The 72,089-nt window shown below is 39.0% G+C and overlaps 2 protein-coding genes and 1 long non-coding RNA gene across 3 annotated transcripts; 2 read left to right on the forward strand and 1 right to left on the reverse strand.

The window, feature by feature from the left end:
- The first annotated feature begins 23,551 nt into the window (after positions 1-23,551).
- LOC111877676 (protein NRT1/ PTR FAMILY 6.3-like) lies at positions 23,552-26,207 on the forward strand. The gene is made up of 4 exons (XM_052769133.1): positions 23,552-23,788; positions 23,990-24,207; positions 24,320-24,897; positions 25,221-26,207. Exons 1-4 carry the CDS (start codon positions 23,674-23,676, stop codon positions 26,083-26,085), a joined length of 1,776 nt encoding a protein of 591 aa, XP_052625093.1. The 5' UTR covers positions 23,552-23,673; the 3' UTR covers positions 26,086-26,207.
- On the reverse strand, positions 26,199-30,277 carry LOC111877675 (oxysterol-binding protein-related protein 2A). The gene is made up of 10 exons (XM_023874191.3): positions 30,026-30,277; positions 29,468-29,947; positions 28,501-28,860; positions 28,283-28,373; positions 27,546-28,195; positions 27,315-27,455; positions 27,019-27,240; positions 26,808-26,921; positions 26,559-26,740; positions 26,199-26,469 (listed from the first exon to the last, which is right to left on the reverse strand). Exons 2-9 carry the CDS (start codon positions 29,885-29,887, stop codon positions 26,570-26,572), a joined length of 2,169 nt encoding a protein of 722 aa, XP_023729959.1. The 5' UTR covers positions 29,888-29,947; positions 30,026-30,277; the 3' UTR covers positions 26,199-26,469; positions 26,559-26,569.
- LOC111877677 (uncharacterized) lies at positions 28,860-29,966 on the forward strand. The gene is made up of 2 exons (XR_002845503.3): positions 28,860-29,154; positions 29,245-29,966. It is a non-coding gene; the product is annotated as an uncharacterized LOC111877677 (long non-coding RNA).
- Positions 30,278-72,089: the final 41,812 nt, after the last annotated feature.

Consider the following 72,089-nt stretch of genomic DNA (forward strand, 5'->3'; position numbering starts at 1 on the left):
ACGGAGTCTAAACAAAAGTTGTAGAGCGTAGTCACACCTTCGCGTGGATATAAAGAACGTCGAAAACGGAGTTCGTATGAAGAAGATATGAATTTCCGAAGTTTATTAAATATTTTGTATTTAATTTTAAATGGAAAATCCGACATTATCCGAAGGGGAGTCAGCGATTCGATCCGAAGTACGCCCCGCGTACACCGAAGATGTCAACACTCGCAGCAAGTGGCTTCGGATGACGCATGCCATGACGTTTCGGACCTGTACGCCCCGCGTACAGGCGTACTCCCCGCGTACTCCGAGGCTCCAGCCTCCTATAAATAGGATGCGAGGGCAGCCGGATCTTTTGCTAATTTTCTCTCTTCTCTCTCCCATTTTGCATCGTTTTGCGTGCCAGAAATACCCCGAAGCCCCGGTATTATTCTCGAGCCCCGAAGCAAGTCCCGAGATCCCGAAGATCCCGAGAAGTGCGGTTCCCGAGCCGAAGCTCTGCCCGCGAGAAGTTCGATTTTTGTAGAGATCTTCCAGATCTGCTGGGGATTACTACTTCTGCAAGTCATAGTGCTGTCTGATCATCTTCTGATCAAGTGAGTGTATACTACCTTTCATAAACACGATAATAATACAAGTATGGTTTGAGTGTATTAAGTAAATTGTGGTTTATACGTATGAGTGCGTAGTTACTTTCTTCTAACGCGTAACTATGAAGTATTATATACGATATACTTGTTATGTGTATATTTTGTGGTTATATGCGTGAATGGATATTCACTTTATTCCATCTCATAGATCTGAATTGCTTTCTATGAAATACGTGTTATGTGGGTATGCCTCATCTGTTATGTGGAATATATATTGAATGAAAATGCTATACAGGTTTTAAACTATGTATGAAAATATATATTTTTATCTACTAATATGTTGGGTAGAACATGGGTAGATAGTTGGTGTGTAATAAACAGATGAGAGGCCTCGATGTTGTTGTTGTTGATCTAGTTATTCAGCGGGGTATGGATAACGACCACGGACTCTTTCTAGACAGTCCTGTGGAACGCTAGCAGGTTCATAACCTGTAGGTGTTGTGAACGATGTGTTCACCGGTGTACTCTATCCCCCTCATGGTTGCCTTTAGGATATCTATTGTTGAGGAAACCCCTTAGCAGTGATGTCCGTCCCGATGAAAATCCTAGATTAGGTCCCTTGAGATAGATGTTATTTTAGGGACGTAAAGTGAGGATAACGGGAATGGGTAATCGGGATAGTGATTGGTTAGTGAAATTAAATATAATTTATTTATTGTGGGTTGAAAACCCTATATGCTCACCAGGCTCCCAAGCCTGACCCACTCAGTTTTATTTGTATTATAGGAAGTGGCGCAAGGGCGTAAGATGGATGAATCATCTTGTTGTTTTGTTTACAAGTCTGTATATGTAAATATTTGTTGAATGACTTGTAATGTTATCGTTTATGCCTTATGGTCTGTATCGGAACATGACATCCCGAGTTTTGATTATATAATGAAAATGCATCTCTTGATGAAATGCTTTGATAAATATTATTTTATCATGTTTTGTTTTGGGAACAAATTCCGCAACTCTTTTAAATCAAAAGGATTTACTCTGAAATTATTTTAAAAAGCATAAATGAAATCGGTCTTTTCTGGCCGAGATTTTGGGGATGTCACATGGTAATTTTGGGTTTTTATGGAATTGGTTCTTTGGTAGTGTTCTGTGGTGAAGATCGTGTCGGTGGGTGGAGCAGCTTGGTCTTATCTTTCCAGTCGTCAATTGCAGGTGAGTTATCCTCACTATATCGACAGGGTCTACGGCACCAAGGCCGGCCCTTTATCGGATGGAAATCCGGGTATTGTTTGTTATGTTATTGATTTGCTAGTTATGCATCCTGGTATTTAGGATGGTGTTATGTTAGTGACCTAGATAAGGTCGGTACCCGGTATATAGGGTAATGTTATGCTAGTGACCGGTTAGGTCGGAATCCTGGTTAGGATGTTGATATGCTATGTGATTTGTTAGACTGTTTGTCTGGTTAAGGATTTGTTATGTGATTAATTGTTTTATGTGCATGTGCTTGATTGATGGGGGTTGGGTTGAGGCGGGTCCTGCTTTGTGCTGTAGGCCAACATACCCAGAGTGGACCGGATGATCCAAAGGCCCAGCGAGCAGTCCGGATAGGCTGAAGGCCCCAAGAGGGCGGACCAGACGTGTCGAGGCTCGGAGAGTGGACCAGGCCGACTGAAGGCCCAGTGTGGGTGGACCAGACATACTTTAGACTCAAAGAGTGGACCAAGTGGATTGAAGGCCCGGTGCGGGCAGACCAATCACACTGTAGACTCGATGTACATGGCTAGACTCAGAGGGTGGACCAGGTGAACTGAAGGCCCGGTGTGGGCGGACCAGTCACACAGTAGACCCGATGTACATTGTTGTTCTATTTGTGATATGGTATGAGTATGTTTATGTGTGGTTGGTATTTTGGGGGTAACTCACTAAGCTTTCGGGCTTACAGTTCAGTGTATTGTTTCAGGTACTTCGGGAGATCATGGCAAGGCGAAGGTGTGATCGTACCGCTCCTCATGTTTTATGATTTATGTGATATGGTTCTGGGAAATACTCTAATGTTTAAACTATTTTGAAAAAAAATTTATGAACTTAATTGTTTTTGAATGAATTAAAATGTTTTAATTTGGCTCAAATTATATGGTCGTTACAAGCCACCTTTCGTCATTATTGCTTCCAGAACCCCCCCCCCCCCCCCTCCATAGCAAACCCTAACTGTTGTGTAAAGAGCTAAGGCATTTGTGGTGCTTTTTGGTGACTTTTGATCACAAGGAAGAAGGAAGGGTCTAGAGGGATCAAGAGAAGACCAAGGGAGTTCAAGTTTGTTCATCATTTGCAGTTCCCAGAAGGTATAAAGTCGATACCTTGCTCGTTCATTTGCTAGTTCCCTTTTTGTGGAGATTCAGGGCTTTTATAAGCCATTCTTGGTAACCAACCATGATTGCAAGCATGGTTGGGGGTTGAGGCTTCGGATCTAGGTCCATGAAGGAGTTACAAGGTGCTTTTGCACCCATGGAAGCCCCCATGCAACTTAAGAGTTTCTTTTAGAGCCTTTTAGGCTCAAAGTACCATGCATGCATGTAAAGTTCGTAACTTTACGTGCTAGATCGAGTTTAGGGGCCCAGATCTATCATTTGGACAAGAGTTGTACACCAAAATTGAAGAAATAGACTTGGACAGTTGTGACTTGGCGAGTCGTTCTTGGGACTCGAAGAGTCCGAGGTTAGGCTTCCCTTTTCTGTTATGATTCAAAGAGACCCAGTTGAGTGTCAGAAAGGTTTTAGAGGGTCCAGGGGAGTGACGCAAACGTATTGGGATAAGCCATAGTCCTGGATTTCATAGGACTCGATGAGTGGATGAGCCGACTCGGCGAGTCCAAGGCAATCTCCCAACTCTTGAAGATGAACTCGATGAGTTGTTCATCCAACTCGGCGAGTCGGATGAAGATTCATTCGGGGTTGTTTTAGAAGGAGAAATCGTCGAGTCGTTGCCAAACTCGATGAGTAGAGGTGTGAAAAAGGACAAATGAAAGGATAGGGACTCGACGAGTTGGCAGCCCAACTCGGCGAGTCGGGTCAACTAGAAGTTGACTCTGACTTCGACTTGGACTTGGACTTGGTCAGGGGTAAAATAGTTATTTTACCCTAAGAGTAGATATCAGATTCCGACTGAGTGTTTTGTGGGGATTATAGCCGGAGGATTTCCAGAGCAGCAGCAGATAGAGATTTCCCGCACAGATTATCAACAGCTACTCGAACGAAGTGAGTTACCTTCCAGTAGCGGTGGGTCTACGGCCACAATGTCGACCCACCGGTAGGAGTTATATGTTAGATGATTCTCTTTGTGATATTCATCTAGGTTTGCTACTGCCTGATATGTTTATGTGCTAGCATGATAGATTATATGTGATAGTGGTAGTAGGAGGGGAATAGTCCCTAAGTTCGGTTGTTAGGACCGAAGGGTAGGTCGGGCACCCTAGAATTGTAGCACCTGGTTCCCAGTACGTACTCCTTGTAATTAACATTTTTAAAATAATGCATTTTTGCCTTGGACTCGGTGAGTTGATGGACCAACTCGCCGAGTAGGAGCAGGATAAGACGCGGGGACTGAACTTTGGACTCGGCGAGTAGAGCCTGTTTGGGAAAAAACCCTAATCCGGGTGTTTGCACCCTATTTAAATGCTCTATCTTGGCCACCTTTGTCCCTAACACTTCTAGAGAGCTGAAGAGCGAAACCCTAGCCCCCATTTTGTTCTTGAGAGTGATTTTGGCTTTGTGAAGAAGGTTTGGAGCTTAGAAGAAGAAGAAAGAGGTTGTAGTGTGCAAGGAGGGGAGGTAGATCCGGAATCTACACTGCAAGAGGCTTCCATTCAGGTAGAAAAGCCCCTACCTTGATCACTAGTTCATTAGATTCCTTTTTGTCCCTAAAATGGTGGTTTTCAAGCCCTAAAACACCATACTCCTTGTGTTTGAGCTTAATTATCCGAAAGGACTTCAGATCTAGACATTATGGACGTATTAGAAGTATAAAGTTTCTGTGGTTGGAGTGATTGAGGTCCCCATTGGGTGTATGACCTCATAAAAAGCTTGGATTTTCCTTTTGGAGCTTGTAGGGCCATGCATGCACGTCAAGTTTGCAACTTTACGTGATAATCATGCCCTAGGAACATAGATCTATGGTTTTGAAGCGTTGCATGTCTCAGATTTGGTCTATATGGGAAATGGGTCAAGGGACTCGGTGAGTCCCAAAGTGGAACTCGGCGAGTTCTATGAAGATGGCCTTAGACTCGGCGAGTTGGATGAACAAATCGGCAAGCCCTATGAAGATTGCATGGTACTCGACGAGTTGTTCTTCAAACTCGGCTAGTCCGATTAACTGTTACTGAGTGAGAGGGGTTTAAGTGTTGGAGGTCCAACCCTTCGTATCTGCACGCGGAATTAGCAATTTAGCGTGTAGCAATAGTCCCAGAAACCCAAATCATCAAAAAAAAAAAAAGATGCTCTGGTGAGAATTTGGAAGCGAGCAGGAGATCTGCTCGTGGGGACTCGGCGAGTTGTTCTTACCTCTTCAGCCAAGGGGAAGGAGCTAGCACGGTAGCAGCATATCACACACACGCTCTTGTTTTTCCGCACTATGAGACATTCTAGGATTTGTACTCTGATATTATTATGATTTACGTTTTGGTTTACAAACACAAGATATGTTTTATTAAATGATATGGTCGAATGATATTTTGCTATAAACATTTGCAAATCACTTAATTAAAAATGAAATTTTTGGCCCGTATTTTGGGGCGTTACAAGTTGGTATCAGAGCTCTGGTTTGAGGGATTCGGACACACCATCGGGGGTGTCTGAACTCAAATCGAGGGATTAAGGAATTCTGAAAAAAAAAAGTTTTATAAAGGATTAAGTAAAGAGTTTTTAAGAAAGAACGAAGTGTGTGATGTGCGCGACCGGCCAAGCTTAAGTAAGTATTCCCCAAAGTACCCATACAAGTTTATGTTATGTTTAACAGTTTCAGTAGAACAACATGCTAGAATAGGACTAAGGATCTAGGAGTGATGCCTTATGTGCCTGCTTTATGTGCTTCAGCTTATGAGAATTGCATGCTAGTAATGAGTAGACAGTAGTAGGACAACCTATTTGGGTTATGCCTGGTAGTATGAACGTAGCATTATATGCTAGTTCAGCTTCTCACAATGAGGACAGATTTGCTTGAGTAGTTTTCCTGCGCCCGAATGCTGCTTGATTTGTGCTTAGTAGGACTCTGGGTGATGGGAGTTAGTCATTAGGTGAATACGTCACGTCACATATGATCAGGGTTGAATAATCTCAGAGTGCTGGATTTGGCCCTATTGTGCAGCTCTTGTTTGAGTCTAACCGTTGTAGGGACGAGTATGTTACTCGAAAGATTATCTGAGCCTCATCACATGTGATGGTATTCAGGTAATGCCTAATTGGCATCATAAGGAAGCCTTCAGCAGCTGAGGACCAGTTTGGGTGGAGTTAGAGATTTTCCCTAGGGCAAGCCTAGAATGGGAATAGCAGTTATTAGTAGTAGTGAAAAGGATCTGGTGGAGTCGAGGCAGTCCTTAAAGAAGGTACAGATAGATGTGGAAGGTAGTATGGGCCCGTACTACTGAAAGCAGAGGATCCGTACCCGAACTAAAGAACGCTGAGACAAGACCAGGGAACTTGAAACATATGTGATCCCTTTAGAGGTATCAGTGTCACTAATGGTTGCCTACGATTATTGCAGAATGGTGGTACTACGTCAGAGGCCAGCGGGTGGCAGTTCTGGAGAGGGATCGGGTTCAGGATCAGGATCCAAGCCAGTAGATGAGAGGCTACGCAAGTTCATCGCGTCAGAGATCACCAGGGGCATCCTTGAGTCGACCCCCATCATTTTCGGGTCGATCAAGGAAGGGATAGTCGAGCTGATGGAGGACCGCCTCAGGGCATTCAGGAGTGACATGGCATCTGGCCAGTCAGGATCTTGCACACTGTCCTTTAAGGACTTCAGGGGCAGTGGTGCACCGGATTTTCACGGGGCGAAGGACCCCATAGCTGCCAGGCGATGGATTGCAAACATTAAGTATGCACAGTTGACTAGCTTCTGCCCCGAGGGGTCGAAGGTGAGATTTACAGCAGGATGTTTGAGAGACCGAGCTAGAGATTGGTGGGAGTCCGTCGGTGACTCGTTGGGAGCCTCGACTGTTGAGGCTATGACCTGGTCGGACTTTGTGACCAGGTTCAGGGTAGAGTTTGCGCCGGCTGTCGAGCTTCAGCAGCTGGCCAGGGTGTTTTTAGATATGAGGCAGACGAAAGAGACTGTGGCGGAGATCACCGCCAAGTTCCGGGAGAGGGCGTTGTTGGTGCCCCCATTACGCGGGTGATGAGGATATGAGGAGGACCCGCTATCATGACATGCTACGAGCTGATATTCCGGAGCATGTCAATTTTTCAGCTTGCCCTACCTTGGACTCTATGATTGCTAGGGTAAGGGAGAAGGAGATAGATCTGGAGCACATCCGGAAGAGGAAGGCGGAAGAGGGACATGTTATGGGGGCTTCGGGGAAGAAGCCCAAGGGACCAGATGCGGGGCCGAAAGACCAACAGGGGCGGGGTCGCTGCATGAAAGGCGGCAAGACGCACGAGGGCGCGTGCAAGTTGGGATCGTCAGGCTGCTATAAGTGCGACAAGTCAGGGCACTTCAGCAGGGATTGTACCGCCCCTGCACCTGTGATACAGACGTCTGAGTTGCTATGTTTCCATTGCAACCAGAGGGGTCACAAGAAGGCCAGTTTCCCCCAGTTGACAGCAGCATCGGCGCCAGCTCCAGCGACCCTGCGGATCACAGATGGCCGGCAGGGCAAGGCAGAGACTCTAGTGGTGAGGAGCCGGGCGTTTCAGCTGACTACCGAGGAGGCACGCGCCGCACCCGATGTGGTGACGGGTATGATTCTTTTCCTCTATTTTATTTATATGATGTTATGATATTGATATGTGCTATGTGTTTATGCATTAGGATCGTTCCATGTGAACGGTATCCCAGTTCAGGTGTTGTTTGACTTGGGTGCCACCCGATCGTTTGTTTCTCTTGCGCTTAGCAAGAAGTTTACTGAGTCTTCGGGCATGTTGGATTGCCCTCTAGAGGTAGAGATTGCCGATGATCGATCGGTACGAGCATCAACAGTGTTCAGGAATTGTGTTCTAAGGTTGTTTGAGTAGCGCTATTTGGTGGATTTGGTTCCCATTCCGTTGCGTGGAACAAGGTGATCATAGACATGGATTGGCTGAGCCCTAATGGGGTGGTGATAGATTGCGCACAACAGCTGGTGCAGATTAGGACCCCAAGCGGGGGAGAGTTGGTGATCCACGGCGAGAGGCCACAGCGTGGACCCACAGTATGTTCAGCAACGAGAGCTAGGCGCTACCTTCAACAGGGTTGCGCGGGATATGTCGCGTATGTTATGGATACCCGGGAGGCGGGTAAGGCGACGGTAACCGAGGTTACAGTGGTGCGAGACTACGCTGATGTGTTCCCAGAGGAGCTTGCTGGAATACCTCCGGAGCAACAGGTAGAGTTCAAGATCGACCTAGTCCCTGGTGCAGCTCCGATAGCCAAGGTACTGTACCGGTTGGCTCCTCCCGAGATGCAGGAGTTGTTTATGCAGCTGCAGGAGCTGTTAGACAAGGGATTCATTAGACCAAGCAGTTCACCCTGGGGAACCCGATTCTGTTTGTGAAGAAGAAGGACGGGTCAGATCGGATGTGTATAGATTATCGGGAGCTGAACAAGGTAACAGTGAAGAACCGTTACTCACTCCCGAGGATTGATGACCTCTTTGACCAGTTACAGGGAGCATCTTGGTTCTCCAAGATCGATTTGCGTTCAGGTTACCACCAGATGAGGGTCATAGAGGAGGATTTGCAGAAGACTGTGTTTCGGACGCGTTATGGCCATTATGAGTTCGTGGTGATGCCATTTGGGCTCACCAATGCTCCTGCCGCGTTCATGGACCTCATGAACCACGTCTGCAGACCGATGCTGGATCGGTATGTGATAGTTTTCATTGATGACATCTTGGTTTATTCCAAGACGCAGGAGGAGCACGAGGAGCATCTGAGAGAGGTTTTGGAGACCCTGAGGAGGGAGAGCTTGTATGCCAAGTTCTCCAAGTGCGATTTTTGGTTGCGTGAGGTGCAATTCCTTGGGCACCTTGTCAACCAGAACGGTATACTGGTTGACCCGGCCAAGATAGAGGCCGTGATGAGATGGGAGGTTCCGAAGTCTCCATCTGAGATTCGGAGTTTCCTGGGTTTAGCGGGCTACTATCGGAGATTCATTCAAGACTTCTCCAAGATAGCCGTACCCCTGACACGGTTGACTAAGAAAGCCGTGGTCTTTCGATAGGGGCCTGAGCAGCAGGCAGCGTTCGAGGTTCTGAGACAGAGATTGTGCGAGGCATCAATCTTAGCCCTGCCAGAGGGAATGGAGGATTTTGTGGTATATTGTGACGCGTCCATTTTGGGGTTGGGCGTGGTACTGATGCAGAGAGGGCACATCATTTCCTACGCTTCGAGGCGGCTGAAGCCTCACGAGGCGAACTACCCGACGCATGATTTAGAGTTGGGGGCGGTGGTCTTCGCCCTCAAGATTTGGCGACATTACCTCTACGGGGTTTGGTGTACCATTTACACGGACCACAAGAGTTTGAGGTACCTCATGGATCAGCCGGATTTGAACATGAGGCAGTGTCGGTGGCTTGATGTGGTGAAGGATTATGATTGTGAGATTCTTTACCACCCGGGGAAGGCCAATGTGGTGGCCGATGCGCTTAGCCGCAAGGCGGTGCCGATCAGGGATATTTTCATGTGGATGACAGTTGTGACTCCGCTTTTAGAGCGGATTCGGGAGGCCCAGCAGGAGGCCCTGAAGGAGGAACATCGGAAGAGTGAGCGCATAGTGGGTCAGGTTTCCTCCTTCGACTATGACAGCAGGGGATTATTGACATTACACTGTAGTGTGTGGGTGCCATACCTCGGAGGCATGCGCCAGATCTTGATGGAGGAGGCGCACAAATCCCGATTCTCCATTCATCCCGAGGCGACGAAGATGTATATGGATCTTCGTCTGGACTATTGGTGACCCTGCATGAAGCGGGATGTGGCTTGGTACGTCGAGCGGTGCTTGACCTGCAGGAAAGTCAAGGCCGAGCATCAGAGACCGCACTGCAAGATGCAGCCGTTGGATATCCCGTTGTGGAAACGGGAAGATATTACGATGGATTTTATCACGAAGCTTCCCAGGACCGCGCGAGGAGTGGATTCTCTATGGGTCATCGTGGATCGATTGACCAAGAGCGCCCATTTTTTCCCGATTCAGGAGAGCATCTCGGCTGAGAAGTTGGCCGACATCTATATCAGGGAGATAGTGGCGCGGCACGGGGTGCCAGTATCAGTGATTTCAGACAGAGATGTGCGTTTTACTTCCAGGTTTTGGAAGAAGTTTCCTGATGAGTTGGGCACTCGTTTGCATTTTAGCACTGCCTTTCACCTGCAGACGGATGGTCAGAGTGAGCGGACCATCCAGACTCTTGAGGATATGTTGCGGGCTTGAGTGCTAGATTTTGGTGGTAGTTGGGATACATATCTTCCTTTAGCCGAGTTCTCAAACAACAACAGCTACCACGCGAGTATTGACCGTCCTCCCTTCGAGATGTTGTACGGATGGAGATGCAGGACCCCGATATGTTGGGGAGAAGTTGGCCAGAGGGTCATAGGAAGCACCGAAGTGGTGCTCCAGACGACGGAGAAGATTAAGCAGGTCCGGAGCAGGCCTCAGACTGCTCAAAGTCGGCAGAAACGTTATGCCGACAAGCGCCGTTCAGACTTGGAATTCCAAGTCGGGGATATGGTTCTTCTTAAGGTGTCGCCATGGAAAGGCGTCATCCGATTCAGAAAGCGAGGAAAGTTAGGCCCAAGGTACATCGGGCCATTCAGGGTTATAGCCCGGGTAGGCAAGGTGGCGTATAGGTTGGACCTGCCAGCCGAACTCAGCCAGATCCACAACACTTTCCACGTTTCTCAGGTGAGGAAGTGTTTGGTGGACGACTCGATAGTGGTGCCTTTGGAGGATATTCAGGTCAATGACAACCTGAATTACATCGAGCGGCCTGTGGCAATCATCGACAGGAAGTCGAAGGATCTGAGGAACAAAAGGGTGGAACTCGTGAAGGTGCAATGGCAACACCGGAAGGGATCAATGTGGACTTGGGAGCCGGTGGAAGAGATGATGGAGCACTACCCCGAGCTGTTTCAGGATCGAGCAGCAGGCTTCGAGGATGAAGTCTAAGATAAGTGGGGGAGATTTGTAGCACCTGGTTCCCGGTACGTACTCCTTGTAATTAACATTTTTTAAATAATGCATTTTTGCCTTGGACTCAGCGAGTTGATGGACCAACTCACCGAGTAGGAGCGGGATAAGGCGCGGGGACTGAACTTTGGACTCGGCGAGTCGGTTCTCGGACTCGGTGAGTAGACCCTGTTTGGGAAAAAACCCTAATCCGGGTGTTTGCACCGTATTTAAACTGTCACAGCCCCAAACCAAGGATGGCGGAAACGTCCGGGGGTGGAGGAATTCATGTAGAGTATCACAACAACGAGTATAATAGTGCTCAAAGTAAATACAACCATCATAAATATAATTGAAAATGTTACACCAAAGTATATGTTTACATGATTCAAATCAATTACATTATGATACAAAATGAACTGTTTGACGATTTATCATCCCATCCTCAGAACGTGGTTGATTTCCTGTTTTCACTGAATTCCTGAGAATACAAGCAGTTTGAAAAAGTGTCAACACAAAGGTTGGTGAGTTCATAAGCTTTTGACAGTAAGAGTTTGAAAATCGATCTTTGTAAAGAGATGTATGTTACCAAGAAAAATCCAATATTTTCCTTATAAAAGTAATGTGGTCCTAAATACCAGGACCGAAAATGAACAAGTATTTGTCATACTTAAAGATATGAAAGTGGTTTCAAATTGGCATAAAACCCTTTTTTGATATGAAGACGTACAAGTATTTTTCCATACTTAAAGTAATTTCAGTGAGCTAAATCGACATACCTCGCTAAATTAAAGTTAGAACCCGTAAATCTTATGATCTGTTAATACCACATGTGAGCTATCATAACCATACTTGACTTTGACGGCCTCGTAATACGACGTTCTTCAGGTGTCGGAACTGTTATGACACTTGTCACTTCAGACCTGCCGGTCTAGCTGTTGCAAGCAGCTCTGGTGTGGGTTTGTCAAGCCCAATATAGATCTATACACAACTATCACGTTCTCCCTACAAGAGACTCTGGTTACGATTTACAGGACTTTTTGAATTGGTTACTTTGGAAGTAACCCGAAGCAAATGACTCACAAATTTATTCATTAACAGATTTACGTGAACTAAACTGAAAACCTTTGGTATATAAGTTTGAGAAGTAAATGATACATAAACTATACCTATTATAGTTTATCCAAAACGTTTGTAATGTATAAGAATTCTTTTAAGAAAATGCCTTAATGTTATGAATCCATAAACTATGCTCATTGTAGTTTAATATGCGTGTTCTAAATGAATGAATAATCTTATCATGAATGACTAAGTTTCAGTTATGATGATAAACTAACAAGGAAGCACATTCAATATTTAGAACTCATTGTTATACACTTTGCTCAACACAATACAAAGTGTTATGAAAGTTATATGCTGTTAACTAAATTAAACCTTTCTGCGCTGTTTTAGAAAAGTCATAGAAAAATCATACGAAGTCGAAAACTAAATCCGTAAATTCTGAGAGTTCCCAAAATGTGTCTAGTTTACTCATAATTTTTAATGACCTACAACTTGGGTGAAAAAGTCCATAATCACAGACTGGTCCGGTTTGGTGTTTGAAATGATAGACAGTTTTTTAAAAATCACCATAAATTGTAGAAAAATCGTATGGAGATGTGCAAGTAGTCATTTTAAAGCTAAGAACTGGAACTACTTACACTTAAAACAATTTTGAAAAAAAAATGTTTAAGTTGTCCAAAACAGTCCGTGAATCGAGTCCAACTTTTCTGATGAAAGCTGTTAGAAAATTTTTAGTTATGTTCTTGGTGTTTTAACTTGTATTCCCCCCCCCCCCCCCCCCCCCCCTAAAACTTGAGAAAACATGAAAATGTAGGGGTATGAACTCACCTTGAGTGATTTCAGTAGATAAGTGTTGAAGAAGAGAACTGTTCAACTCAAGAACACTTGAAGAATCACTTGAAGATTCGAAGATCTAATGAGAAGGTGATGATGTTTGTGTAAGCAATCTATGATTTTGAGCAGGAGGATGTGTAATAATCATAAGAAAGATGATGATACTTACTAAATGAAGGAGAAAGTCTTGGAGTATGCCTTGAAGTTCTCGAATTTGAGAGAGAAAGATGAGAGAGTTTGGAGTGTGGTTCTTGGTGGAAAAAAAATGAGAGAATGAATGAAGTGTGAGGAGAGAGGGTGGATGTTTCAGCTCTAAGAACGTGGGAAATGGTTGAAAATAATGAGAAAGGACTTATGAAGTGACTAGGGATGGGCTGATGGTGAATAGTGACATGGAGTGGGTATGGGAGTGGTTGTTTGTGTCATAAAATAAAGGAAAGTCAACACTCCACCTCTTGTACTTCACCCACTCTTTTGGATAAGGTTTTATCCTTAAAAATGTGATAATTTAATAATTATGGGTCCTTATATGTTAAAATAAAGTTTTGGGTGAAAATCCCGCATTAAAATGATGATAAACGAAGTTAAAATGAAGTCATAGTCGAAAACCGGGAGAAAAAGGACTTCCAGCGAGACCTCTCGGTCCTAGGCTAAGGTTCGGACCCTAATGATGCCGAGCCGGAGGCGAGATGGGGTGAACCAGAAGCGAGAAGCGAAGGCGAGGGCTCGGTAGTCTTAGAAGCGAAGGCTCGGTCTCAGAAGCGAAGGTGATCAGACCCGAAATGTACCGAAGGTTCGGGTTCGGGTGTGTAGGTGAGGTTCGGGACCGAGAGGACCTTTCGGGTTCGGTTCAGCTGCCTTCGGCTCAGAAGGGTTCGGTTCCTAAGAGGACTTTCGGGTTCTAAGAGGGGTTTTGGTTCCTAAGAGGACTTTCGGGTCCTAAGAGGGGTTTCGGTTCCTCAAGTCCGTTTTTCGCGTAGACTTCCGTTTTTGGGCTGTTTTCGCCAAATTCGAGGGTCGGGATGCCCCGAGTGATTATAGAAAGTTGAGAGAGATTTTGAGAGAGATTTGAGAGAGATTCCACATACTTAGAGAGATTTGGGAGAGATTTGACATTCTTGGAGAGATTTCTCATACAAAGAGATATTTGGGAGAGAGATTTCACATACTTAGAGAGATTTGACATTCTTGGAGAGATTTCTCATATAAATAGATATTTGGGAGAGATTTCACATACTTAGAGAGATTTGGGAGAGATTTGACATTCTTGGAGAGATTTCTCATACAAAGAGATATTTGGGAGAGATTTCACATACTTAGAGAGATTTGGGAGAGATTTGACATTCTTGGAGAGATTTCTCATACAAAGAGATATTTGGGAGAGATTTCACATACTTAGAGAGATTTAGGAGAGATTTGACATTCTTGGAGAGATTTCTCCTACAAAGAGATATTTAGGAGAGATTTCACATACTTAGAGAGATTTGGGAGAGATTTGACATTCTTGGAGAGATTTGGACAATAGAGAGAGATAGAGTGAAAACGACTGAGAGTGGTTTCATGTGTGACCTTTTTGAGTGTCTGGCTTCGCAATGCAGGGTCCGTAAACCCCGTGAAGCCTTGTTTAAGGATCTTACACACTCCCGATGAGTATGCAACATTGTTTTATCGGTTTGGCTCGTCACTTACCATAGATTTAGGTTAAGGAGATCTAGATGTACGTACTTTTCGATTTATGATCTCACCTTAGAATAGCGAGTTGTTTAGTAAATACATAACGTAAGCCCTAGTACACAAGGGTTAGTTTGGTTGACCAGTTTGACTTGTTGACTTTATTTGACTTGAATTGACCAGAATTTGACGGTTGTCACATAAACGCTCTATCTTGGCCTCCTTTGTCCCTAACACTTCCAGAGAGTTGAAGAGCGAAACCCTAGCCCCCATTTTGTTCTTGAGAGTGATTTTGGCTTTGTGAAGAAGGTTTGGAGCTTAGAAGAAGAAGAAAGATGTTGTAGTATGCAAGGAGGGGAGGTAGATCCGGAATCTATACTGCAAGAGGCTTCCATTCAGGTAGAAAAGCCCCTACCTTGATCACTAGTTTTTTAGATTCCCTTTTGTCCCTAAAATGGTGGTTTTCAAGCCCTAAAACACCATACTCCTTGTGTTTGTGCTTAATGATCCGAAAGGACTTCAGATCTAGACATTATGGACGTATTAGAAGTATAAAGTTTCTGTGGTTGGAGTGATTGAGGTCCCCATTGGGTGTATGACCTCATAAAAAGCTTGGATTTGCCTTTTGGAGCTTGTAGGGCCATGCATGCACGTAAAGTTTGCAACTTTACATGATAATCATGTCCTAGGAACATAGATCTATGGTTTTGAAGCGTTGCATGTCTCAGATTTGGTCTATATGGGAAATGGGTCAAGGGACTCGGCGAGTTCTATGAAGATGGCCTTAGACTCGATGAGTTGGATGAACAACTCAGCGAGTCCTATAAAGATTGCATGGTACTCGATGAGTTGTTCTTCAAACTCAGCAAGTCCGGTGAACTATTACTGAGTGAGAGGGGTTTAAGTGTTGGAGGTCCAACCCTTCGTATCTGCACGCGGAATTAGCAATTTAGCGTGTAGCAATAGTCCCAGAAACCCAAATCCTCAAAAAAAAAATGCTCTGGTGAGGATTTGGAAGCGAGCAAGAGATCTGCTCGTGGGGACTCGGTGAGTTGTTCTTGGACTCGGCGAGTCGGGTCGCGAGTCGGTTCAATCGTCCCAAGTAGTGAGTTAAGGGTGACTCAGTGAGTGGGAAAAATGACTTGTCGAGTAGGACCGGGTTAGTAGGAGAAGGACTCAGCCAGTCTATGCCATGACTCGGCGAGTCCAGTCAACTGGAAGTTGACTTTGACCAAGGAGTTGACCTTGGACCAGGGGAGGGTCAGTCATTTGACCTAAGGGTATTTATGAGTGTCTAATCTATGTTCATGATTTATAGCCAGAGGATTACTAGTTCAGCATTCAGGCGCTCAACAAGCAGACTTTCAGCAACTACTTTCGAGGTGAGTTACCTTCCAGTAGTAGTGGGTCTACGGCCACAATGTCGGCCCACCAGTAGGAGTTGTATGATTAGATGATTGTCTCTGTGATATTCATCTAGGGTTGCTACTACTTGTGTTATGTTTATGTGCTAGTATGATATGATGTTATGTGCTAGTGACAATAGGGGAGATAGTCCCCGGTTTACCGTTCGATAGGGCCGAAGGGGCAGTCATGCCCAGCCATGCTAGATAGATTATGTGATATGTGTTATATGGTAGTAGCAGGGGGTGAAATAGTCCCCAACATCCGGTCGAGAGGACCGAAGGGGAGACCAGCACCCAGATATGCTAGTTAGTATCCGGTCGAGAGGACCGAAGGGGAGGCCAGCACCCAGATATGCTAGCTAGTATTCGATCGAGAGGACCAAAGGGGTAGGTCGGGCACCCAGATATGCTTGACAATATATGTTTGATATGTGGTTATATGGTATGTGGTACAGTAGGGGAACTCACTAAGCTTCGTGCTTACGGTTTTTAGTTGTTGTTTCAGGTACCTCTTCAGCCAAGGGGAAGGAGCTGGCGTGGTAGCGGCATATCACACACACTCTTGTTTTTCCGCACTATGAGACATTCTGGGATTTGTACTCTGATATTATTATGATTTACGTTTTGGTTACAGACACGAGACATGTTTTATTAAATGATATGGTCGAATGATATTTTGCTACAAACGTTTGCAAATCACTTAATTAAAAATGAAATTTTTGGCCTGTATTTTGGGGCGTTACAAGAATTGACTGACGGTATGTTTATGCTATGATGTTATGTGGTAGTAGTAGGAGGTGAAATAGTCCTCGTATCTCGGTCTTAAGGACCGAAGGTAGGTCGGGCACCCCAGATATGCCTGACACTAAGATTATGTTATGATATGTGTGGTAGTAGTAGTAGGGGTGAAATAGTCCCTGGAGTTCAGTTGTTAAGACCGACAGGTAGGTCAGCACCCCAGAATGGCTTGACACGGGTAGGTCGGCACCCCAGAATGGCCATACCGGGTAGGTAGTATGGGCTGTACGACTGAAAGTAGTGAACTTGTGATGGATGTGGAAGGTATTATGGGCCCATACTACTGAAATCAGAGGATCCGTACTTGAATTGAGGAAGGCTGAGGCAAGACCAGGGAACTTGTGATGGATGTGATCCCTCTAGATGTATCAGTATCACTGATGGTTGTCATTATGTATTGCAGAATGGTGGTACTACGTCCGAGGCTAGCAGTTGGCAGCTCAGGAGAGGGATTGGGTTCGGGATCAGATTTCGAACCAGTGGATGAGAGGTTACGCGAGTTCATTGCATCCGAGATCACTAGAGGCATCCTTGATGTGACCCCGGTCATCTTTAGGTCTATCAATGAAGGGATTGTCGAGCTGATGGAGGATCGCCTCAGGGCGTTCAGGAGTGACATGGCGACCAGCCAATCAGGATCACACACACTGTCCTTTAAGGACTTCAGGGGCAGTGGTGCGGCAGATTTCCATGGGGAAAAGGACCCCATTACAGCCAGGCAATGGATTGCAGACATTGATTCTGCACAGTTGACCAGCTTCTGCCCCGAGGGGTCGAAGGTGAGATATGCAGCAGGGTGCTTGAGAGACAGGGCCAAATATTGGTGGGAGTTGGTTGGTGACTCTTTAGGAGCCTCGGCTATTGAGGCTATGACATGGCTGAATTTTGTGACCCGGTTCAGGGCTGAGTTCGCACCTGCGGTGGAACTCCAGTAGTTGGCCCGGGAGTTCCTAGATATGAGGCAGACGACTGAGATAGTGGCGGAGATCACCGCCAAGTTCTGGGAGAGGGCATTACTGGTGCCCCAGTATGCGGGAGATGAGGACATGAGGAGGACCCGTTATCATGACATGCTGCGAACCGACATTCGGGATTGTACCGCCCCTGAACCCACTATTCAGACATCCAAGTTGCTGTGTTTCCACTGCAACCACAGGGGCCATAAGAAGGCCAATTGCCCCCAGTTGACAGCAGCAGCGCCAGTGAAGGCGCCAGCTCCAGCGACCCTGCGAATTACTGATGGCCGGCAGAGCAAGGTAGAGGCTCCAGTGGTGAGGAGCCGGGCCTTCCAGTTGACTACCGAGGAGGCACGCGCCGCACCCGATGTGGTGACGGGTATGATTCTTCCCCCTCTGATCTATTTATATGATGTTTATGATATTGATATATGCTATATATATATATATATATATATATATATATATATATATATATATGTGTGTGTGTGTGTGTGTGTGTGTGTGTATGTGTGTGTGTGTGTTTAGGATCGCTCCATGTGAACGGTATTCCGGTTCAGGTGTTGTTTGATTCAGGTGACACTCGATCTTTTGTTCCTCTTGTGCTCAGCAAGAGGTTTTCTGAGTCTTCGGGGATGTTGGATTGCCCTTTAGAGGTAGAGATTGCCGATGATCGATCGGTGCGAGCATCAGCAGTTTCCGAGATTGTGTGCTGAGGTTATTCGAGGAGCGTTACCTGGTAGACTTGGTCCCCATTCTGTTGCGTGGGAACAAGGTGATTATAAGCATTGACTGGTTGAACCCTAATGGGGCAGTGATTGACTGCGCGCAACAGTTGGTGCGGATCAGGACCCCAAGTGGGGGAGAGCTGGTGATTCAGGGTTAAAGGCCACAGCAAGGACCAGATTTATGTTCAACAACGATAGTTAGGCGCTACCTTTAGCAGGGTTGCACGGGATTCGTCACCTATGTTGTGGATACCCGGGAAATGGGTAAGGCGACGGTGGGCGATGTGCCCGTGGTACGAGAGTTTGCGGATGTATTTCCTGAGGAGTTGCCTAGGATACCCCCGGAGAGGTAGGTGGAGTTAAGGATCGATCTAGTCCCTAGTGCGGCTCTGATAGCCAAGACACCGTATCGGTTGGCTCCTCCTGAGATGAAGGAGTTGTATACGCAGCTGCAGGAGCTGTTAGACAAGGGATTCATTAGACCAAGCAGTTCACCATGGGGAGCCCCGATTCTGTTTGTGTAGAAGAAGGACGGGTCACATCGGATGTGTATAGACTATCGGGAGTTGAACAAGGTAACGGTGAAGAACTGTTACCCACTTTCGAGGATTGATGACCTCTTTGACCAGCTACAGGGAGAATCTTGGTTCTCCAAGATTGATCTGCGTTCGGGATATCATCAGATGAGGGTCAGAGAGGAGGATGTACAGAAGACTGCGTTCTGGACACGCTATGGCCACTATGAGTTCGTGGTGATGCCTTTCGGACTCACCAATGCTCCTGCCGTGTTCATGGATCTCATGAACCGCGTGTGCAGACCGTTGTTGGATCGGTCTGTGATAGTTTTCATCGATGACATCTTGGTTTATTCCAAGACACAGGAGTAGCACGAGGAACATCTACGAGAGGTTTTGGATACCCTTAGGAGGGAGAGCTTGTACGCCAAGTTCTCCAAGTGTGAGTTCTGGTTGCGCGAGGTGCAGTTTCTTGGGCACCTTGTCAACCAGCACGACATTCTGGTCGACCTGGCCAAGGTGGAGACTATGATGAGATGCGAGGTTCCGAAGTCTCCATCTAAGATTCAGAGTTTCTTGGGATTAACCGGCTACTATCGGAGATTCATCCAGAATTTCTCCAAGATAGTCGTACCCTTGACGCGGCTAACGAAGAAAGTCATAGTCTTTTGTTGGGGGCCTGAGCAGCAGGCAACGTTTGAGACACTGATACAGAGATTGTACGAGGCACCGATCTTAGCCCTGCCAGAGGGCGTAGAGGATTTTGTTGTGTACTGCGACGTGTCTATTTCAGGTTTGGGTGCGGTATTGATGCAGAGAGGGCATTCCAAACCCCCCCCCCCCCCCCCAGCAAACCCTAACCGTTGTGTAAAGAGGTAAGGCATTTGTGGTGTTTTTTGGTGATTTTTGGTCACAAGGAAAAAGGAAGGGTCTAGAGGGATCAAGAGAAGACCAAGGGAGTTCAAGTTTGTGCATCATTTGCAGTTCCTAGAAGGTATAAAGTCGATACCTTGCTTGTTCATTTGCTAGATCCCTTTTAGGGAGATTTAGGGCTTTTATAAGCCATTCTTGGTAACCAACCATGATTGCAAGCATGGTTGGGGGTTGAGGCTTCAGATCTAGGTCCATGAAGGAGTTACGAGGCAAAAAAGGGCTGCTTTTGCACCCATGGAATCCCCCATGCAACTTAAGAGTTTCTTTTAGAGCCTTTTAGGCTCAAAGTCCCATGCATGCACGTAAATTTCGTAACTTTACGTGCTAGATCGAGTTTAGGGACCCAAATCTATCATTTGGACAAGAGTTGTACACCAGAAATCGAAGAAATAGACTTGGAAAGTATCGACTCGGCGAGTCGTTCTTGGGACTCGGCGAGTCCGAGGTTAGGCTTCCCTTTTCTGTTATTCAAAGAGACCTAGTTGAGTGTCAGAAAGGTTTAAGAGGGTCCAGGGGAGTGACCCAAACGTATTGGGATAAGCCATAGTCCTGGAGTTCATAGGACTCGGTGAGTCCAAGGCAATCTCCCAACTCTTGAAGATGAACTCGACGAGTTGTTCATACAACTCGGCGAGTCGGATGAAGGTTCATTCGGGGTTGTTTTAGAAGGAGAACTCGTCGAGTCGTTGCCAAACTCGATGAGTAGAGGCGTGAAGAAGGACAGATGAAAGGATAGGGACTCGATGAGTTGGTGGCCCAACTCGGTGAGTCGGGTCAACTGGAAGTTGATTTTGACTTTGACTTGGACTTGGTCAGGGGTAAAATAGTCATTTTACCTAAGAGTATATATCAGATTCTGACTGAGTGTTTTGTGGGGATTATAGCCGGAGGATTTCCGGAGCAGCAGCAGACAAAGATTTCCTGCACAGATTATCAACAGCTACTCGAACGAGGTGAGTTGCCTTCCAGTAACGGTGGGTCTACGACCATAATGTCGACCCACCAGTAGGAGTTATATGTTAGATGATTGTCTTTGTGATATTCATCTAGGTTTGCTACTGCCTGATATGTTTATGTGCTAGCATGATATGTTATATGTGATAGTGGTAGTAGGAGGGGAATAGTCCCTAAGTTCGGTTGTTAGGACCGAAGGGTAGGTTGGGCACCCCAGAATTGCCTGACAGTATGTTTATGCTATGAAGTTATGTGGTAGTAGTAAGAGGTGAAATAGTCCTCGTATCTCGGTCTTAAGGACCGAATAGTAGGTCTGGCACCCAGATATGTCTGACAATATGATTATGTTATGATATGTGTGGTAGTAGTAGTAGGGGGTGAAATAGTCCCTGAAGTTCGGTTGTTAGGACCGACGGGTAGGTCAGCACCCCAGAATGGCTTGACACGGGTAGGTCGGCACCCCAGAATGGTCGTACCCGAGAGTGTGCCTGAATCCCTCAAACCAAGACTCTATTACAAACTTGTAACATCCCAAAATTTCAAGGTAAAAATTTCATTTTTAATACAATCAAAACACTCATTTATCTTTTAAACAAACATTTAGAAGTATTTCATAATAAAACAATTATCAAAGTATAATCCCAAAATCATAAAGTTGCGGAAAAACATGGGTGTATGTGTTACAATCAAGCCGGACCCTTCCCTTTTGAACCAGAAATTGGAAAGTGGAAGAGGCTCCGCCTGTAACAATGAAAAGGATCTGAGTTGCGGAAGCATTGATGTTTTGGTTATTAGAAGAAGTCATGGTTGAAGATCGATAACTCTGATACCATATAAATATAAAGTAATGAGGTTGGAGAAAAGTTTTGTATTACATCTCATATATATATATATATATATATATATATATATATATATATATATATATATATATATATATATATATATATATATAGAGAGAGAGAGAGAGAGAGAGAGAGAGAGAGAGAGAGAGAGAGAGAGTTAGGTTCAAATGTTTTCACTATCTATTGTGTGCATGTATGATTGATTCTGGACCAATCATTTTAGTTATTTTAAGAAAGTAATTAATTCATATTAAATGTTGAAGATGTAATTAATATCCATTATATCTTCAACATGTAATATACATTAATTACTTTCTTAAAATAACTAAAATGATTGGTGCAGAATCAATCATACGGGCACACAATAGATAGTGAAAACATTTGAACCTAACTTTATATATATATATATATATATATATATATATATATATATATATATATATATATATATAAAAGAAGAAAGTTAATTACAGAAACTATGGTAGTGATTGCTAATCAAACAACTACAATCAAGGATGAAATCAATCACAATAAAAGATACACACAAGAGATAATCATCCTTAAAATAGAATTGTGAAAATATCTTAAGTAACATATCACGTTCCCTTGTACATTCAATCAGCTAACGATATGACAATTTAAAGATAACATGTTTTATGAATCAAGAAAATAAAATCTAATTAGATGACTACAACTCAAAAAACGTTTTTTTGTACGCGTCTACACTTGTCAAAATTCATTTCCAACAAATGGGGCCTAGGAACATCAACATATCTGATGATTGGTTTAGGTACGTAATTAGCAATCATCTTAACCAAATTCCTTTTGCGATATACATTTTTGACTAACAAAAATCTTACCGATTAATCGCCACATACGAAACATCAACATATCACACTTAAACATAGCATGCTCATCAACATTCTAAGCCAATATACATCCATATCAAATTATCATCAAAAGTAATTAATTAAATTCAATAGTTACTTTATTATTATATTTATAAAAAAAAAAAAAAAAAAAAAGAAAAAAAAAAGATTATATTTGCATGTAATAAAGGTAAAGTTGAGGAAAAGCTAAGGATGGTGGCCACAAGAGTACAAGCAGCCTTGATTATCCCGTGGTTAAGTTAAGGAAGGACATTGTCATGTGTAGCTGGTTGGCCTTCAATTAATTAAAAGCAAGCACTGCAGCACCTGTATCTTTAATCTGTATGTGTTTAACAGTTAACATTTGGCCCATTCAATCATCCCTTTTATAGTTTTATTTACTTCTTTTCTTTTCAAGTATTTAAATTTATGAAAAAATAATTATTGGTCCTTATGAATCCTTGTTTAATAATATTCAAATATATAAAGTTGCCGTAATAGAGAGGTTTACAAGTTGAAAAAATTAGTTAATAATGGAGTATTGGAAATGATTATATCGTGTAAAACTACGTATAATGAGTTGTTATATTAAATGAAGTAAAACCAAGGGTAATGAGGCTAGTTGCACTTTTAGCTTCTTGTCACAAATATTCATAACTTTTTGACGTGTCAAACTCTAAACGGTCTTTAAGCCAAATAAAGTCAATTATGATTTACCCCCACAATCACTTTCCATGTTAAGTACGACCATCACATGAACACTCAATAGAAAAGTTTCTTTTTATAAAAAAGAAAAACTTATAAAAAAAAACATGTACGTGTACCAATTTTGACAAAAAAAAAAATGCTCAAAGTAACTAATAAAGCCGGATTTTTTTTATTTATCTGGTAACGTTCACATAAAAACTAAAAGTTTTAATATGATTAAAAACTAAAAAAGGTTAATATTATTCAAGTTTACGGGGTTTAAAACAAGAAAATAATAATAAATAAATAAAAACGACTTGATGTGTGACATTGTCACGGCTATAAAAAGACAAGGTCGGTCTTGCCACAACTCAAATTTATAGATTATAGTGTTTTAAGCATCTCCAAACATACTGCATATATACACATACACGGATACACCTTGCTCTTCATTCACTACCAAAATATTAAACAAAACCATAACATGTCGCTGCCGGAATCACAGATGGCCAAAACTCTACCGGACGCTTGGGACTACAAAGGCAGGCCGGCACCCCGTTCCACCACCGGCGGCTGGACTAGTGCCGCCATGATTCTAGGTCCACCTCCACCCACGGCGGCTCAGTTTCCAATCACTTAAGTGACTGAAACAGTCACCGGAGATGTTTCATTTTTGTTTTTGTCGTTATATATATATATATATATATATATATATATATATATATATATATATATATATATATATATATATATATATATATATCGTGATCTGATGTTTTTATTTTTAATTAATTATTCAGGGGTGGAGGCGTGTGAGAGGCTAACGACGTTGGGTATCGCCGTTAATTTAGTGACGTATTTGACTGGTACTATGCACTTAGGACAGGCTAACGCCGCTAACGACGTTACTAACTTCATGGGTACCTCTTTCATGTTATGTCTCCTCGGCGGTTTCGTCGCCGACACCTTTCTCGGCCGCTATCTTACAATTGCAATATTCACGGCGGTGCAAGCAACGGTCAGTACTTAACTTATTTTTACTCTTCCATATTCCAAAAACATTCAGTTCTGAAGTTCTGATTAGATAATATATTTAATTTATTTTACGTTTCATGCATATTTATATATAGGGTGTGACGATATTAACGATCTCAACCGCCATTCCAAGCCTACAACCACCAAAATGTTCCAAAACCGGTGGTTCCTGCATTCCGGCGACCGATCTCCAGTTAGCCGTTCTGTACCTGGCCCTTTACTTAACTGCTCTGGGAACCGGAGGGTTAAAATCCAGTGTGTCGGGTTTCGGGTCGGACCAGTTCGACGAAACGGACAAGGAGGAAAAGGCCCAAATGACAACCTTTTTCAACTGGTTCTTCTTCTTCATAAGTATCGGGTCATTGGCGGCAGTTACGGTTCTGGTTTACATCCAGGACAACCTAGGGCGGCGGTGGGGGTATGGGATCGTGGCGTGTTCAATCGGGTTAGGGTTGATGATCTTCTTGTCGGGTACAAGAAGGTACCGGTTTAAGAAGCTTGCGGGTAGTCCGTTAACCCAAATAGCATCGGTTTTTATCGGAGCATGGAGGAAGAGGCATTTGGAGCTTCCGTCGGATCCTTCCTTGTTGTTCAATGTCGATGATGTTCCCCAAGGAGTTGGAGTTGACGGAAAAATCCTTAAACAGAAGTTGCCTCACAGCAAACAGTTCCGGTCAGTCATTTATCTTAAATAAATCAATTAAATATGATATCTATTTCTTAATTCTTACACCCCATGTCTGTCGGTTTTGAATTTAATCAAACATATACACTATCACTATACAAAATAATGCAATAAATAATAATAATATTTTAATGTATCCAAATGAGATGCATGTGTGATTCGAAAAAAGTTCACGAGCACCTGAAGATGAACCCAGTCTGTCAACAATATTTTTTTATGACGTGGTTATATATCTACCAAGATTAATTCTCTCTCTCACGATTAAAATATATAGTATATCTTTATAATGATTATATATATATTTTTTACAGTTTTCTAGACAAGGCGGCAATCAAGAACAGTGAGACAGTGAAGGAGGTGAACAAATGGTACCTTTCGACTTCAACCGACGTAGAAGAAGTGAAAATGGTGATCACGATGCTCCCGATTTGGGCGACGACAATCATGTTCTGGACAATATACGCCCAAATGACAACTTTCTCAGTGTCACAAGCCACCACCATGGACCGCCACATCGGAAAATCCTTCCTCATCCCTCCGGCGTCCTTGACCGTCTTTTTCGTGGGGAGCATTCTGTTGACCGTTCCGGTGTACGACCGCATCATCGTCCCAGTCGCCAGACGGGTCCTCAAACACCCACAAGGGCTAACCCCACTTCAACGGATCGGGGTTGGCCTAGTCATGTCTGCGTTAGCCATGGTTGCAGCCGCGTTGACCGAGATCAAACGACTTCGCATGGCTCAGACCCATGGGCTGGTCAACGACCCGTCAAAGGTGGTCCCACTCAGTGTGTTTTGGTTGGTTCCTCAGTTTTTCTTGGTGGGGTCAGGGGAGGCGTTTACTTACATCGGGCAGCTTGATTTCTTCTTGAGAGAGTGCCCGAAAGGGATGAAGACGATGAGTACAGGGTTATTTTTGAGTACGTTGTCGTTAGGGTTTTTTTTAAGTTCGTTGTTGGTGAGTATAGTGCATAAGGTGACAGGGGAGAGAGAGCCATGGCTAGCGGATAACTTGAACAAAGGAAAGCTTTATAACTTCTACTGGTTGTTGGCAATTCTAAGTGTTTTGAACATGGGGTTGTATTTGATAGGGGCCAAATGGTATGTGTATAGGGAACATAGGCTTGCTGGGGATGGCATTGCCATTGAGTTGGAGGAAGACAAGTTTGGTGCTTGAAGATGATGATGATGATGCATATTTATGTGGACTAATTTGTTTATCTAAAGTTTTAATTTGTAAAATGTTTGATGATCAAGATAATGACGAAAGTGATACGAACACTTAGTTACTTACTTAAATTTTTGACATATATATATGTTGTAGGCAATGAACGAATAATGTCTATCCAATAAATATATATATATAACCCGAAAGATACACATCTAAATTAAGTAGCTAGCTAGCTAGTTTTAGTGCGCCAAGTGCCAACGTTACGACACCCACCCGAAGATTGTTGTTATCTATATCTTTTTTTCTTTCAGCAAGCACTAAGAATCTTGAAGAATTGGGTTTTATACATACATACATACATATGGATTTTTGTACCTCCTCCCTTTCTCCCTGCATTTTTATAACATGATAAAAACTCTCTTTAAGTTTACTTTTTCTTTTATTTACCATAGAAAAGAAAAGAGATAAAAGTAATTTACCTTGGGATAAATCAGGATATGTTGATAGAATCATTGCTAAATTCACCAAATATATTCGGGCAACCCTCCCACTTACCATCCTCTCGTTCTTCCCAATATCCACCTATATACCGATACGTCCCGTCTTCACCCTCTTTTTTAAACCATCGCGGTTTCCATCCATTTTCTTGTAGTTTTCGTGACTACAAAATATTAAATCAAATAATTGTCAAAAACCGGTAACAAAAGGTTAAGGTTAAGAAAGCGTACCATTCTCTGTCTGGTCTCAAGACGGAGCTTTTCTGAATTTGCCATGTCATATTCACCGTTCTCAAGGTGTCTTTGGTCTGGCCTGAGTCGTGAATCCGTAGGTGGAAGCTTCTCCTTTTTATTTAAAAAAAAAAAAAAAAAAAACAAATCTTAAATATAATTGATATCATCAAGAGTTTGAATTTTGAAAGAATGAGTTTGTGATTTGTACCTGTAGTCCTGGGGTTAACTCGTTCAATGTGATGGCAAAAGATGTTAGATTGTATCGAGTGAGATTAACAGGAGGCAGTGTCCTTTGCCACAACAGATGTGCATCACTCATATCCTTTGGTTTCACATTTGTAATTCCATTTATGTAATACATGCTGTCGTCCCATTTCCCAAATAATGTTGCCTGTTTTTTTCCATTAACATCTTCAACAAACCCATGTACCTGTTCAACAAAATAATTATGGATCAAAATTCTATAATTTATATTAATGTTGAACATTTTTTTAAAGCATTTACCTGGCGTGGATTTCTTTCAAGAATTGACTGTTCTTTGAACTTGAGCTTGCATGAATATTCTCTATTACCACGTATATGCATCAATCCATGATGATCACAGTATACTTTACCCAAAATAAGATTATAAATACTGGTTGTAACCTGATGAGACCAAAAACAAAATATGCATAAATATGGGGAAATTTGGGTAAAATCCTAAATGACCATTTTACCCTTTTGTATTTTTCATACCTTGCTCCATTGGAAAACCTCACCATCATCAAATTCTAAGGTAAGAACGCCAACAGGGTCAAGTTGAATTGATCTCCCCCAAAATTTAGTTCTGATGTTGCTGTCCCCCCAAAATTTCCATCCTCTACCTTGAGAATGACAAGCTATGAGAGTAGGATGATGACTCACCTTTTCAGAAAAGAATCGGACTCCTTTCTCAGGGTAATCAGCCTCATAAGTTTCCCCTAACAAAGGATTGAAAGGTTTACAATGTCGTCCTTCTGAAGAAGCGTATCCAGAAACAGCAAAAGCAGCTACATTTAAAACTCTTTCAAGACTGTTTCCATGTTCATAAGCACGATCTAGAAGGTAAGAGTACTCCAGATCCTCAAAACATTTTTGTAGAGATGAAATTGGCTCATTGAAATAAACAGGGAGACAGACACGTGTCAGATCCTTTCCAACGTTGTCTTTAATCAAGGACCACAGACTCACACCCTTTTCTTTCTCACAAGGATCCGGAAGCTTCTTTCTCCTCTCGATAATCGCTTCACCCATTACATCAGTAGCTGTAGGAAAACAAAAACAATCTTTTGTGTCAAAGAAACAAGCCTCCTCATCTTCTGAACCCTGATCCTCTAGTTCTTGTGATGATTCGGTTGTACTCCATTCTGAATATCAGGTTCCACAATTAAATTTATTTATATTTATACAATATACTCACATGAAATACTCTGTAATAGTAAGAAATAGCATACCACTGTATTTTCCACGATCTGTAAATTCCTGTTGTGTCAATTGGTAGTCACCTTCAGGAACTCCAGATGTTTCACCTTCAATATTGGAAGCCTGATTCATGCAAAGATTAATGCTTCTGATTATACAATTAGGTAAACCATACACATAACAACCACAGGTGATCATGAATTTAATTATAGTAGTGTAGTATTACTAAACGAGAAGAGTTAAAATATACCTCCAACTGTCTTAAGGTGTCGAGCAGATTTGAACGCTCTTCACAAAGAAGCTGAACTTGTCCTTTAATTTCAGAAAATTCCAAGAGCATGATCTGCTCACAGTCTTTGATGAGCACCTCACTGATTCCTTCTTCAAGCAAGCGTTTCTTTAATCTTTCAGTTGACAATGATAGGTCAGGTGGGAGGATAGAGGGTTTAGAATTTAATCTTCGTAGGGTGAATAGATTTCTGGTTGAGGCTAAAGATTCAATCCAGGCAACTCTGTCTTTCTTTGAATTTGTTCGGAGATGAAGTGTCTTTGTAGCTGTGAATATATAAAATCGCCTATCATCTGATCTGCTCTCTCGAAATGATGAAACCTGCAAATAAAAAAAGTATTAATCGCATTGTGAATACTGTATCTACTTGCATATATATTTCCATGTAAGCATATGAATGAATCAACCCAAGTAAAAGAAGGAGACGCAAAAAACTGACCAAAGACAAGATCTAAAGGAAGTGGGACTTGTAAGACAAGGAAAACTCTTATCCAAGTTTAAAGCGACGAAGAAAAAAAAAACTGGGTGAAGCAGTCGTCGTGACCACAAAATAAAGCCAGGCTGCAAATTGCTATGTGGCCCTGCTGATGTGACCCACATATATAAAACAATCGAGTAATAATTTCCAAGTATTTACTGAACTGATATATCAATCATATACAAAATTCAATAAATGCTGATGTTATTATACGTGTATTTTATCAGCATACAGAGAATGGTCAATGGGGCTGAGCTCGGATATCAAGGCAATTCATGGCGGCACGGAAAAGATGTACAACCGGAGTCAACTTTTTGCCGTTAAAGGAAACTTTTCCGTGAAAAAGCGATTGGAACATACCGTCTCTGTGTTGTGTGCTCTTTTCTCTTGCTAAAACCTTTTGCTTTTGGTTTAATTTACTAGTTATATGGTTCCAAGTCGTTTGATTACCTTGAGGTGAACGATTCCAACAGCTTTCTGATGTTTGTGATGCCTGCTACTACCGCTTCTATCGAGACGTTTAAGTCTTCCGGAGGACACGTCGCCGATGAACCTAACGTCTTCTCCGGCAGCGAGGGTTTCCGGTTGGAGGATCTTCGAGTAGGAAATTACGCCGTTGCGTAACAAAAACCATCTCGATCTCCATCCTTTGCCGTAATTTGTCCATTTGTATAAGACTCCGGCGAAGCTTGTGCTGCCAGAACAGGATTCAGATCCAGACCTCCTCAATCCGACGGCATTGCCGTCGGATCTCATGTCCGCCACCGAACACGACCTTGACAACTTCACCCTCGGTTCCGGCGACTGGTCCCCGATCGATGGACTCTCTAGCGATATACAACACAACGGATGCATCTCCTTTACTCTCATTTCGTCAATCAAATTCAATTCCTCAACTCAATAAAAAAAAAACCCTGATCAAACCACCATCTGCATAAACAGTCGCAAATTGGTAACCATAGTACACCAATTGGCGAAATTTACGAAAGAATTGATAGATATACGTACATAGATGATGCAATATTGCGGTTGAAAGCGTAGAAATTGAGAGACGGAGAGATTGTAGGAGACGAAGTCGGAAGAAAGTTCAGTAGAAAAAAGAAGCCTTTTTCAGTATCGATATTTTTATTTGATTAAATATTATAATGATAGAGTGTATGTGTGACTGTGTGTTTTGCAATTTGAATGAATACTTATACAGAGGTGGAGTGGCAAAACCGTAAATTTAATGACACCATGGGACTCCATTGGCAAAAATTTGGTAGAGGTTGAAAGAGAGAAAAGACTCCATCATTGTTCAGCCTCTTTACAAAACAGACACATACATGAATGTCTATTTTGGGTAATCTTGCAACCGTATTTTGTATATCTTATATTATACGAATCAAATATAACAAAAAAAACATGATTTTATTTACATTTTACAAAATGGATTAAAACAAATCATCAAGAACTAACTATTTTAATTAAGAGAAAATCACAAAAACAACCATAAAAACAAATATAACAAAAGGTTTACGAATTTGAAACTTCGTTCAAAATTATCACCAATTACATAGTGTCTATGCCAAAATGTTTTTAGCATAACAATATTAAGAATATTAAGAGTTGACGAATATATACCTATCAACCAAATGTTAATGACTTAACTTTTGTTGTAGATAAAATATATAGATTTAAGAGTTCAGTAGTAGATGTATGTGTAAATTGTTCTAAAAAATTACATAAGACATATTGTAAATAAGAAACTCTAAGAGATAGTTGCTCCATAGACTGTTGTTAAGGAATTTTTTTTTCGTAAATTTCATTAATTGTACTTTAAAATAGATTTCAAAATCTTTGTCAATCCTGAGACTTATGGTATGAGTGGTGGTGCTGTGTCACCCTTAACAAGGCATGCACATCACCCCTTATGGCATAGCGGACGCTTTGTGGTGGGTGTGGCCTGAGTCACCACTCTTTACGTCTCTCTCTCTCTCTCTCTCTATATATATATATATATATATATATATATATATATATATGTGTGTGTGTGTGTGTGTGTGTGTGTTTGTATGTGTATGTGTGTGTGTGTGGCTCTTCATGATGTGCTTCTTGGTGTGTCTATGGTTGCAAATGAAGATAGTGGAGTGAAGGTTGAGACAGCCATGCTTCTTGGCTTGTGTATACTATATGGCCTAAGAAAAAACTAGGAATTGACTTTAACTTTTGCAACAGATAAAGAAATACATCTAAAATTTCCTTAAGTGTTGTTTGTTTTTGTTGGATTAGATGTCTAAACCCATAACTATATTTGGTATGTACTTGATTTGATTATGATCATGGTCTTTTTGGGTTGCCTTCACTCATGCAACTTGATAGGATGACTAGTGGGGAGAGAGTAGGATTTATTATATGAATAATAAATCGGTACTCAGAATGATTTTATTAATATATTATAAGATTAATATATTATTAGGAAATCATATTGTTAATTGGTAATTAATCAGAAATTAATCTAGTATTAATTTTGGGATTAAAAGGAACTGATTAATAATTGAGGGACTGTTGTGCAAATCATTGATAATTGCATAATTGGACTGATGGACTCCATAGAGTGGAGTGGACGAAATCCTAAAGGGGAAGCCCTATAGATTTCGTCCAAAGGGCTCTAAGGAGGGAGTCCATGGGTTGCTTGGTGCCTAAGTAAGGTATTAGGGTTTACACCTAAAAACCCTAGCAGCCACAACTATTTAAAGACCCTCTAGTTAGGATTTTCATCTCTAAGCATTTTAAGAAGAACCCTGGCTGATTTTCCTTACCTCTCCAAGTCTTCCTTTGCATTGGGTGTTTATGACTTCATTAGAGGTGCAACACTTGGGGCACTAGGCTTTCAGAAGTCAAGATCAAGCAAGGATTTGATGCAAAATTAAGTTTTCAAAGCTGAAAATTTGTGAATTTCGAATATGACCTGATTCACGTCGTGAACACAGTGTGTTCACCTCGTGAATTCAGTCTGACAGCTCAATTTCGAGATTTTTGCCTTAATTTGCTTTAGATAATTACCTTAAATTGTTTTTCCAAATTAAAGTCAGATTTTTATATTATGGTAATTGATATCTAAATCAAATTAATGGATACTTGTCAATTTAAGGTAATTAGTTGTTTTATAAGATAAATATTGATTATTTGTAAATTGATTTGAATTATCTTGGAAGAGAAATAGATTAGGTCATATTATGTGATAATTATTAATTATATGATATTTAATTATTTTTCAAATTTAATCTAAAAGATATTTTGAAAAGTTTCAAAATTTGCCCTCAAGTTTTGGAATTGAAAATTTAATTAAAAGGTTTTAATTTTGAAATATTAAATTCTAAAACTCTTAGTATTTTGAAACGTTCAAAATTACACCTTATGATTTTATTAAGTTAATTAAATGTATAATTAAAAGAGAGTTAATAAATTCATAATGATATTGTTTATATTTTATTAAATTAAAAGGTATAATTTATTAAATTAAACCACTTAGTATTTTAAAAGTATAAAACACACCCTTATATTATATTTATTAAATTAAAAGTCTAATATTATATATGTATAACTTAAACTGCTAGTCTTATCGTTAGTAGGCCTCATTCACGAAGCCGATCTATAAGTGTGTTATAAGGTTATGGCCTATAAAATGGTTGTTCACTGTCACCCACCGCTTCCTTGATTGGTGGAGGGTCGTTAGCCGAACGGGTAGGATAGGGCAAACCTTCTCCTCATTAAACGTATAATGTTAAAGTAGCTAAATGTTTTACAAAATTCTCAATCTTAGTTACTTTAGGCAAAAGTAAATTGATGGAATTCCATGAAATTACACTTTGTACCCTTCCTAAGACGTTAGTGGAACGTGTGTGGTTAACCGGCACACTAAATGGTTCTAAGCAAAGGTAGCAAAGGGTGACTCAATGTTTGTCATAGCTCGGTGGAGCGTGTGTGGTTAACCGGCACATCGAATAGGTAACTGTAACATTGGGGGCACCATGTAAGTTTGCATGGTTATTCACACCCTGTTTTGTGATCCTCGGCATCCCAGTCACAAATCGAGGGGCATATCGAGATTTAAACATGCCATTGAAAAGTTCAATGAATCTCAAAGGATCTAGGATTTTTCATTACATTTAAAATTTAATCTCTTTTTTCATTTTTCATGGTGGAAAATTAGTGAATCGTCATTCACTTACCTTCAAATGTTCTACAATTTGGGTTACGGCATCCCTCCCCCAAGTTGTAGAGTATTGTGTTGGGTCCTAGCCTTAATATCTCATTTGGGTGTTTTATTAAGGACTCAATCGATCAACTAACTTGAATTTCTCTCGTTTTGTAGATGTCAAAGTATGACAACTATGGTCTTCCCAAATCCCGTGGAACAAGCTTTCCACATGAAGATGATATTCCACGATTCGATCGAGGAACACGAGATCATACTTCACTTCCTCCACCTCCTCCTATTGTTCTCCCTAACCCACAAGCTCAAAGGCTTGAAAAGTTCAAGCACACTCAAGCACTGTTGGCGATGAAACATGAAGATGGAAAGTTAGTGTGTGCACACGTCTTAGAGATGAAGTTACACATTGATAGGTTAAGAATGATGGGACTCGTTGTCTGTGAGGAGCTGGCTTTTGACTGGGTTCTTCAGTCACTTCCTGACTCATATAGTGAGTTCGTAAGAGAGTACTATATGATAGATCACAACATGACCCTTATCGATCTCACCAATTTGCTTATTGCTGCTGAATCAGCGATGATTTGGCGCACTGAAAAATCAAAGTTGATTGGTGGATTTGCCTTCCAGACCTCTATGGATATAGGCAATAGCAACGAAAGGCATGCCATGGTCGAAAATTTTGATCATAAGAGAAAGGCAAAGTCTAAAGTAGTTCTGTGTGCTGTTCCAAAAGAGTCAATTTGCTTTTATTGCCAAGAGAATGGGCATTGGAGACGAAGCTGCCCAGTCAACCTGAGAGATCTAAGAGATGAGAGAGTTAAGACGTATGGCTCTACTTCAGGTAATATCCACTGTCTAACTCCACTAAGTTCCTGTTCATTGATTCTTAATACATAATGTGATAAGATTACATTTGAATGTTTTGCAGGATCAGGGAAAATAGAGGAAGCTTGATGGAAGAGCTAGATGAATCTTGTCACAAAGAAATGGATCACGATCGCATGGATTCGAAGATCAGATTTTGAGCTTAGAAAGTTATGATAGAGTTGTTAGGAATATTTGATTACATAGTTTTTCAGTTGATTTTGCATTGTAAGGTCATGTTTTCCGCTGCTTTTATGAATAAAATAAATTTTAATTTGTATTATATATATATATATATATCCTTGCAATGAAATCGTTGTGAAAATTTGATGTTTATGTATTTCTATAAATGGATGTTATTCTTAATGATGTTATTTATGGAAGTGTCAAAAATTTCTAAGTAAGGAAAGATTCCCATCACCCAAGTTTCAATTGGTCAGAAACTTGGAATCATACAACTTGTGTTGTGTGATGTATGGAAATCTTGGTACTTAGGAAATTAAGACTAATTCCTTGATCACACAAGTATGTGAGTCAAGTGAAGGACTAAAGGACTAGAACACAATGTTATGCACTAGTCAAGTCCACCACAAATAACAATAAGACTATTCGTCATAATTTACTAAAAGTCTAGTAAATGTGGGTATACTTACAAGATTAAGTGTAATTCTAAATCATTGAAAAGTTTCAATGAATGGCAGAACGAATAAGTAGAATCAATGAAGGCAGAAAGATAAAAAGTTTCTCCAATCTAAGAAGAAGGGAGAGTACTTTTGTATCATGTTTTGTGATCGTATTGGTAATCGTAAGAACCATATTACAATTCATCCTCTAAGGATACCTTAGTGCACTGGTTTGGCTAAGAAGAGGAATAGAGAATTGTTGAAATGGTTAAGTCAAAAAGATATATCGTACTTCGTTCCAAAATCAATTCTTAGAGTCATACTCCAAGATTGTGACTTGAGTGAGATAATCTTAAGTAGGAATGTTCTTACACTTGCACATTTTGGTAAGTTGGGATGTCTTGAATAAGACAAAGGCCAACTAATACCAAATTGTGCATAGTTTTGTCTTGACATAGACACACACTAACTCTTGGATATTTTTTTTTGTCAAGAAATGTTTCTTGATAAGAGAATCTAATATGTCAAGAGGTCAGTGGGAGTCTAAATATCTTGAAAAGTTTCAAGAACAAATCAAGAAGTAAACCTATTAAACACTAGCACACGACTTGAGGATTGTAACCTATCGTGTTGACGTATTCTTGTTTCTATGCCAATCCAATTAAGTTACTTATGCATATGAGTTCTACGAGTTCTCAATTGAATGCATAAGGGAAACACCTTGTTCAATGAAAGTACATTGACTGGCATAGGTGAGCTGCTAAATAACGTCAAAGCAATGGTGGGACCCTTGATGGCAAAGAATCAAGTATGAACAAGTTATGTCCAGAAGAGTTTGGATTTGTCACAAACATTATCTTATGATTATGATTATGCTTATGACAAATTTGCATGGATAGGAACCCATGCACCATAAAATCTAAGTGTCATAAGGTTTCTCTCCTTCATGAAAAAGATTGTGAGGAAACACTTTCACTAAAAGAGATTGTAACCTATTGTGTTGACGTATTCTTGTTTCTATGCCAATCCAATTAAGTTACTTATGCATATGAGTTCTACGAGTTCTCAATTGAATGCATAAGGGAAAACACCTTGTTCAATGAAAGTACATTGACTGGCATAGGTGAGCTGCTAAATAACGTCGAAGCAATGGTGGGACCCTTGATGGCAAAGAATCAAGTATGAAAAAGTTATGTCCAGAAGAGTTTGGATTTGTCACAAACATTATCTTATGATTATGATTATGCTTATGACAAATTTGCATGGATAGGAACCCATGCACCATAAAATCTAAGTGTCATAAGGTTTCTCTCCTTCATGAAAAAGATTGTGAGGAAACACTTTCACTAAAAGAGATTTTAAGGAGATAGCGATTATGTAAATTGCATTCTCAAATTCGATTATGATTACGACATCCCTCTTCATAGTTCGAATTGTGAGATTTGGCAATTAGTCTGAACATTTGGGACGTAGTAATATAAGTTCTGAATTAGTTTAGACATACATGTGAGCTGTCTAAGGAAAGCTGTGTGAGTTTTAGAAACTTAAATAAAAGGCTTATCGAAGCACATCGTATTGGAAATATGAACTTTGGAAGTCAATAAGTATTGCCTTCTAGAAGTCCAACTGTTTTCTGAATATGTGTCAAAGCTAGTGGGAGCATAAATGTTATGCTGGAATGGATATAATCATCATGTTAGTGGGAGCATAATTATTATTTAAGTATTGCAAGTTGGCAATATTAATTATAGAAAAACAAAAGTTTCACTTTGCAAAGTTGTAGGGGTTGAAAAATTGTTTTTGCTATAATTAAGGGAGAGAATGTTATACTTCGTTTCCAATCTAAAAGCTTAGATCGAGAAATTTTAATTGAATTTAGTCAAGGGTATATTTATTATTTGCATTCTCAAAGTTTGAATATATTTACGACATCCCTCTTCATAGTTCGAATTTCGAGAACACGACAAATAGAAATATTATGACAGTATTATAGCAAGAAACTGGTAAAGTATCATGTTTTTCATTATGAATCGTATCCCTCACGCTTCGGGTATAGGATTGATTACATATGCTGTAATATCTGACCGTTCTAAAATTTTCCAAATGCCTAGGGAATTTAGAGGGGAAAAGGGAATAGAACTGGATTTGACTAAAATAATTAAACAACTGTCAAGGACAATCTAAGGTTCGCCAAGGATTGGTCGCTTGTGGACAATTGGAAGTATAGTCATGGATGGACCATATTGACATTATTATGAATAAATAAGACTCTATTTAGAATGAGTGTTCATATGACAAATATGAAAATGTTTCCTTATTTAAAGTTGGACGTTAAGAATGTATGTCTAGATTAGAAGCTTTTATGCAAAAAGGATGTTCAAAGGAATGTACTTTGAATGTGAGACTTCACATCTATGGAATTGTCTTGTAACAATCTCCAATATAGCACTTTGTAATTTCATTGGCAAAGTTTTGGTGACTTTGGCACCGTGATATTACGAATGGACCGTTGCATAAAAAAAGTTAGAATCTAACATATTCTAGTAGTGACAAGAATTTTGTATTCATACACTAATGGATTAGGAATTGTGAAATGAGCATCATTGGAAACGTGTTCATTTGATCTATTTCACAAAGAAAATACCATAGGAAAACATAGTGTGCATGCTAAGAGCATGAGACAATTGTTGTTATAATTCAAGTAAGAAGTTGATTACCCAAAACAAAGAGTAATCAATATGGTGATTAAATAAAATGTTTTATTTATACTCAAAGGTTTGAGTCCATATAGGATTAGTATTATTTTTTTGTTTCACTTTGCATGTTTTGACTTCCCGAATAATAAGATTATTCAAACCCTCCACAGTCACTATTTCTTTGGAAGTAGGAATGAAATAAGACTATCATGAATCTGACTGTAGATTGTCTAAAATGTTTAGACATAGCACAAGTTTGCTACAGGGTTCATGAGTGTTGCTATAAGATTAGAGTATTGGATTAAACCCACGCTCACTTGGATCGCTTCATGGATTTTATCACGAGTGATTGGTGAGACAATAATATCTTATATTCTTGAAACAAAGATGTGTGAGTTGTATCTTGCGAGTCGGTGCACATTGATAATGTGTAAACGCACCAGTAACTTGGTGTTATAAAACGTATTGTTGTGTGTGATTCGGTGAGTGAGTGCAAGCGAGCATTGAATCAAATTTTATCCGTTCCTTTTACCCAAAGTGGGATAAAAGCGATACCTGTGGACCCCTCGATGATTTAGTGATGACACCTAAAGTGCTTGGCCAAGCCGGGACTAAGTTGATGTGTTCAATTGTAATCTGTTGTCAGTCATCATAAATCAGAAATCGGGAAACAACACACAGACTGAGAGAATGATTTAAATCCATGTCTCATGTCTATACGATATCTAGAACGGAGGAATATATGATCCCTTATCTAAAGGATACGCTTCTGATAAGATTAGAGTTGACAGCGGTTTTTGAAAGCTACGATTGCGGATCAGGATTTGAAGTCATACGTAGAATAGTTATTAGACTTATCCAAGTGGGAGACTGTTGGATTAGTGTCTAAGTCCATAACTATTTTGATATGCACTTGACCCGATGGTGCATGGTCATTTTGGGTTGCCTTCACCAATGCAACTTGATAGGATGAATTAAGGAGAGAGAGAGGATTAATTATGATTTATTAATATATTATGAGAATAATATATTAAAGGAGAAATCATATTGTTTAATTAATATTAGTCAATAATTAATTAAGAATTAATTTTGTGGCTAAAAGAGATTAAGTAAACTTAAAGGACTAGAACTATCAATTTTGTGATAGTTGAATATTGGGCTAATGGGCTCCATATTAGAGGAGTGGATGAATTCTATAGGGAAACCCATTAGAAATCGTCCAAGGCCTCTAAGGAGGGAGTCCATGGGCTGCTTAGGGCCTAAGCAGTCAAATTAGGGTTTCCTTGTTAGATAACCTTAATAGCCTCACTATTTTAAGGACCCTTAGGGCACCAAAAACGTGGCTAAGAGTTTCCTTAGGGTTTCTAGATGTTTTTGGGTGTCTCTCCTCTTCTCCTTCTTCATCCTCTTGCTCATGGTGTTTGTGAGTCACTAGAGGTGTGACATTTGTGACACCAAGCTTTTAGAAGCCAATTATAAGGATGAATTGAGATTGTTATTCCTACATAACAATCAAGGTAAGATCTAAACCCTATTTTCATATATGATTTCGATTCTAGTATGCTAGATATAGAGTTTATGAGCTTTGGATAATTTGCATGTACAATTAGATAAACCTATATCCAAAGTTTAGGGTTTTGCATGTGCACCATAGGATTGATGTAATGCTCAAATCCCATCAGTTATTACAATATAACCAGTGAGGTAATGACTAAACCCTAATTTATATGTCAATTTCGAAATTGTGTACGCTAGTCATAGGGTTTATGCTTGGATGATTATTTGCATGTATAACTTGAGAAAAACCTAGATCCAAAGCATTAGGGTTGCATATACAACATAGGAATGATGTAGTGCTCAAAACCCATCAGTTTTTTGTCTGCAGATCTTCTTGGCCTCTTCTGTTTGTGTCGCGAAGATCACGCACATACATTAGCCTTTACAGACTGTTTGTTTTTTGAAAACCGCAGACCTAAAAATGTCTGCGCGCCCTTTTCTTGGCACAAATGTGAACCAGAATCTTCTAACATCTTCTAGCTTAAAAACGTGTATATCTTTATTTTTTTTAGTTTTTTTTTTTAATTTATATTTATTCCAACTTTATTAGTGATAAACAATTTGAATAAAAAAGTTAAAATACTTAAAAAAAATTCGACGACATAAACATAATATTTATGACAAACTTTAAATATGAAAAAAAAAATCATAATTTATTCTTATATTTTTTGTGCTAAATTTTATAAAACATTATTAATATAGTATCATCAATTTCTTGAAAAAATATTCATGACACGTTTTTAAATTGATTTAATTGAAAAAAATTGAAGTTTATTTCTATCTTTTCATGTATTAAATTTTTTGAATCCTAATTACAATGTTTAGATATAACTTTGCAACCAAGATTATTGGTTTTTATCAAATATATACGTTAATTTATATTATTTTTATTTTCACTTTTTGTACAACAATACATAAAAGTTGATCTAGATTTGTTAATTATTTAAATAAGTCATAAAAATATTAAAAAAATCACTTTGAAGTTTAAAAAAACAAGTTTATTAAGATGTTAGTTTATTTTAGTAGTCTGCCGGTGTTAAGAAAACAAACAAAACATAGACTGTTGTTAATGATTTTTTTCGTAAATTTCATTATTTTTACTAAAATAAATTTCAAAATCTTTGTAAATCTTAGGACTTATGGTAGGGGTGGTGGTGTTGTATCACCCTTTACAAGGCATGCACATCACCCCTTATGGCATAGGAGACGCTTTGTGGTGAGTGTGGCCCGAGTCACCACTCTCTCTCTCTCTCTCTCTCTCTCTATATATATATATATATATATATATATATATATATATATATATGTGTGTGTGTGTGTGTGTGTGTATGTATGTGTTTGTGTGTGGCTTTTCATGATGTGCTTCTTGGTGTGTCTAAGGTTGAAAACGAAGATGGTGGAGTGAAGGTTGAGACTTCTATGCTTCTTGACTTGTGAATACTATATGGCCTAAGATAAAACTATGAATTGACTTTAAATTTTGCAACAAACAAACAAATACCTCTAAAATTTTCTTAGTGTTTTTCAGAATTTTAGCATTCAAATATCGTGAAATAACTTCTAAAATGTATGATTTCAGTTTTAGACTACCTTTTCGCCTAGCAAAATTACAAATATTGTACTAAAAGGATATTGACATTAACGAGCATAAAAAGTAAATATACTCTTACATAATAATGATCCTTTTAAAAAATAGCTACTCTAGTTTTGAAAAAAAATGGATTTATGAAATCATATATTTGACACAGAGGTGTTTCGAAAACAATGTTTTGCAAAATTGGCTATGAATTTTTGAAGACAATTCGTAAAAAATATTTTTCTTGAAATGGGCTTCGTTTATTGAAATCTGATTTATTAGTATAAAGTCACTTCAAAAATAGTTTTTGTTGGAAATAATTTCCAAGATCATTAACTAGTTGTTAATACCTTTAAATAATAACATAGTACTTTTGGATTGGTTTCGTGATACAAATAACATTATGAAAATGGAGAAAATAAATTGTTAATTTATTAAGAATTTAGTAAATTATTTTGGTATTTAATTAAATAGTTTTAATTAATTAAATATGTTGAATGTTAAGTAAATCTTTAGGATGAATTTGAATATTCTAGAACCATCCGAAGAAAAGATGTGAAATTTGAATAAGAAAGGGTTATCATTTAGGAATTTGAATTACTTAATGATTTATTAGCTCTCTATAAATTGAGAGCTAAGAATCAAACCCTAGATGCTTTTTCCCTTCATAAATTCGTTATGCCCTCTTTTCCTTTGAAAGATGTCCAACACATGATCTAAGGATCACGATGTAAGTTTTCTATTCAATTTGATTTTAAAGTATGTTGGTTACTAGTAAAACCTAGATTCAAGGATGCATGTGCATTTAGGTAAATCTGTTGATTATTTCGCTACCTTTAGATAGTCTACTTGATGCAGTAAATCCACAATAGTGACATCAGAGCCAATAAGTTTTAGTTTTTGGAACATATTTTAAAAAATCAAAAATTGAAAAGAAACTTACTTAATCGCAGAGCGCCCCCTTCTAGATGCGGCACGCTTGCCTGACTTTTAGGTTCTAGAATTTATCTTTAAAAAAAAAAAACTGAAGATAAGATTCTTGTTTAAAATATTATTTTAAATTGTTTAAATGTGAGAATTCAAATTTTATATTAACTTGAATTATTGTTTAATAGAATTTAAAGAATATTTGATTAATTAAAATTTGATTAATATTTAACCTTAAATTTAAAATTTGAATATTTTCCTTGATATTATTTAATAAGTGAATATTATTTAAATTAGAAAATTAAATTTGAATATTTAAAAAAATAATATAAATTTAAAAGGTTTAAATTTAGTATATGGTATAATATACTATGCATATTATGGTTATACCACATGTGTCCTCACATGTTAAGTAAAAAGATTATCGTCGAATCGAGAGTAGGTACATCACTCTAGTACTGGTTTAAGGAGACCTCTATGATTCCTAATGAGGTCATTTTTAAAATGTTTCTTGCTTATCTCCCTCGACGTGTTTTGTATTTTAAGAGTGGAGTTACCAAAATGGTTTGATCGGATTTTGTTTTTCAAGGTTAATAGTATTAATAAAGTAATAAACAAAATTTTTTGTTTTATATGTTTAAAAATATGAGTCATGTGTTGCCCATGAAAACACACATACTGCTTATATTTTGATGATGGAGCGTGTGTGGTTAACCGACACATCATTTGCGAAAATATAAGTTAATGTGATGTTTTACTTGTGAAATTGTTCAGTTGATGGAGCGTGTATGGTTAACCGACATGTCAACAAGAGAATAAAATTATATCGAATGTCACATGATTTTGCATGGTTGATTTACTATTTATTCAATGATCTACGACATCCTCTTCATTGAATCGAGATGAGCACTAACGAGATTATCATGTAACTGAATGTCAATGAATCTCAAATGATCTAGGAGTTTAAAAATATTGAAACTAGTAAATTGCATTACCCACCTAGATAGCTTTATGGTGTGTTTACGACACCCCTTTAGACATCGCGAAGCCAAATATGGATCCGAGCTTTAATCAATAATTTCATTTAGGGTTAATAATTATATTAAAGATTAATAAATCAAACTAGAATGTAATTAATATTGAATGATGTCTATAAGATAAATCCACAAAATTATACTATGATAATACCTCAACAAGGATTAGATTGTAGGATGATCAATCTAGTCAAAAATTTGTAGCTTGAGAATTTTTCTCAAGAACGAATAGAGATATCATGCCTATTAGAAAGCTCATCCTAAAGATCCTCCCTGCACTACATTTAAAAAAAATGTATGAACAGTTATCAAACATTTTTAAGAGAAATGAAATTTTGTTTAGTTAGAAGTCGATTATGGTAATCATGATCAACTAACTCACATGTACACATAATTAGTTCATTATGATTTTGGATATGAAGAACCTTGAAATGTCCATATAGAGTTGCATGGAATGATTGAGTGTCCTTTGGAACTAACATGACCAATAATAGAAACTCCAACTTCAAAGACTCTTACATCCACTATCATGAACTAAAATGTCAAAAATCAATAAAGTCAATTGTCCATGGGTTTAAGGCGATTTGTGATGATACACCTAATCTAGGCCTAAACGTTAAGGACGATATGAAGATTTGTTCTAAGACATGTTCTGAGAGGCTAATCATTTCCAAAATAAGAAGAAGGAAAAGTAAAGCATAAATTCCTAATATGTCCGATAAATAAGACTAAAACGTAGAGAATATGGTTTTGATTATGAATTATGAGCTCATACTACTATCCATAGGATCAAACGACATCTCGTTATCGTGAATGTTTAGTCTACAATCAGATATGCAAGTTTATAATACAATTAGAACATTACTTCCATCCCTTGAGTATTATACTAAGGATAAAGTACTGACATTCACACGAGTGTGTTGTGACTGATGAAAGTAAGGGGACTAAAACATAAAGAAGAAAGTTTGATCATGAATATCGAGTCCTTGTTACTATATATGGAATTAAAAGATAGTCATTCTCCTAAATGTTTAATTTTATGGTTTATGATTGAAATTATTTATACAAATCCCATAAGATTGTTTTGACTTAACGTAGAACATTTTATATGTTTTTTATTTAAAAGGAAAGTCATGAAATCTATGAATCTAGATAGGAACAATGATTCAAAACCAAATTCGAATATTTGAATATGGTGTACTAATGTGAAATCATCTTCTTGAATAAGGATTACATTACCAAATATCCAGTTAGACATGATTTTGGAATTCATTTGACTACAAGTCCTATGATAAATGCAAACCCTATTTGTTAAGAAATATGAATATCTAAAGGAAATTTAACTAGTTGCCCATTCAAATTTAACCACAAAATGTACTGATTCAAATATATCAAAAAATATGGATGGAATGTACTTGTGTTATAACATCCTGATGATAAGGTACTTCTAATTTTAACCCTATAATTTAATTATGTTGAATTTGGTTCCATAAGTTAAAGAAAGTGTGAAAAAATGGTCGTAGTGGCATTTTCATAAATTAGCCTTAGGGGGGGGAGTATGTGCGCCCTAGTACGCCAGGCGTACATCTTGTAAGTGGGGCGTACTTTCCAGATATGGAAACCCTACTTTTTAGGGTTTAGCTCGTATTTAAACTCCATTATAGCATCATTTCCCCTCACCTCTTCAGCTACCATTCTCTTAGATCGTTCTTGCAACCCTAATTTGCCTTGTGAAGGCATTTCAAGCTTAAGAGTATATGTTTTTGTGCTTTAAAGAAGAAGTAAGGGAGTAAAGCTCACCTTGGAGGAGCGAAGCAATTTGGATCTGGGATTTGTACCTCATTAGCAACCTTTTGAAGGTATAAAGCTTGCAAATTTATCACTCCATCATATAGATCTAGAAATGGGCGTTTTAATGATGCTTTTTGGTCCCAAAATGTTAGATCTTGAGCATGGCATGTTCTTGATTCATTAAGTGTATTTTCAGACATTAGTAGTGGACTTAAGTCATAAAGATGGAGTCCTAATGGTTGGTTTTGTCCCATGCATGTCATTGAGAGTCTTAAGAAATTAAGATGTTGGGTTTGTATGGATTAAGCACTTATTGAGCCTGCTAGGTCATAAAGTTGGAAACTTTATGACTCCTAATGACATGTTGACCTTGGATCTGCATTTGGACGTGTTAATATGTTATATTAAGCACTTAATGGGAAAAAGAAGAAGTTTGGGGTTACACCAAGCGTACCTGGGTTATGCCCAACATACGTGGTCAATGGCCCCGATATGGTCAACGGAGGAGTACGCCTAGCGTACCTCCAGAGTACGCCCAACATATGCTTGCTGAGTTGACTCGGATGGGTTGACTCAGTTGATTTATGGATTTTCACAAGTTTAACCTTGAATTTGACCAAGTTTGACCTTAAGGGTATTTTGGGATTTTTATATTGATTGGTTACTTGGATGGATTGGTGTCGGTTGGAGCTAAGATTCAAAGTCGAGACCTCATCAACTTTTGTCCAGTTTGTGAGATGAGTTTTCCTCACTATACTTACGGGTCGAAGGCACCAAGGCCGGTCCATTGGTTTGATATCCTGTTATTTTCTGATATGTTGAGTAGGGAATAGATACACATGATTACGCTAGTTTTCGATATGCTAGTCTGGTAGATCTGTAGGACTACCTGTGATTCTATCTGCATGCTTATATGTATATGTTTTTATATGTTATATGTCGACGTGTTGTGTTGGGTTGAGGTCATACTGCTTTGTGCGGTGTGACAACCCGAAACTTTTTTTCCGTTTTCTGTTATGCATTTCCGTTAATGAAATTTCAGATCCATTAATTTTCCGTCAAAATTTTGGTTTAATAAAATAATCTAGTTATGCTTAAATAAATTGTTTACGAGTCAGAACCAAAAATCGCGCATAAACCTGAAAATCTCGAAAATAAACATTTTTGGTCTAAAGGGGATTACGACCGTAAAATAGGTTTACGGCCGTAAACTAGTTTACGACCGTAAACCCTGTTTATGGTCAATGATGAGTGGCCCCCACTTTCACCCTATAAATAGGATGCCTCCGACTTCATTGGGACGTCTTTCTGGCCGCATTCTCTCCTCCTATGTCTAAGTTCTTCAACAGTAAACTCCTTAAATCGCGTTTAAGTTCCTAGAAACATCGAAAAACACCTTTTGGAGCACTCTGAAGCATCTGGAATCACACCTCGCATCGAAATCAGCATTCAAAACCTCGTTTTCCGAGTTTACGGTCCGAGCTTCAAAGACCGTAAACTCAGTTCTTGAGTTTACGGCCGTAAACTCCGCCACCTGCTGAAACCGTAAACTCGTTTCATAAACCGTAAACCCATCTTTAGAGGCCGTAAACTCAAGTTCTAAGACTGTAAACTCATTCCTTCGATTCAAGCAAGTCTCGGTAACATTCCTCAACTGAATTCAAGTGTTCTTATGACACTTTATTTATCGAAATCGCTAATTTAGATACCTATACATATTTATTTTATAATAGGATTTCGTTAAATGTTGCGTGCAACAACTCGGGAACCTTCTTTTCAGTCAACAACTCCACGCAACAACTGTGAGTTCATATCCCTACATTTTTCCGCATTTTTATTGTTTTCCGGGGGAATACAAGCTAAACATAAATGTTTTCTTCAAACTAAACATAAACGTTTTCAGAAATACTCATAAAACTGATGCCAACTTTCATAATTTTATTTCCCTTTTGTACCATGTCGAGCATAAGGGATGTTTTCCCCAAAATTTCATAGTTTTACAGATGCGATATTCACTACGTTATTCATACAAACTATAACCGGTACAGTTTGGGATTTCTCTAAGAACTTATCAAGCATGAAAAACTTTCTCTACTAAACATATGCACTGGAACAGAAACCATTTACAGTTTATATCATTGTTTTATCATGATTTTCATAACTGTAATTTATCATTATACGTGGTATACACTCGGATTTCCATTACATTAGAACGTTACTGCTTTACTTGTAAACTAGATTGTACGATATTGTGAGGCGCTACTTCATTACTGTACCCTTAGGTGTACAGGGATAAATCCTACCACTGTATAACCAGAGTCTCCTGGAGGGAGAGCGTGAGGTTTGTGAATAGATCTATTCGGGACTGACAATCCCACATCTGGACTGTTAGCTACAGTTTGGCGGGCGCGCCTAAGATGTACAAATGTCATTTAACGTCAACACCTGAAGAACGTTGGAAAGGTCTCTAGTCATATCAAGCATGGTTATACGACTCACATTATGTATAAATCGCCGATAGTTTACCAACATAGTTTTCTTCAATAGTTTTATTTATACCAAATAGAACTAAACACACTATACATACTGGCCGAGCCAGGGTTTTCAAAACGAATCATTTACATTACGGTTTTACATTTAAATACATATACTTCATTATTAGCTTTAGCTATTCTCACGAAGTAGTATTTTGCACAACTCTACGATTTTCAGAAATGAATATTCATGGTTGTATACGAAATCGATCACACTACGTTTTTCACTAAAGAAAATATCGGATTTTCTGGAAACTACATAATCATTTCGGCTCGCTCATCAATAAGTTTTCATTACAAATTATTGCTTATGAACTCACCAGCTTTATGCTGATATTTTTCAAACTGCTTGTATTCTCAGGAAATCAGTAGACAGGTACTTGCTGGATTTTCGATAAACTGAAGCATTAAGAGTTTTTAAGTTTTCACAATGCAAAATTATTGGATGTAATCTAAACTAAGTTTCAAAACAGATGTAAACATTGTTACTTAAGTATTCACTGTAATGGTTGTGTTGCTATGATTTCTATTATTCATTGGTTGTGATGCTATACATGACGTCCTTCGCCCCGGAATGTTTCCGCCATCGGTTTCGGGGTGTGACATGCGGTAGCCAAAAACCCTAGAGCATTCCAGATATGAGATGAGGGTCGAGTAAGGCATACTAGACTTGTACTAAGGGCTCAGGAGCATTCCAGATATGAGCTGAGGACCGGGTGGTATGCCAGACTCGTACTGAGGGCTTAAAGGTATTTCAATCCAGTGACTGATTTTGTCAGGGAGCAAGCAATGCAAGTCGTCTTAAATCGGAAATCAGGAAACAAAACATGGACAGAGAGAATGATTATAATCCATGTCTCATGTCCATACTATATCTAGAATGGAGGAATATATAATCTCTTATCTAATGGACGCGTCACTAACTAGCTTAGAGTTCGACAACGGATTTTAAGAGCTATGATTGCTATTCGGGTTGTGGAGTCGTACGTGCAATAATAGTTATTAGACTTATCCAAGTGGGATACTGTTGGATTAGGTGTCTAAGCCCATAACTATAATTGGTATGTACTTGAACCGAGAGTAGCATGGTCCATTTTGGATTGCATTCACCAGAACAATCTGATAGGATGGATATTTGAGAAAGAGGTTATTTGTGATTTATTAATATATTATAAGTATAATATATTAATTGTGAAATCATATTATTTAATTAGTATTGATCAAAAAAATTTAGTGATTCAAATAGACTAATTAAATTAATGGGGACTCATTATGTAAATCAGTGATACATATGGTTTAGGCTATTGATCCATGATGGGCTAAGTTTATGTAAGAATACATGAAGAGCTAGTCCATATGGATTATGGATCATAAGCCTAAGTATAAGAAAGGGTTACATATGACTCCTAGATTCTACACTATATATATGTATATATATATATATATATATATATATATATATATATATATATATATATATATAACCTCTTGGCCTAAAATTGGTGACACTAGTGATCTTACAGATACTATAACCTATTTTTAGTGCCTCATAACCTCTCTCTCAAGTTCTCCAATTGTTAATGGTGTTAATCCTCCTACTAGTTTTATGATTCAAATACCAAATTGTATGCTAGTTGTAGGCTTCATGCTTTGGATAATTTTTTTGTTGCATGTATAACTAGGGAAAACTTAGATCCAAAGCATTAGGGTTGTATGTGTATCATAAGAGTGTTAGAGTACATAAAACCCAACATATATGTCCTCTACTTGATAACTCTAATTCGTCCCAGAACAAAACATATCTCATAAACTACTGTATAGCTCAAATCCTAGGCTATCCTAAGATTTTCTCAATCTCATCAAACCAAAACTCAAATCAATTATAACATGTTGCCTTATGCTTGCAAATTATACACAAAACAGGATCAAATAGACTTTCAAATAACAGAGTCTACCTTAGAACCACAACCAGACAAGGAATAGGAAATAAGGCCAAATCAATCATTCTAATGCTATAAGACCCTAACCTAATACAATTTTGAAAGCATACACATAGCAAGATTCATACGATTATCACATTCGAAATATCATCATAGCATGGCAAACATACTGGGGAAAAAAACTTACTTGAGCTCGGCCGATTACGCGCCTTGCACTCTCCGTTTTTCTTACGAGAAATTGGTTTAAATGTCTTTAACTTTGATTTTTTTTAAAAAAAACAATTTTATCATTTCCTCAGTTTGATTTCTGACACACCCGAGGGTGTGCCCGACTCCCTTAAACCAAGGCTCTGATACCAACTTGTAACAACCCAAATTTTCAACAAAAATTTTCATTTAAACAACGAAATCATTTCCATAAATTATAAAATCCCAATCACAATTGTTTTCAAAATCCATAACATCAATTAAATTATTCATTAATCAGAGTGTCCCCATACAAAACGCCAGAGAGTGCATGTTGCGCCATCACGCCGGGCCCTTGTATTTAGATCATGAAGTACCTAAAACAACCAACAAGATGTAAGCTAATGGTTAGTGAGTTCCCTAGAGCATACCCCACATAAAACACATCATCATATAATCCATATCAATCACATAAGCCATGCATATATGTAAAGCCCGTAGAACCGAGCTAGTCAGTGTAGAGGCAATAAGTGTCGAAAATGACTTTTTGGAAAAAGATAATTTAGAATAAATAATCTTAACCAAGTTGTAGTATATGTTACAAGGTTTCCGTACATATAAAGAATGCCGAAATCCGAGTTATAACGAAGAAGTTATGACCCGTCGATGTTTCGCGGCGGGACCGACATAATACCGGGAAGCGTAAATAATAAATTTACGATAGAGCGAGTTTTACCCTTAGAAATCTAAACAAAAGTCATAGAATAAGTTAAACCGAGAGCGTCCATAAAAAGAACGCCCAAATCCAAATTCGTATGGCAAAGTTATGATTTTTCGAAGTTTCGGCTTAGCGGTGTACAGCCCGAAGTTTGAATATTAGATTGAGCGGTTTTTAGCCAACACAACCTAAACGAGAATCGAAGATCTCGTTAATAGCAGCGTAACAATAAAAAGACAGACGAGAACGGAGTCTAAACAAAAGTTGTAGAGTACATTTCCGCCTTCATGTGGATATAAAGAACGTCAAAAACAGAGCTCGTATGAGACAGATACGAATTTTTGAAGTTGGCACTCGATTTTGCGAGACCTGATGCGAGTTAGTTGACGTGGCTTGATCTGAGCCGTCCGATGAAGCCCAGCCTCGCATCCGCTGATCACCACGTCCCTCATTCGCTACGCCACGCGTCTGAGATTGGGTACGCCCAACGTTCCTCGGTCTTATCCGGGTCCTGTCCGAGTGCGAGCCAGCTGTGCGAAGCTGGCAACCTTATCCGAGACTACGCATAGCGTAGCTGCTGAACGCGCAACGTAGTCCGAAGCCCTCAGCCCCTATAAATAGATGCGAAGATGACCGGATTTATCACACCAAAATCGTTTCTCTCTCTCTCTAAACTTTCTCTCTCTAATGGTTTTAACCCTCCCCTAAGCCTAGGTGATCCCCTAGCACCCAAAGGAAGCCCCAAGGCTCCCGGAGTCCCGAGAAAAAAGGGTCTTTCGGTTCGGAAACGCTGCTCCGAGCAAAGCCCGGTTTTCTTTAAAATCCGTTGTAAGTGAGCTACGCTTATGCAATTTTTAATATAGCTTTCGAATAATTATAGTAATGTTATTAGGTCCTTAAAATAATTATTTGGGCTATTATTATGAGTTATATAGTGTTGTTTAACGCTTATATAATAATAATAATAATAATAATAATAATAATAATAATAATAATAATAATAATAATAATAATAATAATAATAGCTAGACTATTAAATTAGTCTCGGTGAATATTAAACTAAACCCTAGTGGTAATGATACTAGGTTTTGTTGTGGAAAATTGTTTTAAGAGTTACGAAGTACTGTCCGAGGACCGAGTCACCACCGTATCAGGTAAGTGCATAGTTACTATCATCTTACACATAGATATGAAGTATTTTATATAAACTACATGCTATGTGTGCATATTATCTGAATACTTTTTGTCTATGCTGGATGAACGCTTTTATACATGTTTTAAATGATTTAAATTGTATACGTATTTTATATATACGAATATGTTGGGTATGACATGAGTAGATGAATGATGAGAGATAAAAGATGACGTGAGTAAACATTGGCAACTATAGACTTAGTACCTAATAAATAATATTGGTAGTTATGGACTTAGTACCTAGTGTACAAACACTGGTAGCTATGGACTTAGTACCTGTTAGGAATTAGTAGCTATGGACTTAGTACCTATTAGATAAACACTGGTAGCTAAGGATTTGGTACCCAATGAATAAACTATAGAAGCTATGGAATTAGTGCTTTATGAACGAGCATTGGCAGTTATGGATTTACTGCTAGTCCTATGACCCTGGAAGCAAGGGACCTCAGAATAAACGAATGCAGGATAGATGACTCTTAGGATAGATCCTTAAGAGTAAAGAAGATAATGAGGATGGGTAATTGGGTTGATTTCCAGATTGTTTAAACATAATAATTATATTATTGTGGGTTGAAAACCCTATGTACTCACCAGGTTTCCCAACCTGACCCACTCAGTTTATTTATATCACATGTGTTGATATGAAGTCACATTTCACTGAGAGATTAAGGAGATATAAATCACTAGTGATAATGAATGTAAGTTCTGTTCATGCTTATGTTTATGTATTGACAATGACATCCCAAATGTTTTAAAATGAATAAAAATACATTTCTTCATAAATGCTTTGATAACGTATTTATCATGTTTTACTGGGAACAAATTCCGCAACATTTTTATTAAAAGAGGTACTCTGATTTTTATAAAGCATAAACAAAATCAGTTTTTTCTGGCCGTGAAAACAGGGATGTCATAGTTGGTATCAGAGCGTTACTTTAAGCGAACTAGGAATATGGATTTATTTCTAGACTTAAATTTAGAATGCTAAGTGATGATTGTGAGGAGTGTGTCTAATAGATTGAGGTAATACACCTGAATAGACACAAGCACTAGCTTATTTTATGAATGATGCCTAAATTGCTTTTACGTGCTAAATGATTTTTTATGCTTTATGCTATAGTTTGATCGGATCTATGGTCTGTTGCCGAGCGGATCTGGAAACCTTATGTGTTTAGGATTCTAAACGTACGAATACGATATTAGAACTAGCATATAAATGTTTCGGAGAGATAAGGATGATTTAAAACGTCAATCCTAAATTAAGATCTAGATTCACCTTATTTGGTGTATAGATCAAAATGGCAAGAACCCGCAGTGGAGATAGGAATATGAATGAGAATAGGAATCAACCCCCGGTGATTCAGCAAATACTTGTTGTAGTAGAAGATGTACCCGAGCCAATCACCATGGCTGGAGTACAAGCCATGATTCGGGCTATGTTAGCTGAACAAGGGGAAGAAATGAGGCGGATGTTGAATAGGGATGAACCTACTATGCTCATTGAGCAACCCGAGCTGATTCTCGAGCAATCGGAGGAAGGGAACTACAGCCGCCAAGTGAGTCAAGTGGGGACTCAAGGTGAACGAAGGGATGGCCGGAGAGGAGAAACAACAAGGATGGGCGAATGTACAAGAATTTCTTGGGTGCGAAACCACCGAGTCTCTAAGGAAGCCCGAAGCCGGTTGAGATTATGGATTGGATCTCCGAGATGGAGATGGTGTTTGAGAGTTGCAGCTGTAGCGAGAAACAGAAGATTGTCTTCACGGTAAGACAGCAGAAATATGGAGTCTTGAGCTGGTGGAAGCTATTGGCAGATACGATGCCACGAGGAGAAGCCCTAAGGATGTCATTGGAAGAGTTCTTGGAATAGTTAAAAATGCAGTACTGCTCAGAGGTAGATCTGATAGACCTAAACAACGAGTTTTAGAACCTGAAGAAAGGGAAGATGAGTGTTGATGAGTATGCCACCGCATTCACCGAAAGGATGAAGCTATTTCACTACTTGGTTCCTACTGAACTCTCCAAGATTGATAGGTTTGCTAACGGATTGCCCACTGACTTTGGACTAATGGTCAAAATGATAACTACCTTGAAAACAGTTGTTAGGGCAGCTACGAACGTAGAGACCCAGATAAGAGAAAAGGGTCTAGAAAAAGATAAGGCGAGAGAGAAGCGGAAGTTTGAAGGATCTTCAATATCCAACAAGGAGAGAAAATTCTCAAAGCTTGGAGGAGGAGAAGGAGGTGAAGCGAGATGGTGTGATAAATGTAAGAAGAAGCATTGTGGGAAGTGCAACGAAGAAGTGACTTGTTACAAGTGTGGAAGGACTGTTCACTATTCTAAGGATTGTACACATAATGATAGGGTATGCTACGGATGTGGAGGCAAGGGGCACCTGTCTAGAAATTTCCCCAAGAAAAACGAAGCAGCAAGGCCAAACACACCACCAAGGCCAAGGGCATTCCACATGATCCTCGACGAAGCGGAAAACAACGCGAGGAACCAAGGATGAGGAATCCATACCCGAAGATCGAGTTATGAGGTAGCCAAAGAGATAGAATCATATGATGTAGCCTATTAGAGGCATAGTCTAGGGTGAACTTCAACACATATGTAATAGTTTCAAGAAATAATAAAGCCTTCGTTTTGTTATCTGATGTGTCAAACTATTATGTGATTTTCTTACATGATGACTTGGAAAAATTGCGAGACAATACTTGGGACGAGTATGAGTAGGTGTGAAAGGTAGTAGATGCATATACTACCGGAAGCACAGGACCCACGCTTGGATCAGGGAAAGTCACAAGGTTACCAGAAGCCAATAATTGATTCCGTTTTATTCAAATATGACGTTACCATCATTTCGGTAATGACTAAGAAGATGATTTTTATTCCGACCCGAGTGGTCATATCGAATTGGGTCCGACTACGATGAGTATGTTACGTGGTTCAGAGAACCAAGTTCGATGTAGCACCGACTTAAGCCGGAAGAATTAATCAAAGCGATCAGTAGAAGTATCGCGACGGTAGCTAGAAATGCGACCTTTTAAGATGTGATTAGAACATGAAGGAAGGTATAGTCTGTTCTGGAATTTGACTCTAAAAGACCTGAGTCCAAGCAATGCATCATATGATGAGAACTCATTAGAACATGACCCATCGGTCTATTATGATAACCGAAGGAAGAAAGTTATCTCAATTTTGTTAAAGAAGGAGTCTCCATTAAAGATCGAGATCGTGACATGAAGATCATGACTGAAAGTCTAACATGAGATAGAGAGTGGGTCCAATATCGAGCACCACCTGCAGTAAGGAAGTCTTAGAGTTAGATACTCGTTTAAAGAAACATCAAAGTTACGGTTATTACTTAGGGTGAAGAGATAACATATGGACTCATCATGTGAGCCCTGTTTCGTTGATGATCCCGGTACGTAATCATCCTAAGAGGGAGATAATTGTAACGCCCGTAGAACCGGGCTAGTCAATTTTGGAGGCAATAAGTGTCGAAAATGACTTTTTGGCAAAAGATTATTTAGAATAAATAATCTTAACCAAGTTGTAGTATATGTTACAAGGTTTCCGTACATATAAACAACACCGAAATCCGAGTTATAACGAAGAAGTTATGACCCGTCAAAGTTTCGCGGCGGAACCGGCACAATATCGGGAAGCGTAAATAGTGAATTTACGATAGAGCGAGTTTTAGCCTTATAAATCTAAATAAAATTCGTAGAATACATTAAACCGAGAGCGTCGATAAAAAAAGAACGCCCAAAGCCGACTTCGTATGACGAAGTTATGATTTTTCGAAGTTTCGGCTTAGCGGTGTACAGCCCGAAGTTCGAATATTAGATCGAGCGGTTTTTAGCCAACACAACCTAAATGAGAATCGAAGATCTCGTTAATAGCAATCCTGTCTCGGCCTGTAAAAAATATAAAATTTAAAATAAACTCAAAATTTGCCGACAGAGTCTAAACGAAAGTTGTAGAGTACATTTCCGCATACACATGGATATAAAGAACGTCAAAAACGAAGCTTGTATGAGACAGATACGAATTTTTGAAGTTGGCACTCGATTTTGCGTGACCTGATGCGAGTTAGTTGACGTGGCTCGATTTGAGCCGTCCGATGAAGCCCAACCTCGCATCCGACGATCACCACGTCGCTCCTTCGCTACGCCCCACGTCCGAGATTGGGTACGCCAAGCGTTCCTCGGTCTTATCCGGGTCCTGTTCGAGTCCAAGCCAGCTGTGTGAAGCTAGCAACCTTATCTGGGACTACACCTAGCGTAGCTGCTGAACGCGCAGCGTAGTCCGAACCCCCCAGCCCCTATAAATAGATGTGAAGATGGCCGAATTTATCATACCAAAATCATTTCTCTCTCTCTAAACTTTCTCTCTCTAAGGGATTTAACCCTCCCCTAAGCCTAGGTGATCCCCTAGCACCCGAAGGAAGTTCCGAGAAAAAAGGGTCTTTTGATTCGGAAACGCTGCTCCGAGCAAAGCCCAGTTTTCTTTAAAATCTGCTGTAAGTGAGCTATGCTTACGCAATTTTTAATATAGCTTTCAAATAATTATAGTAATGTTATTAGGTCCTTAAAATAATTATTTGGGCTATTATTATAAGTTATATAGTGTTGCTTAACGATTATATAATAATAATAATAGCTAGACTATTAAATTACTCTCGGTGAATATTAAACTAAACCCTAGTGGTAATGATACTAGGTTTTGTCGAGGAAAATTGTTTTAAGAGTTACGAAGTATTGTCCGAGGACAGAGTCACCACCATATCAGGTGAGTGCATAGTTACTTTCATCTTACACATAGATATGAAATATTTTATATAAACTACGTGCTATTTGTGCATATTATCTGAATACTTGTTGTATATGTTGGATGAACGTTTTTATACATGTTTTAAATGATTTAAACGGTATACGTATTTTATATATACGAATATGTTGGGTATGACATGAGTAGATGAATGATGAGAGATAAAATATGATGTGAGTAAACATTGGCAGCTATAGACTTAGTGCCTAATAAACAATATCGGTAGCTATGGACTTAGTGCCTAGTGGACAAACACTGGTAGCTATGGACTTAGTACCTATTAGGAATTGGTAACTATGGACTTAGTACCTATTAGATAAACACTGGTAGCTATGAATTTGGTACCCGATGAATAAACTATAGAAGCTATGGAATTAGTGCTTTACGAACGAGCATTGGCAGCTACGGATTTAGTGCCAGTCCTATAACCTTGGAAGCAAGGGACCTCGGAATAAACGAATGCAGGATAGATGACTCTTAGGATAGATCCTTAAGAGTATAGAAGATAATGGGGATGGGTAATTGGGTTGATTTCCTGATTGTTTAAACATAATAATTATATTATTGTGAGTTGAAAACCCTATGTACTCACTAGGTTTCCCAACCTGACCCACTCAGTTTATTTATATCACATGTGTTGATATTAAGTTACATTTCACTGAGAGATTAAGGAGATATAAATCACTAGTGATAATGAATGTAAGTTGTGTTTATGCTTATGTTTCTCTATTGACAATGACATCCCAAATGTTTTAATTAAAATGAATAAAAATACATTTCTTCAGAAATGCTTTGATAACATATTTATCATGTTTTACTGGGAACAAATTCCGCAACATTTTTATTAAAAGTGGTACTCTGATTTTTATAAAGCATAAACAAAATCGGTCTTTTTTGGCCGTGAAAATGGGGATGTCACAATATAAACATATAAGGATGCCCTGGACACCCTCCAGGGTCTTACTCCAGGATGCCATTGGCACCCCTACATGGTCCTACACCTATGTGTCATGGTCACCCCCATGGTCTTATTTGGAACGTCATGGGCACCCCCACGTGGTCTTACAACCAAGTTCCATGGGCAACCCTCATGGTCTTTACGTGGAATGCAATGGGCACCACGCATGGTCTTACAACCAAGTGTCATGGGCACCCCCATGGTCTTTCATGCAAATATCATAACAACAACTAGTATACCATATAACATATAACCAACTAGCATACCACTTAGGATATAACTAACGAGTGTACTACATATCACAAATGGGCCGGCCTTGGTGCCTTCGACCTATTGGTATGGTGAGGAGACTCACCTCTCAAGAAACGTTGAACTGATACGATCAAATCCCGACTCACAGCTCCGAACTCACTTTCCTACAATCATCATGTGACTAACTTCGTCAAAATCCCGAAACACCAAGAATGCCCTTAAAGTCAAACATGGTCAACCATGGTCAAAGTCAAAGTCAAGGTTAACAGTCCATGTTGACCCAAATCGTCGAGTGTACCTGGAAACTCGTGTCACACCCCAAAACCACGAACGGCGGAAACGTTCAGGGGTGGAGGCCGTCATGTACAGTATCACAACAGTGTAATATAATTAACAAGCAACAACATCATCCATTGCATTATAAGTAAAGTTTTAATACATGTGTGTTCTTTCATTGTAGTAAGACACCAAAAATATACAATCAAAATAAAAGACGAGACTTGTCTGCTCCGTCTTCTCAAAACCTGGCCTCAGTACCTGTCTACTGATGACATGAGAATACAAGTTATTTTGAAAGCGAGTATCAGCTTTAAAGCTGGTGAATTCATAAGTATATAAGTGTCATTGCCTTGGTTGTGAAAATCTGTTATGAAGGCCATGTAAATCGTTAAATGAAAATGTTGATGTAAGTATGAAAAATCCTAGAAAATCCCTTATTTTCTATCAGTTTGAGATGTAGTCTTCTACCAAGACCTGAATGTTTGTTATGACTATGTAGTCTTCTACCAAGACCCGAATGTTTTGTTTATGACAATGTAGTCTTCTACCAAGACCCGAATGTTTGTTATGACTATGTAGTCTTCTACCAAGACCCGAATGTTTTGTAAGTAGAATGATAGTTTTTCCTTTCTATTGACTAGTACTAAAACAGCTTAGTCTAACTCATCGTTTATGTGAATATATCACAAAATAAAGTAAACAGGAAAATGTACTACTGTAAGTGTTGTCACTGGGTACTAGGACTAACACAGCATATGTAACTGTTATCCCAAGGTACTAGGGTTAACACGACCTATATAACCTAATGAACATCCGAAGATCGTCCAATTGTCCTCTGTAGCAGCAGCAGGGGGAGGAAGGGTTAGTCCCTGTAAAGGTACTCCTAGTATAAGTAATAACCGTAGGCATCCGTAGAGGTTCATCACCCACTGTTGCTAACAGATGGGTTCCGGAATGGTTAGTCCCGTCCATATATCCCGAGGTACTGGGGATAGGATCCTATTCTAGATATCCCAAGGTACTGGGATAGGCATGATAATTTACACAGAAGCTACAAATAAATTATCCTCGCAATTCGTGATACAAATATTCAAATAAGTATACACTGGTAAAGGTATATACATAAAGGTACTCATGTAATGTGTTCATGTATCATGTAAGCATATGTAAAGGTACTCATGTATCAGGTAAGGTACTAGTAAAGACTCATGAATGAACTGACTCTTGTGTGATTCCGTGTAATAGGAATAATGTTTTGTTATCCTCTAACTATCCCTATGATAGTAAATTTAAAGGTAATTGGTTGTACAAGTAAGTTTATACACTCTTGCAACTCAAGAGTGTGGGAAACTAACTGAAAGTTGTAAACTATAATACATATATAAGAATATAAGTGTACATGCATAGTTTAGTTCAAGAATGTAAAAATGGTTTTGTAAGACATCTTATGGGTTTTGAACAATAATTAACAATGACTTGATGTCATTTTTAATATACATTTCAAAGGTAAAACATTTGATAACAATGTGTTTTTAAGAATTAAAAACCATTTCATGCATCACATTTTGTAGTATGTGAAATCTGTTAAATGACAAACACAATTATAAAATACATATCAATGATTTAATAACATGTTTGTTTCTACTTGTATTCCCCCCCCCATTAAAGCATTTAAAATCATTTAAACATTGATTAGGGGTATGAACTCACCTGTAGTTGGTGATTGGGATGAATTGACGGTATAGGATTACTAGGTGTCAAGCGAGGACTTGTACACACACTACGATCCTAATGAACATATAATCACACATATATGCATTTAATTAATCTTAAATCACTAATTGATAATGTTAAGACATCCTAGACATAATCAACACTTTATATAAGTGTTTTAAGCCATAAGGATTGCATCTAAGCTATTATGGGACAAGGTACTTATGTTTAGGTTTCCAAAGGACCCTATATGTGAGTTTACTCCCCATATATCATCACACATGGAGTTTACGGTTGTAAACTCTTGAGTTTACGGCCGTAAACTCCCAACCATGGGGGTATGGTGTGTTTTGAAGTCCCAAATGATTCCTAGAATTATTCTAACTTGGTGGCTAAGTCCTTGGAAAGGTTTAAGGTCTAGAAATACTCCAATTAGGAGTTTACGGCCCTAAGGCCATTTACTTTGGAGTTTACGGCCGTAAACTCCATTGGAATGGTGTTCTTTTTGTTTTCAAGCCTCATGCATTTGAAGGATAGGTTCTAGACATTTGTTCCAAGCATATAAAGGCATTAGGCACACTTTGGTGCCATTTTTCATGTTTACGGCCCAAGAGCAAAGCCTTGGCCGTAAACTCACTTTGATAAGTGATTTTGATGTTCTTAAGGCCTTAGATTAAATGGGGACAAGTCTTGATAATAGTCTTAAAGCTTTAGGTGCCTTAAAGCACCATTTTGAGTTTGAAAAGGGAGTTTACGGCCTAAGAAACTCTTGGGCCGTGAACTCCCAAACTTGGGTGATTCTTGGTTGTTTTCTTGTCCCTAACACACATACATATGAGTCTAAGGCAGTTGTATAACACAAGGGTCAATCTAGGCTCGGTTTCGGGAGTTTACCGCCCAAGAACACCTTGGGGAGTAAACTCCTAGATCTAATGATTTAGCCATCTAAATCATGTTATAAGCACATAATAAGCTTTCTAACACTACTAGAAAGAGTTACTCACGTTTTGGTATAAAAACCCGAAGATCCGTGAGAGAGAAAATGGCTTTTCTCTAGTTGGAAATGTGAATAATGAATGAATTTGGTTCAGAATTCTATTTATAGTCCTGAGATATTTTGGCAGAAAATATTTTTATTCCTGAAATGATCTCTAATATAATAGAGTGTTGGAATAACAGTGTTGCACAAAACCCCAGTGCACCCACTCTCCTGATATTTCCTGAAGTGTAAACCCTGAATTACTCAAACTTACACGGAAAGTCTGAAAATTAACTGTGACTGCTATAACTTCTATTGAAGTAATATAGTTTGTACATAATGGAAATTTCGGGTTGTCACAACTCGTCAAGTCCCTTCACTGTTCAAAAAACCGGGAAAACCCTAGCCAACTGGCCAAGTTATCTCATCAACTCGGAGAGTTCGCTCAGTATCCAGAAATCGGGGAAACCCCGAGCCAACTCGTCGAGTTCCGTTGTGAACTCGTCGAGTTCTTTAGTCTGCCAACCCACTTAATGCATTAAGCCCCTTTTTCTCGAATCCAAAGATTCCAAACTTTAGATCCCTAACCATAGAGACGACTAGGAGGGTAAAGTTTCCAACTTTACCCTTGAGGTCATCTAATAAGCTTTAGACCCAAACCCTAACTCCTTTGAAGAGGGTCTTGACCCATTAAGCCTCTAGCTCTTTGCTTCAACGTTTTATATTGCAGATTCGAGGTTCTAGGGTGGTTTAATCGCATAAAGTTTCTAACTTTACATCCATGCATGGCATTAAGGGGCTAAAACACTCAGACATGGGTTATTAAGAGATTTAAGGAGTGGGGGAGGGCCATGACTTAATAAAATGAAAACTTTACATCTAAAGAGGCTATAGGGTTTCCAGATCTGAAGTTATAGCTTCAAACGATGCTTAAGTCCAAGAATAACCCAAGAATAATCTAAAATGATACAAAACCCTCTAATGGAGAGATCTAGTAAATGAATGATCAAGGTATAAGCTTTATACATGAATATGAACGCCTCAATGGTGAAGAAACCGGATCTACAACCTCTTTCTTCAGCTATGCGCTTCCTCCTTTAAGCCTCTTCAAACAAACACCAAGAATGCAGTCTTTAAGCTCTCACACACTCACAATGATACGAAAAGCACAAACTAGGGTTTCCTTGGACAAAGGGGGTGATGAGGGAGGCTAGCAAAGGGGTTTAAGGACTTGAACTTCTATTGAAGTAATATAGTTTGTACAGAATGGAAATTTCGGGTTGTCACATCATCCCCCCGTTAGAAGGAATTTCGTCCCAAAATTAGAATTTAAGCAAATAAGAAGTTACAAATAACTAAGCGAAAAGGTGAGGGTATTTCAGTTTCATCTGATCCTCACGTTCCCAAGTGAATTCTGGTCCATGCTTTGCATTCCAGCACACCTTCACTATCGGGATACGGCTCTGCTTTGTTTGCTTGACCTCTCGGTCCATGATCTCTACTGGTTCCTCCATGAAGTTGAGGCTCTCATTGATCTCGATCTCGTCGAGTGGAATAACAAGAGTCTCGTCGGATAGACACTTTTCCAAGTTCGAGACGTGGAAGGTAGGATGTACGTTAGTGAGTTCGTGCGGTAGATTGAGTTTGTAAGCTACAGGGCCGATTCTTGCGAGAATCTCGAAAGGCCCTATGTATCTTGGATTGAGCTTCCCACGCTTTCCAAAGCGTATTAAGCCCTTCCAGGGTGATACCTTCAGTAGGACTCGGTCGCCCACCTGGAACTCCAATGGTTTTCTACGCTTGTCAGCGTAGCTTTTGTGTCGGTCTCTAGAGGCTTTTAGTCGTTCGCGAATTTGAACGATCTTCTCTGTCGTTTCCCGAATGATCTCCGGACCCGTGAGAGTGCTTTCGGGAACTCATCCCTTAGCTAACTGGGTATCACCCACTTCAGCCCAGCACAGAGGGGATCTGCACTTTCGGCCATAGAGGGCCTCGAATGGAGCTGCCTTTATGCTCGTATGATAACTGTTGTAGTAGGAAAATTCGATAAGGGGTAAATGAGTATCCCAAGCTTTTCCAAAGTCAATCACACAGGCACGCAACATATCTTCTAAGGTTTGGATAGTTTTCTCACTTTGCCCGTCGGTCTGTGGATGGTAGGCTGTACTCATGTCCAGCCTAGTTCCTAGGGAATTTTGTAATGACTGCCAGAACCTCGAAGTGAATCTACTATCTCGGTCCGAGATGATAGATAAAGGAACACCGTGCAGCCTTACAATCTCCCTAATGTAAGTTCTAGTAAGTTTCTCTATCTTGTCTGTTTCTTTGATCGGTAGGAAGTGTGCAGACTTGGTCAGTCTATCGATGATGACCCATATGGAATCAAGTCCACCCGTCGTCTTGGGCAACTTGGTTATGAAGTCCATAGTGATCCGCTCCCACTTCCATTCTGGTATCTCCGGTTGTTGTAGGAGACCGGAGGGTTTCTGGTATTCGACCTTGACCTTTGCGCAAGTAAGGCATTTACTCACGAAGGTAGCAATATCTGCTTTCATGTTAGGCCACCAGTATAACTTTTTAAGATCCAGATACATTTTATCTGAACCCGAGTGGACGGAATAACGAGTTTTGTGAGCTTCGGACATGACCAAGTCTCTGAAGCCACCGTTTTTCATTGTCCAGATCCGATCCATGAGGTACAAGGCTCTGCCACCCTTGACTTCCAAGTTCTTATCCATCCCTCTAAGGGATTCACCAGCCACGTTTTCAGGTTTCAAAGCATCGAGCTGAGCCTCCTTTATTTGCGTGGACAAGTGTGAATGGATAGTTAGAGTCAAAGATTTGACCCTACGACCAGAATATTCTTTCCGACTTAGGGCATCGGCTACTACATTGGCTTTACCCGGATGATAACGAATTTCTCATTCGTAATCGCTGAGTAGCTCGACCCACCGTCGTTGTCTCATGTTGAGCTCCTTCTGATCGAAAATGTGTTGCAGACTCTTATGGTCCGTAAAGATCGTGCTTTTTGTACCATATAGGTAATGTCGCCAGATCTTCAGAGCAAACACAACTGCTCCTAGTTCAAGATCATGGGTTGTGTAGTTAACCTCATGTGTCTTCAGCTGTCTCGAGGCATAGGCGATGACTTTACCTCGCTGCATCAGAACACATCCGAGTCCTTGATTGGATGCATCGTAATAGACAATGAAGTCTTCTATCCCTTCGGGAAGGGATAGTATCGGAGCGGTGCACAAGGCTCGTTTGAGCGTTTGGAATGCTCTTTCCTATTTCTCTTCCCAGTTAAAGGCCACGCCTTTCTGGGTCAGGGTTGTAAGAGGTTTCGCTATGCTGGAGAAGTTCTGAATGAACCTACGATAGTAGCCAGCAAGACCTAGAAATTGATGAATTTCGGTAGGTGTCTTCGGTGCTGACTAGTTTTCAATGGCTTTGATCTTGGAGGGGTTCACGTGTATACCTTCTTCGCTAACCACATGGCCTAAAAATTCGACACACCGAATCCAAAATTCGCACTTTGAGAACTTCACGTAGAGCTTCTCCGATCGCAACGTTTCTAAGATTTTCCGGAGATGTTGACTATGTTCCTCCTTACTTCAAGAGTAGATGAGTATGTCATCAATGAAGACTATGACGAACTGATCTAAGTAAGGACGACACACCCTATTCATCAGATCCATGAATACTGCGGGCGCGTTAGTTAATCCGAACGGCATCACTACAAACTCGTAGTGCCCATAACGAGTTCGGAAGGCTGTCTTGGGAACATCCTCCTCTAACACTCGTAATTGGTGATATCCGGATCGTAGATCTATCTTCGAGAAGTAGTTGGCTCCTTGAAGTTGATCAAACAAATCGTCAATGCGGGGCAAAGGATAACAATTTTTAATGGTAAGTTTGTTGAGTTCTCTATAGTCGATGCACATGCGAAACGATCCATCTTTCTTCTTGACGAACAAGACCGGTGCTCCCCATGGTGAGAAGCTTGGTCGAATGAATCCCTTCTTGAGCAGTTCGTTAAGTTGACTGGAAAGTTCCTGCATCTCGGCCGGTGCCAGACGATAAGGAGATTTGGCTACTGGGGTAGCTCCTGGCATTAAGTCGATTCTGAACTCGACTTGGCGTTGCGGTGGTAAACCGGGAAGTTCTTCTGGGAATATGTCGGGAAAGTCGCGCACTTCGGGGATGTTCTGAATGTCCTTCAGTTCTTGACTGGTATCGACGACGTGTGCTAGGAATGCATGATATTCCTTTCGCAAGCACTTCTGGGCTTGAATGCACAAAATGATACGAAGGCTCGTACTAGGTTTGTCGTCGTAGATAAGTAAGGTTTCGTTTTTAGGAAGGTTAAGACGAACTGCTTTTTCAAAGCACAAGATGTCGGCGCGAAGAAGACTCAACCAATCCATACCGATGATAACGTCGAAACATTTAATTGTGACTAGCATGAGATCTATCTTGAAAGTATGACCATCTAAAGTTAAGGTACAACCTACGTATTGTTGGATTAATGTCTAAGTCCATAACTATAATTGGTAAGACTTGACCCGACCCGACATGGTCCCTTTGGGTTGCATGGCATCATGCACTTGGATAGACTAAATGAGAGAAATAAGACACTCATAGTTATTAATATACTATAAGTTCTAGTATATTAATAATAAGAATAATAAGATTATTTAATTAGTATTGATCAAGAATTAATCTAGGATTAATTAAGTGATCAAAAGAAGACTAATTAAATATATGGGTTGATTGTGTAAATCATCCATACTTGTATAGTGAGCTAATGCTCCATGGATTATCAAGTTGGGCTAAAACCCATAGGATGGTCCATGGATGCTCCATGGTGTATTTGAACCCATGGATCCAAGGAAATGGAAAGTCATGACAATTAGGGTTTACCCTAATTGTAACACTATATAAAGATCACATTCTTGGGAAAAATCGGCCACTAGAGAGAGTAAGAAAGGGCTAGCCGATTTTCATGAAGTGTAGAATTCTCTCAAGTTATTGCAAGTGTATTTGGTGTTGTGTGAACCATTTGAGGTGTCACACTTGGGGCACTAGGCACTCAAGCTTCATGAAGACTTTCTATATCAAAGAGGTATTTATTCTATCTTGTTACATTCATTGTTTTGTATGCTAGATTAGAATGATACCTTGGATGTTCTTATTTGCATGTATATTAGAGAAAACATAGATCCAAGGTATTTAGGGTTGCATGTACACTTAGGAGTGTTAGAATTCTCAAAACCCATCAGTGGTATCAGAGCCTAGGCTTGTTTTCTTGTTATACCTGCAATAGAAGCTGAAAAAACGAATTTGTTGCTGTCTGATCATCAGACTCGGCGAGTCCATCAGGAGACTCGGCGAGTCCATGCCTAAAAAGTGATCAAATCGATCCAACTCGCTGAGTTGGTTCATGCACTCGACGAGTTGGACCCCAGACAGCATATTTTCGAGTTTTTTGGCTAGAAATGGACTAGGAACATTACCCTAAGTTGTTTTGAACTTATAAACTTGTTTTTTGATGTGGTAATGTTCATGCTAATCCATTTTCAAAGTTAATTGTCAATAGATTCATGTTTTGTATTAGTTTAAAGTTTAGACTAATTACATGAAAAAGTTTGATTTGAATTATCTTGTTCTTATGAGTTGCTTAGATTAATAGAAAAGTTAATTGAAATAGTTGTTTTCAATCCATTTTAATTAAGAGAGTTGAGTATAAAATGTGTTTGTGTAACTTGTCCTCAAGTTACATGAAGAGTCACATTAAAGACTCATAAAACTCATAAAAGTTGGCAATGGTTACAAAATGAAGAGTCTTGTGTCATTGAATAATTTTTTATGACTCCATAACTTGTCCTCAAGTTATGGAAGTTCAAGAGTCACTTCATTTAGTAATAAAATATGTAACCATAATTAAATCCATAAGTTATAAAATAAAGAAAAGTTAATTCTTTTATTAGTTTAAAGTCTTCCATAACTTGTCCTCAAGTTATGGAACTTGAAGAGTTTTTGGATTAAAACTACTTTAAACACATAAGTTATAGAATTAATTAGTTTTGAATAGTTTCAAAACTTGCCCTCAAGTTTTGGAATTTGAAAAGTTTTCACTTATGAATACTTTAATTCCAAGTTAGCCCTTAGAATTTTAAAGAGTTAAAATTCAACCCTTATACTTTATAATATTATAAGTTAATAATATATATGTATAAGAGTAAAGTCAGTCTTACCGCTAGTACGCCTCATTCACGAAGCCGGTCTATAAGGTGGGTATAAGGTTGTTGCCTATAAAATGGCAACTTAATGGGTATCCACTCTCACCCACCGCTTGCTTGACCGGTGGAGGGTCGTTAGCCGAACGGGTTTGACAGGACTATAATTCTCCCCTCATTAAAAGTATTAATGATAAATACTAAGTAACTAAACTCTTAATAAATACCCAATCTTAGTTACTTAGGAAAAAGTGAATAAGGTGCTAATCCATGAAATTACACTTTGCACTTTGTTTAAGTCGGTTAGTGGAGCGTGTGTGGTTAACCGGCACACTAACTCGTATTTAACAAGGTAGGCAAAGGGTAACTTAATGTTTATCATAGTATCGATGGAGCGTGTGTGGTTAACCGGCACATCGATTAAGGGGTAAACACTTAAGGGTACCAAGTAATTTGCATGGTTACTTCACACCTTGTTTTGTGATCCTCGGCATCCCAGTCACAAAACCTGAAGGGCACACTCGAGATTGAAACATGCCTTTGAAAAGTTCAATGAATCTCAAAGATCTAGGAGTTTCAAAACCAATTAAAACCTAATAATACATTTCGTTTATCTTGGTGGAAATTGGTGAATCGTCATTCACCTACCTTCAAATATTTTATAGCTTGGATTACGGCATACCTCTTCTAAGTTATAAAATAGTTTGTTGGGTCCTAGCCTTAATATTTCATATTGGGTGTCATATTAAGGACATTAAATCAACTATCTTGAATATCTCCCAAAAGATGTCTGGTTTAGACACCTATGATCTTCCCAAATCTCTTGAAACAAGGTTTCCTAATGAAGATGATGTCCCATGGATATCATACTTCTTTCTCCTCCTCTAATTATTCTCCCTAACCCACAAGTTCTTGAAAAAGTTTAAGGTCACTCATGCCCAATTGGCAAGGAAAGGTCTAGGTGTGGTCACATCTTGGAGATGTACTCACATATTGACAAGCCGGGAGAGTTGGGTGTCAAAGTCTTGAGAAAGTTGGTGGTTCAACCACTTTCTAAGTCACATAGTGAGTTCTTTTGGAACACCTATGAAACAGACTATGACAAGACCCTTAATGATCTTATCTATTTGCTAAGATCAACTTCCTAAAACTTTATGGACATTGACAATGATGACATTGGATATCTAGTAAAGCTCTCTCTTCCCAATGGAAAGGGATCGGCCATAGTCAAATCGGTTGACCAAATGGTAAAGAGAAAAGCTAAGTCTGTGATAGTCTCGTGTACCATTATCAAAGGGTCCATATGTTTATATTGCCAAAGGAAGGGGCATTGGTTGCGAAGCTGCCAGATTTACCTAAGGATGTTAAAGTCAATGAGTTTGACTCTACTTCAGGTAAAGTCCACTATCTAACTCTGTTAAGTTTCTATTCTGAGATTCTTGATACATGATGTGACTGGGTCACATGGTGATGTTTTAAGAATCAAAGAAAAGTGAAGAAACTTAAAGAAAGAATATGCTGAATCTGATTGCATAGATGGATTTCTATCACATAGTTTGAAAAATCGGATTCTTGAGCTACTTCTTAAGAGTTATGAGATATTGCTTAGGAATAGATAACAACAAGTTTTCATATGGATTGTAAGGATAAGTTTTTCCGTAAAGTTTTAAAATAAAAGAAAATTTTTTGATTTTATTTATTTTAAAATATCCTTACAATGGCATTTGAGGAAAAATTGTTGCTTATATGATTCCATTAAGAGCAAGAGTGGAAATATGAAATTGATTCTTTCATTTGTGGTAATGTCTAGATTTACCAAATAAGGAAAGATTCTCATCACCCAAGTTTCAATTGGACCGGAACTTGGAATCATGCAAGTTGTATAGCATGATGAATGAGAACTTTCAAGTATTGGAAAATTAAGACTAATTATTTGTTCACATGAATGTGTGAGTCAAGTGAAGGACTAAGGGATCGAGTACACATTCTTGTGCACCGGTCAAGTCCACCACAAAAAGATTGATAAAACTATTCGTCATAGTTTACTAAAGCACAGTAAATATGATTATACTTACAAGCTTAAGTGTAATTCTGAGACATTGGAAAAGGGTTCCAATGTAAGGCAGAGCGAATAAGAAGAATCAAATTAGGCAGAAGGATAAAAGTTTCTCAAATCTGAAAAGATGGGGGAGTACTTTAGTATCAGTTTTTGTGATCATCTTAATGGTTAAGAAACCATAGCACAATTAGTTCTCTAAGGAAGTCTTAGTGCATTCTTATGACTAAGAAGATGGATCTTGAATTGTTGAAATGGTTAAATCAAGAAGATGAGTCATACTTCGTTCCAATACAAGTCTTAGAGTCATACTCCAAGATTGTCATTTGAGTGACATGTCTTAAAGAAGGTTTAAAACACTTGTCAAATGTAAGAGTAAAAGTTTTCTACTCTTGTACATTTGAAATTGGTAAGTTGTGATGTTTTGGATAAAACAAAGACCAACTTAGGCCAAATGTGTGAAGTGTTTGTCTTGATTAGAATCCACACTGTCTCTTGGATGTTTGACAAGGGAGTCTTATAGGTCAAGAGGACAGTGGGAGTCTTAAAGGTCTTGAAAGTCTCAAGAACTAATCAAGAATAAAACCTGAAGTTCTTCACTAGCACACGACTTGAGGTTTATAACCTATCGTGTTGACTTATTCTATGCCCATTCCAGTTAAAGTTGGCTTTGCATATGAGTTCTTAGAGTTCTCAATTGGTTGCACAACAACTTGGAAGCAATGGCAGGACCTTGAACTGCCAGGTGGCAAGAAATTAAGATTGAGTTCAATCCATATGGTTTTGGATTTGTCATTATCTTTGTCTTGTGATTATGGTTTTGACAAATTCATATGGGTAGGAACTCATACACCATATAAATCTAAGTGTCATAAGGTTTCTCTCTGATTCATGAAAATGATGGTGAGGAAACACTTTCACTAAGTAGATTTTATCTAGATAGCAATTGTGATATTTGCATTTTCAAAGTCGTTAGTGGAGCGTGTGTGGTTTACCGGCACACTAACCTGGACTTGTGAGAAGTGGCAAAAAGGTCTAAACATTATGATTACGGCATCCCTCTTCATAATTGTTTAGATACACAAGTGTGATATCTAAGAGAAGGTGTATGATTTTGATAAAGTCTTATCAAAACAATCTAGTATCAGAAATCTGAACTTTGGTAAGAAAGTCAATGAAGTATTGATTTCTAGAAGTCCAGCTAATTTCTGAGTACATGTCAAAGCTAGTGGGAGCATAAGTGTTATGCTAATAATCATCATGTTAGTGGGAGCATGATAATTATGATAAGTATTGCAAGTTAGCAATGTTAATTATAGAAAACAAAAGCTTTCAATTGGGAAAAGGTTGTTTTTCTATAATTAAGGGAGAGGAAATTATACTTCATCTCAAATCTATAAGCTTATATCGTGAGGTTTTAATCACTTAGTCAAGGATATATATGAATTTCATGTTGGAATGGCTCAACATAAGGAAATTATGTATATGAGTCCATTATTTGCGTTCCAAAATTCGATTATGATTACGGCATCCCTTTTCATAATCTGAATTATGAGAACTTGGCAAATTGAAATGGAAACATTATAGCAAAAGACTGGTTTAGTCTTTATGTGAGACATCATGAATCGTGTCCCATATGCTTCGGATATAGGATCGATTACATGTGCTATATTCATCCTTTCTAAAATTTTCCAAATGCCTGGGGCATTAAGAAGGGAAAAGGTTTAGAACTGGATATGACTAAAAGGATTAAACAATTGTCGTGGACAATCTAAGGTTTACCAAAGATTGGTTGCTTAAGGACAGTTGGAAGTATAGTGATAATTCTGGAAGGACCATATTGACATAATCTGTAAGGAGGCAACTCTTGTTCAGAAGTGATAGTCAAAATGGAATCTGGAAATGTTTCAAAGTTAGAAATTTCAATCTGTGTAAGATTAAGGAAACTTAATGCAAGAAGGATGTTTCCAAGGAGTTGATCTCCTTTGGAATGCTCTGTAATATTTGTTGTCACGTCTTTATGACTTTGTGCATAATCATTACAAGAGGATCAATGCATATAAGTTTAGAATCTAACAGATTTCAGTAAATGGCATGAATTTGGAATTCTTGCATTTGCAGTAAGGATTTGGGAGTGTGAAAAGAGAATCATTGAAGTTATGTTCAATTGATCTAGTTCACAAAGTAAAGATCATAGACAAACATAGTATGCATACTTGGTGTATGGCATGACTAGTGTTTAAGAAAACATAGTGTACATGCTTGGAGCATGGGACAACTATTGTTTTAAATTCAAGAATAAAGTTGATAGCTGAAACAGTATACAATGAATAATGTGTAATCATATGGTGATAAATAAAAGGTGTTTTATTTATGTTCATAGGTTTTGATACCATATTGGATTCAATTATTATTGTGTTTCACTTTGCATGTTTTGACTTCCCGAATAAACTAGGTTATTCTTCCGGAATGACTAAGTTATTCAAACCATCCACAGTCGGTCATATGTTGGAAGTAGATATGAATTAAGACTGTCATGGGTTGGGTTGTAGAGGTCTAAGGTGTTAGACAAAGGGCTACAACACTCATGAGTGCTCATAAGTTCTGAGTATTGGATTCAACCCGCGCTCATTGGAATCACTTCATGGATTTTATCACGAGTGATCATGAGACGATAATATCTTATATTCTTCAAACCTAGAGATATGAGTTGTTACTATGAGTTGATAGTACATTGATTGCACGAAAACGCATTTGGTAACTCGGTGCTATAAAACGTGCCTTTGTGTATGATTCAACAAGTAGTAGAACAAGCCATATGAGTCGAAGTTTATCCGTTCCTTTTACCTTCGGGATAAAAGCGATATCTGTGGGCCCCTCGATGATTTGATGATGACAAATGGAAGTGCTCGGCCGGGTCAGGACTGATTTGATTTGTTCAATTAGTCAGTCGTCATAAATCGGAAATCGGGAAACAACAAATGGACAGAGAGAATGATTATAATCCATGTCTCAGTCCATAAGATATCTAAAATGGAGGAATATATGATCCCTTATCTAATGGACAAGTCATTGACAAAGGTCAGAGTTCGACAGAAGCTTTTGAGAGCTACGATTGCCAGTTGGTTCCTGAAGTCATACGCAATAATAGTTTTAGACTTATCCAAGTGGGAGACTGTTGGATTAATGTCTAAGTCTATAACTATAAATGGTAAGACTTGACCCGACCCAGCATGGTCCCTTTGGGTTGCATGGCATCATGCACTTGGATAGACTAAATGAGAGAAATAAGACACTCATAGTTATTAATATGCTATAAGTTCTAGTATATTAATAATAAGAATAATAAGATTATTTAATTAGTATTGATCAAGAATTAATCTAGGATTAATTAAGTGATCAAAAGAAGACTAATTAAATATATGAGTTGATTGTGTAAATCATCCATACTTGTATAGTGAGCTAATGCTCCATGGATTATCAAGTTGGGCTAAAACCCATAGGATGGTCCATGGATGCTCCTTGGTGTATTTGAACCCATGGATCCAAGGAAATGGAAAGTCATGACAATTAGGGTTTACCCTAATTGTAACACTATATAAAGATCACATTCTTGGGAAAAATCGGCCACTAGAGAGAGTAAGAAAGGGCTAGCCGATTTTCATGAAGTGTAGAATTCTCTCAAGTTATTCCAAGTGATTTGGTGTTGTGTGAACCATTTGAGGTGTCACACTTGGGGCACTAGGCACTCAAGCTTCATGAAGACTTTCTATATCAAAGAGGTATGTATTCTATCTTGTTACATTCATTGTTTTGTATGCTAGATTAGGATAATACCTTGGATGTTCTTATTTGCATGTATATTAGAGAAAACATAGATCCAAGGTATTTAGGGTTGCATGTACACTTAGGAGTGTTAGAA

Source organism: Lactuca sativa, chromosome 3 (genome assembly GCF_002870075.4).
Source record: "Lactuca sativa cultivar Salinas chromosome 3, Lsat_Salinas_v11, whole genome shotgun sequence".
NCBI classification, from domain to species: domain Eukaryota; kingdom Viridiplantae; phylum Streptophyta; class Magnoliopsida; order Asterales; family Asteraceae; genus Lactuca; species Lactuca sativa.

Excerpts from the sequence above, each read along its gene's own strand:
- LOC111877676 (XM_052769133.1), top strand. The coding sequence starts at position 23,674 with ATGTCGCTGCCGGAATCACAGATGGCCAAAACTCTACCGGACGCTTGG. Across the intron at positions 24,208-24,319 it reads TCACGGCGGTGCAAGCAACG|GGTGTGACGATATTAACGAT; the intron begins GTCAGTACTTAA and ends ATTTATATATAG. Across the intron at positions 24,898-25,220 it reads CCTCACAGCAAACAGTTCCG|TTTTCTAGACAAGGCGGCAA; the intron begins GTCAGTCATTTA and ends TATTTTTTACAG.
- LOC111877675 (XM_023874191.3), bottom strand. The coding sequence starts at position 29,887 with ATGAGAGTAAAGGAGATGCATCCGTTGTGTTGTATATCGCTAGAGAGT. Across the intron at positions 28,861-29,467 it reads TTGGAATCGTTCACCTCAAG|GTTTCATCATTTCGAGAGAG; the intron begins GTAATCAAACGA and ends TTTTATTTGCAG. Across the intron at positions 28,196-28,282 it reads AGATCGTGGAAAATACAGTG|AATGGAGTACAACCGAATCA; the intron begins GTATGCTATTTC and ends CCTGATATTCAG.